This window comes from Dermacentor variabilis, chromosome 2, assembly GCF_050947875.1.
Source record: "Dermacentor variabilis isolate Ectoservices chromosome 2, ASM5094787v1, whole genome shotgun sequence".
Taxonomy (NCBI): Eukaryota; Metazoa; Arthropoda; class Arachnida; order Ixodida; family Ixodidae; genus Dermacentor; species Dermacentor variabilis.
Genome location: NC_134569.1, coordinates 50,351,429 through 50,423,517, shown reverse-complemented (window position 1 = coordinate 50,423,517; position 72,089 = coordinate 50,351,429). Strand labels below are relative to the sequence as shown.

The 72,089-nt window shown below is 46.4% G+C and overlaps 1 protein-coding gene across 1 annotated transcript; it reads left to right on the top strand.

The window, feature by feature from the left end:
* Positions 1-34,270: 34,270 nt before the first annotated feature.
* On the top strand, positions 34,271-64,737 carry LOC142571820 (uncharacterized). The gene is made up of 12 exons (XM_075680461.1): positions 34,271-34,452; positions 37,198-37,393; positions 39,602-39,710; positions 46,041-46,171; positions 47,843-48,148; positions 50,592-50,763; positions 53,508-53,663; positions 55,510-55,695; positions 56,004-56,291; positions 58,114-58,269; positions 63,715-63,840; positions 64,229-64,737. Exons 1-12 carry the CDS (start codon positions 34,422-34,424, stop codon positions 64,493-64,495), a joined length of 2,124 nt encoding a protein of 707 aa, XP_075536576.1. The 5' UTR covers positions 34,271-34,421; the 3' UTR covers positions 64,496-64,737.
* Positions 64,738-72,089: the final 7,352 nt, after the last annotated feature.

The following is a 72,089-nucleotide window of genomic DNA, read 5'->3' as shown; positions in this document are numbered from 1 at the left end:
GTGTCGGTACTGTCCAGTCTTCAAAGTGTCTTGTGCTATAATGTGGTGGTCTAGTTTGCAATTGGGCGAGTTTATGCAGATTAAAAATATTCTTATAGACTTCTGCCTTGTAGACACGACTTAATCGATATTTGTACAGATTATACGCTGGAATTACCCCGGTGTTCATGAAGAAAGTTATTGTCGATGCAGTGTAGGGAGCATTATATGTATGTCGGAGATATTTTTTCTGTACTAAGTGAATATGCTCTAGATTGTTGGATGTCGTGTTTCCCCACACTAACTGACAATAGTTCAACTGTGAATAAAAAAGGGCATTATATATCAAGAGTTTAATGCGCGCAGGAAGAATGTACCTTAATCGGCCTATTACACCTGTTATTTGGCTCAGTTTGATTACAACATTTTTGACATGACTATCCCAAGACATGTTCGCGGAAAAGACGACACCCAGACATTTGAAATTCTCGACTATTTCAATACTGCGCGAGTTTAATTTAATATCTTGATGCAGAGGTATATGTTTATGTTTCGGCTTAAATATAACTGCTTTCGTTTTGCTCTCATTTACCTTCATTAGATTTAGTTTCGACCATTCCTCTAAGGATTTCATTGTACTGTTACATTGTTTAATTAGAGTATGGATGTCATTACCAGCGAAAAAAATACTGGTGTCATCTGCATAGATGATAAATCTTGCCTGAGGGTTTATGTTGACGATATCGTTAATATAAATATTAAAAAGTATAGGGCCTAAAATACTTCCCTGGGGCACTCCGCTATGGACAGTCCTGGCTTTTGAAGTAAAAGTGTCTATTTTAACAACTTGGGCTCTGTTGGAAAGGTAGGATTTTATAAGAGATAGTGACTGTCCTCGTATCCCATAATTCTGTAATTTCTCCAGCAAAATATTATGGTCAACTAAATCAAATGCTTTTGAAAAATCTACGAAAATACCAACAACAATTGCTCTGTTCTCAAACTCTGTTAGTATATATTCTTTCTGTTCTAGTAATGCTAACTCGACTGATTTGTTCTTACGGAAACCGTATTGATGTGGTGTTAACAAGTTATGTTTTTCAATGAAGTGTGTCATCCTTGGACACAAAATTTTTTCGAACACTTTTGAAAACACGGGTAGAATGGATACCGGCCTGTAATTTCCCAGATCATTACGATCTCCTTTTTTATAAATAACAGTAACCTTTGCAAACTGCATTTTCGCCGGAAAAATTGCCGATTGCAAGCACGTGTTAAAAATATGAGCGAGTACTGGGGCAATAATGTCAACCACGTGTTTAATAGGGCCAACTTGAAGACCGTCTATGTCACAACTGGTGCTATTGTTCAAGGCTTTTATAACGGACGCAACTTCATTCAGTGTTACAGGATGAAGGTACATTGTGTTGTCATTATGAGCGCATACGTAGTTACTAGCCTGAGAGGATAGAGACCGAGTGTTACCGATACTTGTGAAAAAATCATTAAATCCGTCAGCGAGCTTAACACCGGATAAATCTTTGCCATTAATGTGTAATTTCGTTAAAGGCCTGTGTGAGTGATTTCGATTTAGGAGAGTGTTCAACCTCGACCACAGCAAACTATGTTGACGACACTCAATGTCCAGCAAAGATGAATAGTATACTGTGCGTGCGTGTCGCAATTTTTTTGTTAGCCTATTGCAATACTTTTTGAATGCGACAAGGTCATCGGTTGATCGTGTCTGAAGGAAATGTTGATATAACTTGTCCCTAATTTTCATTTCAATGAGTAATTCAGGAGTAATCCATGGTTTCCGCGTTTTCTTACTTTTTCTACGTGTTCTGAAAGGGAAACTATTGTGGTATAGTTGGGTCAGTATATCTAAGAACTTGTCGTAAGCCTCATTGGCATCTGTAAGGTTAGTGATAGTGTCCCATTTTGTTGACATCAGGGCGTCGCGAAAAGACTTGAGTGTTTCATCTGTAATTAGCTGGTACAATACTGGTGGCAACTTTTTTCCTTTTGACTCGCTTAATTCTACACACAGAAACACCGGCAGGTGATCACTGATTGAACACGATAAAGCTCCAAATTTAACGTTTGACTGCATGGAATTAGTAATAAATAAATCAAGGGTTGACTCGCCTTCCGGTGTAATCCTAGTTGGCACATTAATTAAGTTGGCAAAACCATTTGATAATATAACCATGTTGAAAGCGTTTGAAAAATAACTGTTTGTACTCATGTCAATGTTAAAATCTCCACTGGCTATTATTGTCTTAGAATTATGATTATGAGCCACAAATGCTAGAAATTGGTCATAAAACTCTAGAAACGCTGCTATATCACCGGACGGTGGCCGATAACACACTGAAAATACATGCTTATCTGTGCACAGTGACAACAGTTCATAGTCTGGAGACATTACGGTATAAGGCTCAATGATTTCACATTCAGCATCACCCAAAATGAGCAACGCCACTCCACCCCCTCTCGAGTGTGACCTGTTTAAATAATAGGTATTATAATTAGGCAACCTAAAAACATCACAGTCATTAGTACTCCATGTCTCGGTTAGCATGATAACCGAAAATTCAAAAGAAAATCTGGTGAACAGCTCCTCCAAACATGGCACCTTATTTCTCACAGATCGTGTATTCAGATGGATACATTTGATGCAGGGTGCAGAAAATGCTGCGACAATTTCATCTACATCATTAGGCAAGTGAAACTTCACCTCCTGTTGCATCCTTCCTTTATCACACACATAAAAAAAAACCATCAATTATAGCTCTTCCAGTTCGCCTTTATCCTTAATGTGAAGGGCATGAGCCCCCTCGGTCTTTCGAACAAGCACCTTGCCGTTAACGTACCAAGCAAACTTATACCCTTTCTCTTTTGCCACTTCTTTTGCGGATCGTAGAAGCTCCCTGTTTTGCCGAGTCAAATTTTCTTGAAAGAAAATTCGCGGTTTTTCATCCCGCAGGTTGTGCTTTTTTTTTAAGCCATGCATCTCTGGTCTCCTGCCTTGTGAAACGAACAATTATTCCCGGCACGTAGTCTCTCCTCGCGGGCAGCCGATGCACGGATACAACGTCAGCCTCTACAAGCTGAGGTATTTGTAGCTTTTCAGCAACCTCATTGAGAGAAGACATCAAGTTTTCATTCCCCTTAACAGGGAGTCCGTGGACTTCTAAGTTCAGTCGCCTACTCCGGAACTCTAGGTCATTCACCTGCTGTTGAAGACTGGATTCTGCGGACGCATGCAACTTTTCTTTTTCTTCCAGTTCTGTCACTTTTTTTCTGAGATCTTTAATTTCATTGTCCTGCTTAGAGACCTTTTCCTGAAATTCATCAAATTTTTGTGACAGAAACTGAACTGCCTGTTCCATGCTGTTCACCTTTTCTACCAGAGTCGGCAGGCCCTCGAGCTTCTCGTTGATTGAAGCAAGTGCCAGGCTTATGGCAACGTCATCGTCACTGCGACTAGCCCGCAAGCCAGCGCTCTTGCATGTCGCGCATTTCCAGGCCTTTTTTGCCGCCTCGGATTTTGATTTGTAGGACTTTTCTTGCAAACCAGCACACTTCCCAAAATGATACATGTACAAACACTCACTGCATTTCACAGACCCTTCGTCCTGTACAGCTAGCTGACACGTTAAGCAAATGTCAGACATAGCGTAAAAATAGAAGGCAAAAATAAATGAAAGCAAGGAAAAACCAGCAAGCAGGAACTACAGTAAACCAGTCATTGGCTAGCACAACTGTACGATCCTACAACAGTGGCAGCAGTGGCAGCAGCGACAGCATAAATGAAAACCGCAGGATTTCAAAAGAAAGCTGAAAATTACTAACCTGCAACAGCAGAGTACGGCGGTTAGACGCGTTTCCAGATGCTGCCGCCACTGCCAAATGACCGCCGACTGGGAAACGCCCCAGTATATTAGGCTGCGATGCGTCGAACGGCGCTTGCGCAGAGATTGTCCGCACGGTCGCCAACCCAGAAGCAGAGCACAGCCGAGCCGTCGTATTTCTTCGCAGAAACACTGATGATACGAACGGCCGCACGTAAAGCAGTTGATCCAGGGATGCTCCAGCTGGGTCAAAACAGCTTGGCCTCGATGCAGCAACTGCAACAGCAGAGTACGGCGGTTAGACGCGTTTCCAGATGCTGCCGCCACTGCCAAATGATTCAAGTTTTCATTCTAATAAAGTTAAACGAAAATTGCTATATATCCTCCACGCCTAAGTCTTTATACCGATGGCTCTATTGACGTGGAACGCGAGGCTACTGCTGTGGGGTCATCCCTAAAGATTCCATTGTTTGCCCGCCTCCAGCAAGTTGTTAGCGCCTCCTAAAGAGAGGTGTCACGAACCGTTTTCGCTCACCCGCTGTCTCCACCGTACCAATGTAAGCCCCTTGCGATTGTATTAAGCAACATAGTTTTATAGAAATTTCCATCATCTTACGCACGCATTTCTGATCAAAATTCACTATGGATGAAATGAAGGTCACCTTGAAAAGCGCCGAGGATAAGAAGAAAGAGTATGATGGAATACCGTTATGTACGAACTGAAGATCACACGAAAAAAGAAGTGCTTTTCTACATGGTGTATTCAATCACTTTCCTATAGCTCCGAAAAAGCTTCGTACAGCATTTTATATTTATTATACTGAATCTTACTTTCTTTCTTCTCTTCTGCGTTTTTCCTCGCGTCTTCGAGTCAGTCTTCCTGTCAGTCTTCCTGTCAGGACAGAATATCTCCGGAAGATAATGCAAGAACTCCAGTCACAGGTTGAAAAGTAAACAGAAAAGAGAGTTGCCTCTATATATGCATCTTGCTTCGGTCATAGAGAGAACGTTGGTCGATATCTCGGTACGATGGGATCAGAGATGCGCATTTCGATGGCGTCGGAGAAGTTGTCTACGTCAGCCTTCCGCGTCGCCCTGCTCGTGTGCGCGTCGAACTTTGGCCTTAAGTGAATCGAACGCGCTTGGGTCGCTTCTCTGCTGTAGCTCCATATCCCTGTCCTGTCCTCAATTGCCGCGTCAGCAACTCGTCTGTGGCTCCGGAATGCGACTTCGCCGATCTGATTCAGCAATGTGGAGGCGCTTATGCTAATGCGGACCGAGCGTTAATAAATGGAATGGCTAATTGAAAGGCCGCGATAAGATGAACGACATCTGGCCGCCATTGCAAGCGATGCTTCCCTGGGCCTACAGTTATTTCTGAATGAATGAAAGAAAATGTCGTTCGCGTTTGTATTTCCTCGTGGTTATATTTGCGCAGCAAGTGGATTAGTGCTCGCTTTATTAGCCTTTTTTTTCGTTTATTTGTTCTCGGTTAAGCTGTTCTGCATCTTGGAAGTAAGCACTAGGTAGGAAGTAGAAGGAAGTTTACCGTCAAACAAAGAAACGCACGTTACAGTAATCGACTCTAGGACAGAAATAATAGACCAATGTAAAATTGCTCGAGTTAGGCATCCGTGGTAAACGACACCAGCCGTGGAACACTGGATAATTAAGTAGCAGCCTACCAATAAATATTTAGCGGATTAATGAGAATAAACTTTTTGCAAGCACAAAGACAGATTACTTTTCTTTTCTTTTTTGCTTGTGGAAAGAAGTATTTGCATATCCAACTGCCTCACATAGGTGCACTTCTCTACATTCTTGCGTCTGACTACTCCCGTATTCAAGTCTGGAAGAAATATGTTTGGTGTGCGCGCACATTTCCATTGTTTTACAATGGCACGAGAATGCGCCGATTTCATACTGCCACAAGGAAGCGAAGGAAACCTACACGTCAACGCATATCGCAAGCCCGTGAGTGATAAAGGTGGCGCGAGTGGTAAACCAAGATGTCTGTCCGGAGGAGGAAGATTGCGAGTGAGGCGGATGGCACGGAAGTTATCACTGTATAGCACATTGCGACAACTTTGCTGCACCATGCCGCTTTCAACGCGTGACGTCATAAGCCACATAGGAGGGGAACTGCGATTACATAGCTAATTAAAAGTGAATAAGTACTAATGAATTGTCTGCTAACACATTTTCTGCGGCGTTATGTAGCATGCACCCCTGATGTATATACCGGTGCCACAGGCTCACTTTATAGAAAGGGGCGGAAACATCGCAGTTTAAGCACAGCCTGATGCTTTGTCACTCAAATAGCAAAAACAAATGCTATCAGCTGTAATGTGCGACAAGTAATAGAATTTTATCTCTAAGCTATTTGTGTCGTTTTTTTTTTATGAATGACGCAGTCCTTCGAATAACTAAATATGTTAGACTTTGTGAACATTACGCAGGTGCGAAAAATAATTGACCGGTTTTCGTAGTAATCGTCATTATCTGAACAATCAATATTTCACATGCTTCATTTTTGCACACTTCCACTTAAGGCGAATGCATTGCAAAACACGCACGATCTGGTTAATAATAATTAAAATAGTGCACTGCAGTGGAGGACATATTTCTTCGAGTTTTTGGCATATTGTTTCAACCTCTTTCAAGGTTGCTATACGAGGAAAAATGTTTTCAACTTAATTTATGCAGCGATTCCATGTTCCATAAATTATAATGCGCTGATCATATGGTAACCCATAAAAGCCTGATAAACATACGAAAAAATTTTAATTTTACACAGAAGGGTTTGGGTGCGAGCTAGTTGATACGGATCATTCATATTTAAAACAACGCCAAAAAACACGGACAAGGGAGGACACAGGCCGAGCGCTCGTCCTGTGTCCTCCCTTATCCGTGTTTTTTGGCGCTGTTTTAAATATGAATGTTCCTGAAATCGTACAAACGATGAGCTAACAATGCAAAAAATAATAACCCTAAACGAAGTGTAGACACAACCCATGCGCGCGTGTGTGTCTATGTATACTCTTTGTCCTATTCGCGAGTTTTTATTCTCCTTGAAAGAAGTGCTCGCTGCCACTTTCTGGAGGGGCACATAATCCCCCTCATCGGTGGCGTCACAACCTTGCCGATCTGTAGCCTCGCCACCCGTTCTTTTTTTTGTGTATTTTGCCGAAAAGAAGGAAACTCATCTCGTTACGTAAAATTCGGTTCGAGCGATGTGGCACGCCGCACATGCGCTTGCTAATGTATTTCTTGGCCATCGTACAGAAAAAGAGCCTGAGCCTGCACGGCAATTGTTGGCACGCCCGCACAAGCCACTTGAGAACGTGGCCATACCGCGTTGTCGTCTGCTGGTCTTCCTCGATGTGTTTCTCTCCCTGATCGCTGCGTGGCGCTACCGCCTACGGGCATTCCGAATACACTTCAGAGTTGGCTATGAAGAAAGCGAGAAAGAAAATAAGAGAAGCGTTAGAGAGAGAACCTAGAGAAACGAAAGTGAGTTTGACGCATGTCAGATTCGCTATCCTGCACTACACAAGCAGGGGGGCTGGGAGGTGGGTGCGGGCGGGGATTTACGGAGGAAATGAAAAGGAGCTGTGCTCTAGGTAGTGCGCACACGCTGGGTTGTTTGTCCCGCCTGGAATCGTTCGCGGAGGCCAGTGATTTTTGGAAATTTTCTTGCTGTACCTCTGGACGTATAGCGACGAATCAGCAGACGATCGTCGTCAAAACTATACGAAATTTCCCATCTACCGCGTCGCAAAGATTCGTTTCCTTCTCGCGTTTGTCGTCAGCGCTTGCATCGTCGCGCTAGAGTACCACTTTATGTGCTGAAGCCATATAAATGGCCGGCCTGCGTCCTGGAGTGGGAACGTTTACATCCACGAGGACGTGTTGACATTCGTTAACTGGTGTAAAAGGACGACTCCAAATAAAATAAATTGTTGTTAGAACGCGTGTGGACAGTCGGTCGTGAGCTTCTTGAGGTTTCTGTGAGACACTCGAACTCCAAATATTTGAGCGCCGTGCTCTTCCTGAGAAACGCACGTCGCTGCTGAGGGATCATCGTCTTCTTGGCCTGGCGGTGCACCACCCTCGGCGGTTGCATGCACCCGAGTGGTCGTGCGTGTCGACGCGACCTGGCTCATCATTGCGCCCTGCTTACTTTTCTGCGAGAAGCCAACTTGGCTAGGAGGTGAGAATGGGAGGTAAGGACGACTATAGGAAACGACGTGAGCGTTACGCATTGAGCCGTAAGGAGTCACAACGACCGGTGGAATACAAGAAACAAAGCATGAATTCTGTAGCCTTTTTTTTTTGCAGCACGTACGCACGAAGGCATGATATCAACACCACTCTATTGTACACGTTCTACCGAGCGAAGCAGGGCGAAGGACAAGCCTCGGTACCCTTCAGGAAAGTCGTGGCCACACAATGGAGCGAACGTTTCTCGGTTAGCTGTGAGAACTTAACAACGTAACTATTTTATTTATTTATTTATTTATTTATTTATTTATTTATTTATTTATTTATTTATTTATTTATTTAGTTATTTATTTATTTATACAATACTGCGGACTCATGGTCCAAGCAGGGTGGTTGTTACAAATATAAAAGCAACGCAAGGAAACTGCAAACAAAAAAGCAAAAATATTACAGGCTCAGAAAGGGTACTTTGAAAGGGCAAGGCAAGGGAAAGGGCAATTTGATCACTTGCTTTGGTAAGGCAGTTCCATTCACTAATGGTTCTCGGGAAATAAGAAAACTTAAACAGGTCTGTGCTATCAAAATATGGGGTTAGGGCGTTTTCACTGTGGAGTCGGGTAGGCTTGGTAGTCAAAGGTGACAAATATATTGATGCATGTAGCACTAGTTTGTTTTCCAAGAGTTGGGGAAAAAATTCTAATCTATATTTTTGCCTTCGCGCCTGTAATAGGAGCATGCCATTTGCCTGCATTAAATCAGAAGGGGACTCTAATGCGGAGGCATCATTAAAAATAAACCGTACGGCATTTCTCTGAATACATTCAGGACTATGAATGTTGCGCTTAGTATGATGATCCCATATAATGCACGCATATTCCGGTCTTGGCCGCACAAGAGCAGTACAGCAGAGGAGCTTAACATTAGTGGGAGCAGTTTTAGGTTAACTTTAAGGACACAAAGCTTGCGGAAGGCATATGAACAAACATTATCAAGATGATTGCAAGACAGGTTTGAAGTGACTGTCACACCGAGATATATATAGCAACTTACTTCTTGTAATGGTGAAAACCCTAATACGTAGGTATATGACAGTGGGCTTTTTTCTCTCATAGGTTCGACGTAAAATAGGACTATCAGCTTTTCCTTTTCACAATTGCAAAGCTAGCTTTTATGCGAAGCACTCTGCACATTTATGGCGGCGTAGTTCCTTCTTTTCTTTTTTCTTTTTTTTTTTTTTGCAGACAGCATGTACAAGCACAGTTTACATGTATTATGGCCTGGAATATGTACACGTGGCTCTCATGATGAAACCACGCCTCAGAGACAAGCCCCAGCACGTGCAGCTGGCTAACCGTCTTCATCTGAATGCTGACGGGTACCGCCATTAGTTGGGAAAACCAGCAATGCAGAGAAGCGCACTTTAGAATTTAAAAAAATTGTCTATCCGCCCCTGTGATGTAACAGCGTGGTATCTGCGCGCACTGACAATTTCGCTAATGAGCTGATTGAGAGCTGAGCCGCTTTCCGAATGCGTGACTGACTGATCTTTCTCATTGCCCGAGATTGAGTAACAAGTGAGGTAAGATTGATTTCAACGTAAATATTTCAGACAAATCTGCGCAATTGTACGAGTGGTAATCTGACAGAAAGAAAAGAAGCAATATAGATCAATCAAAACTTCAGCAAGAGCAACAACGTTTTATAGGATAACCCAAAGTATCGGGTTAGTTTAGCAAATGCATTTGATCTTGCTCTAGTTTAGGAAAGAGTGGAATTTCTTGGTCATCAGTAAGACCGATCTCAACGTTCCCCATGCAGCAGAAACCTTGTACGAGAAAGGTGTTGCATCGTGTACCTTCATTCTGTTTTGTTTTTGTTGTTGTCTTTTATCCAATCCGAATGTGGTGCTTTTCGGTGTCATAATTTCGTCATCATCACCATAAAATTCATTATGATGATTATCAGTCACCGTTTCAGCGTGCCTCTGCCCCTTCCTCAATCTAGACAACTGCAATCACTATCGTCATCACCATTATTACTGCGCTCCTTATTGCTACTCATTCTTAAAACTTATAAATCTTAATGCTTGGTAAGTGTTACGAACATGCAGGGTTCAAAACCGCAGTGCTCAAGACTTTTCAAAGAAGCCTCCTTCTTTTCCGTAGCACAAGAAGGGATAAAGATGCTTGTCCGTGTTGCCAGCAAATTATTCCGCCCTCGCGTGCAAACTAGTGGAATAATAACTTTGTTATTAATGTGTTTGTTTTCGAAAGTTCAGTTTCACGCTGATGATAAGTTACGTCATTTCTAACTAAATCTCGTCACGTTCGCGCGTTCAATCTCTTCGTTAGTTTCAAATGAAAGGCTCAGGTACCAGAGAAATGGGGTTCTTTGAGAGTACGGAAGCAATCAGTGCTGCGAAAAAAATAATCCTTACGTAAGCTGAGACTGGAGCAGTTCCACTTCCATTTTCCAACATCTCTGCCCGCGTTATCTCAGAGTCGCGCGAGTGCCGAAGAAAGCGGTTACGCGCACGTTTCGATTGAAAGGGACGAATCCTTCGCACCAGTCTATGCAATCGTGTCCCTACCTCCAAAGTATATTCTCCTCCTCCGATAACGATCGCCTCCGGCTGGCACGGAAGGCATCCCGCGAAGCCGCTTCCCCGTTGCAGCGGTGAGTGGATCCGCGTCAAAGTCATTGTTTTCTTTCTGTTCGTGAAGGAAGAGTGCCCCCCCCCCCCCCCCCCCAGGTATTCGGCATTTCGTAATGAAAGCTAGCGCCATCTCGCCGTGGAGAACAGATTAAAACTTCGGTGCCGTGATAACCTTGATTTCCTATTTTTCAATTTTATTTATTTTGTTCCGGGGAAGCTCCGTGCTTCGCGAAGCTCTTTCGACAGACTCGCGAGCCAGAAGAGAGTTTTCATCAATGTACAGCTTATTCTCTCCCTGAAGTGACGAAGCGAGGACTGAACGGTACAGAAATAGTGTACAGAAGTACAGAAGTACAGAAAAATTGCCATACTGAGCGTAACCGCCAACGAGCGACCTTTGTCTTTTGAAGGTCAAAGTTAACGCCCTTTTCTCCTCCCATGAGTCTTCTCCTGTTTTCCGAAGTCATGGTGGCGATGGCGATTTCGATGGCGTGTAATTGCCCTAATGTCCATTCGCCTGGCAAGAGTGGCCGCCAGTTACTCCGCTTGAGCGACACTAACGAGAGGACTAAGGTTAATGACCATGTGTGCTGCAAACCAGTTGCCGCAGAAATAGATAATCAGAAGGCGCAGGAACTTTTCACTTCGCAATCCCAGGGCCGCGTTATCGCATCACTGTTTTTTTTTTTTTAATCCTTCGTTTAGCCTTTCCTCATTGACTCGCACTGATAAACGCCATCGCGCTATCACGGAAGTAGGCTACTCAGTGCGACTAAGTATGAAAATGTAGAAAATTCTGAGAAAATAATTCTTATGAAATAGGCCCCTAAACGTTTCGCGAACGCTACCTGATGGAAGCACAACCAGAAAGGGCTTATCCTTTGCGATCTCCCATACAGCCTCTTCTTTTGTGCATCGTATATAGGAGAGATGTTGTCGAGCGAAGTGCTCCGCGATTCCCATCGCCTCACGCAGACAATGGAGCAGATAAAAGATCAACTTGCTTTTGAGCGACAAAAGGTCAAGTTCGCATTTTCCCTGTAAGAACGGCTTCTTCTATGCTCAATCATTTGATGACGAAGCATGCGCCTGTATTATGCTATGCGCCACTAATTAATGTTAACCACTCTCAAGTAATGCGCGCCGCGGGAAGTTGTGCATTGTAGTGGCACTCGAGGAACACCTGAGATAACTTTTTTCCATTTGAAACATCTTCTTGCTAATTTAAATTACTGAAGTGGAAGCTTTCTTTCTTTTTTTGCAACTATGTGTCCTGTGTCTTCTACAATCCAACAAGTATAGACATGAAAGCTATGTCAAGATATTTTTGCATTCCCACATGTACTTTTCTACATATGTAGCCTCATTATGGTCATTTATGTTTCCACTTATTTTGCCTCAGCGAAGAAATATCCAGCAAGCGAGAAAAACGCACAGTACAGAGAGAGAGAGAGAGAGAGAGAGAGAGAAGTGGAGTGGGAAAGACAGAGAGGTCGTCCGAGGCGGAGTCGAGACAAGTTGGGCAGTGCGTAGTAAAATGCACACTAGAAGTTCTTGAAATCTCACAAACTGAAGATCTTGGAGCCTCACGCGTTGTATTACTAGGGGTCATCTATCTCTTATTGTCTGGGATACTACTGTGTTCGTAGCAACCTAGCTTAACATTGTCCCAGAATAATACATACCCGTTTATTGGCTGTTCGGTGAAGCTAATGTGACGTCGTCCGGCTTCCAGCCTCGAGCAGCCAAAAATAGCACGTCAATGCAGGCGAACAGGTTGGCTGTGGAACGAACAATGCTCACGTCTTCATTATTCTACAAGCTTGGACCTCCCCATGGGCCGGAGTTTGCCAATGCCCACAGTTAAACAAACGATGGCCGCGAGTGGGACGTATCGATCGTTAGTCGTTTCAGAGCAAGTAAATGAATACGTTATTAGCTACACACGGTATCGCTTGTCCCGACTCTGCGTCGGACAAACCATGGCACTTGATTATTTGACAACCTAATAGCGGTCATCTACAATGCACATCCTAGTTTAGTCCATATTGCGCAGAAGTGCACGCCCGTTTTTTTCAAGTAGAAAAGAAAGACAGATTACATTTTGATCCAGGCGTAAAAGGTGTGTTCCTGTCGCTTTCTTCGCCGTTTAGATATTTTGTGTCTATCCACGTCTCCCGCATAATTTACTCTGTTTTATTTGCCACTGCAGTTGCCATAAATTTGGTATGACTTCATTACCACACTCTGTGCAATGTCTACTGTAACGATGTTGACGCATGTAGGCGCATGTATGTATATTTGATCCGCTGAATTGTTGCTGTGTGTTCTGCCCGCCCACTGCTGTCTGATTCATGGCCGGGTTGTAGGCTTCGTCAGTATATGTACGCATAGTATTCCCCCCTTTTGCAGCACCTGGTTGGAACGTTGCTCTGCGCTGTATAGTTGTCTGATTCAAGACAAATAATAACGCAACTCATGGGCTTAGCCGCTTCTGCATCGGTTTCAGGGCGGCATCGCCAAAGCACTGATGGCCGCTAGAGTGAACAAAGAGCTCGTGATGGTAGCTATGTAGTCGTTACGCTCGCAACACACATTTTTCCCGCTTCACCTACGGCGCGACCTAATTTTGACCATGCGTGTTACGTTACGCACTATGCGGATTGCATTTAACTCTATAGGTGCAATGCTCTGCCACAAACTTGGCAAATTTGGTCAGTCGCCAAAGTTGCATGCATGTTTTGAAAACAGCGTACAAACAAAAAGGCTCAAGATTCTCAAGTCTAATTTTATCGCGAAAGCACAGAGATATACAAACCATACCAACAATGACAGAACCCAATTATCAAATTAAGAAACGACTGCTATGTGTACGCAGGATCCATTTCTCTGCGTGAATCAGTATCCTCAGCGCAATGTTTTTCCTGGATGCACTCATGATCGTAGGTGCTTCCTCCTAGCTAATTCCATTAAGAAGAATTCTTGCAAAACTGCACTATTTAACTATGTTCTGTTATAAGCCCAAAACACTTTTTTGTTACTTCTTTATCTTAACTCATCTGTCCATGAAACTCATTCCGTAGAAATATTTTTCCCACCCAACCAGTTTTGAAGCATTCATTACTGAACCGGACGCTATCCAGACTATTGGTTCAGATAGCGTCTCGTCTGTTTTCTGTAATTTCACAATAAAATAGTTGATATATATTCTGATGCACTGAGCACGATTTTGATCGGTGCCCAGAGTGAGCCGATAAATAAATAAGAAATAATATATTAAAGAGAAAGAAGAATGACCGTGCCGCCCGGTACTTGAGGCTCAGTAAAAAATAATTGATTAGTACACGGACAGTGAGCAATCACTGGCAAGGTGTAACTGGGAAAAACGGCGTCGCGCTGCGTGGCAGATCGCAAATCGTGTGGCCCACCGACGACCTTTTTACCGGTTCCGCTTCGCTGGAGATGTGTAGCCGATGGTGGTGAAAGGGGGCCATCTATTTCACTTTTATGTTCGTCGTTTACCTATTTTTGCTGATTTTTACTCGCTTAATGTTGCTACGATTGGCCTAGAAGAAAGAAAGAAAACTTTATTACAAGAACGGTGCGGCATAATTTTTTTTCTCTTCTTTCTTTGTTCGCTTTATTCGGTGCAAGTCTGCTGGAAAGATCGGAGGCTCCCTGGCATCGTTTCGATCTTCGTGGGCAATTTAATCCCAGAACCCTCGAGATTCTGTGCTTTCTCGACCTGCTGCAATAAAAGCGGAGGTGCGATAAGACAGCGGATGCCATGCGAGATCAAGACGAACAAAAAACAGCTGGAACTGCAACTTTGCCTCTGTAGAGTGACACGGACTCAAGAGCGAAACTGAGTTCATCCACTAGCTTGTAACGTTATACCGGTGGATGTACGACGAAAAGCCCCCAGCCTTTCACGAAAGAGCCGAATAAATTGATGGATAAATTAAGCTGCCGAGCCCGCAAGGCGGCCGCCTGCAAATGCACATTGGAGTTCGCTGAAAACTTTACAATCTACTGTTGAATTAACTTCTGAGAGACTGCATCAATAAAGGTAGAGACCCTCTCAGTGGCTCAACTTCCATAATCCAGCCTCTAATACGAAAATATAATAATGATAAAGAACAGAAACCCGGAGATTCATATTGCTTCAGTCTGTTGTCACTGTAATATTTGGCTTCTTCGTTCTCAACGCGAATTTCTCATCTTCTCGTCGTAGACATATGGAATAGGAACTGCTGAAATAGCTTCGCGGAATTGATTTCCAATTATCCCTGAGTCACACACGTTAAGAGTACTTATCTTTCTTTCTTTCATTTTTTTTTTCAATTTAGAGGTTGCATATCACACACGAGGCATCTGCTTGCGCTTGCCATAACGGCCTTGTTTTATCATTTTGCTTTTTTTTTTAGGGACACAGTTCTGACAGGAGCCTCGGTTCGCTGTCAGCGACTCGAACGAATCAGTCCTGCCAGAGTAATCGAATACGAGGGCGCTGCTTCTGACTGGCGCAAGAATTGTTCCGCAACGTCATTTTCCCAGTGTACCTTACTTCATTCCCCTTTTCTTTCTTTTTTTAAGCACTCTCTTTTTTTCGCCGCTATTCTTATTTCTTTCTTTTTTTTTTTTGAAGCATTCTTGTGATCAGAAACGACATGTAGGGGGCGTAAAATTTCGAGAGAATTGAGTCCACCGCGTTCCGACCTTCATAGGCAGACGTTTGCTACTACGTAGTGCATGTCCTTGCTTAGTACAGTTCTTGAAAGATGTGCTCCAACGTCTTTCTCTGCACGTGTGACCACTAACCCTAGATTTTCCTTTCCCTCATTCGCAGTCAACCCTCTTTAGATTTCACGTAACTTGCTTGCCGGTGCTTAAATATTCGAAGTTGCAGTTTCTTAGTGACGAGTGCCATAATTCAGGATCGTAAACTGTTTCAGGCCTCATATGGGTTAAGACCTTATCAGCTTGTTTGTTTACTCATCGATGCCATCATATAGAACTGATGTGAACGCTACAAAACATGGAAGAGTTCGCAAATAAGATGAAGGGAAATAGATACAACTCCAGCTTCTAAGATTTACGTTGCGCGAAATTTCTCGTACAATCCTATAAAAGTAGTCGTAATACGTTAGTATTGAAAGTGCACAATGCGCTGAACAGACCTCGTGACGCGGCGAAATGGGGTGTATGGCCAGAAAATTCGCGAATGTCGAAGAAACATTCGGCAGATGGCCATGTACAAAACAGCATAATTAGGTGCGCCCTCCTAATTTCGGGACACTCTCATCTGCGACAGCCATACACTGACTACTCGCTTTGATTGCAGCCTTGCGATCAACGCTCGTTACTCCAGCGACCTCGACGCTCCTCCGTGACCGAATATGATCGCCACCTTTGCTGCCGCTTGTCGCGGCCTCCTCTCGCCCCGCGATTAGCGGGCATAGCTAGAATAGCGGGCTTCGTACCGACGACCGAACTCTGGCGGAAGAGCGGAACGACCGAGGTCACGGCGCCGCAAGCGATCTCGACAAGAGGTGATTGTCCCTGCGCCCAAATGTACGGATGCGGACAACAAAGGGGACCGATTCATGACCGCTTACTTCTCGTTGCAGCTGCTCTTTCACTTTTCCGTCGAGAGCTTGGGACACGTCAAGGAACTCGCGCTTCCTTTACCTCTGCCTATTATTTTTCCTTTCTCGCTTCTTCATTCAGCCTTCTTTCCTTCTTCTTTCCTCGGCACATCTTTTGGCAATACTGCCTTTGTCTTATCGGTCTTCATCCTGCTTCTTTCTTTCCTTCTTTCTTTCTTTCCTTTCCTTCTTTCTTGCATACTAATGCGCGCCGCTCTTCCGCCTTGTCCATCTATCCTCTCTTCTCGCAGTCTTTAAGAGACAAGAGAGACGAGCGCGGTGGCCGGTCCGCAGCGATGCTGTGGTACAGAGACCTTGACGTCCTGCGACCGAATAGTTTCGTGGCCTTGACAGAGATGGATGACTGCTTTGCCGCTTTCTTTTCTTGCAAATCTGGAGTCAATAGCCTGAACATCCCGAGTCAGGAACGCGCGCGCGCGCGCGCGACATTCCGCCGTAGGCACGCCGACCTTCACGACAACCGAGCCGCTGAGCGACGCCTCAGAGGACCCTTGTCCCGTGGTCTTTTGTTTCTGCTGTTTGGGGATTCCTCCCCGGCAGAGTCAGTGTCCGCCCTGTTTGGATCGACAGATTGAAGTGGCAGATTGATGAAGCGGCTCGAAGAAATTAATACGAAAGAACAAAAATGCGGTGCCCCTATCCAGTGCGCCTCAGTACTGCCGGCTTCTGAATTATAATAAAACGATTTGAGCGTGGGTCGATAAAATGCTTTGGAAGATATAAAGGAAGAGAGAATGCTGGGAGGAGGCTGCGAGGCGGAAGAATCACCATCAGTGGAACCATGGTCAAGGAAGCAGCCGACAGCAGGTTTCCTAATAACCTTTTTAGAAGCTCTAAGTAGTTTTCGAAAATTTGTAGCGTTAAACTTAAGAAATAACAAGATACGCGCACATTCGACGCACTATGAATTTGCGTAATCTCTTGACCACTTGAGGCGTCCTTGAATTTCTTCTCTGCTTGGCTCTTTTTCTTAATATGTGCGTCGAGTTATAGTCATGACTTAGCACGTTATCATCGTTTGTAATATCAGCTCCGTTTGTAACATTAACAGCAACGGAAATCTCGAACGCCACGCCCCTGCATGTACCTTTCTCCTCATAAGGCTGCGATCACTTATCATGCCGTCAGATAGGTTCAATGCCTACGAAACGGTAGATACTGTTGAACACGACGTTGAATCTGAAGGGCAGTGCATGCCATGGGGGGGGGGGAGGGGGGGGGCAGATGGGCAAGGTGCGTGTCTCAGTTTTGCTTGTTGTAGATATGGAAAGCTCGAGCAAACTGCAGCCGTTCACTATTGGTAAAAGCGTAGCGCCGATTAATATTTCAATTCGGGGGGTTGTAATGATTAGAACATTTTGTTTGTTTCAAATCAAAATTCCGAACACAAGCGCAAGGGAAATTTCGTTCCCGCGAGGAGACTAGGCGTTTGGGGGTGATGTGTTCCGGCTTCCCCTCGAGCTCCTCCGGGATACGTGGAGAAGGAGAAAGCAGAGCCATACCAAAGTGAGATAAGATGGAAAAAAATAAGTGGAGAAGAATAGCTCCAAAAACCTTTTCTCTAATATATCTGCAAAAACGAAAAGGCCGAAAACTTTTTCTGATTTGTCTCGTTCAACTCGTATCCGATCCCTAGTTTCCGTTCTCTCAATTTCTTGTTACTATTTTCGTGGCCTTCTTCCTCTCTCCTAAAACACGACCTGCTTTCGCGATAACCATCGTGCTCATATTCGCTGCTCTCCTTTACATGTTACGTATTTCAGTATGTCCGTGCTTTTTTTTTTGTCCTTTTTATTTCCGAATTCAGTGACATCCTTCACCCCCACATACTTTTCTATCAACTTCGCTCTTCTCATGCAAACAATTCTTTCCTTCTTTCCCGTCTCTGATTTCTTTTTCTGCGGTCTTCAACCTCTTCGCCGCAAGATCATTGTTCGCGTCGACGTGCTTGACTAAAGGACACAGAGCTTCTGTGTAACCAGGCATCGGATTTGGTGCGTTAAGCATGAATAGATGCTAAATTTATGAGGACCTTTCTTACGGCACGATATTGTCCTGTTCTCTTCTTTTTGAAATATTTTCTTTTTCGTTGACATTTGCCATATTTAGTGATTCAGCCTTCGCTTTTGCGCTGTCATTGGGCGTATCTACTATTGAGGACGAAAGAAGCGCTTCTATTAAATTGTACTGAGACAACGCGTCGACTGTTTATACAGATATTTTGAAAACGCCCAATTCTTGTTTGTTTGTTTGTTTGTTTGTTTGTTTGTTTGTTTGTTTGTTTGTTTGTTTGTTTTCTCTAAGAAACGTTTACCTATGTAGCTGTCATTAGGTGGAACAAGTAGCTTACACGCATCCTACAAGCTATAGTTGATAAAAGCTTGAAGGCATATGCTTGGAATGTAACAACAAAATTAATGTTAACTCATGGCATCGGAACACGACCTACGGAAGAATCTTCACAAACACATAATCTGGAAGGAGAGCATGTTAGCACGAGGGATTCATGTTACGCCGAATCTGATCCGGAGTAAGGTATTTGCCGCATATAGCGTCGCCCACATAGCCCGGTCTTTTCTTGTGTTTCTCAACTTGGCGTCGCCATGGGTCCGCGTGTCCATTACACACAGTGCGTTAGCTATTACTCCTTTACTGCGTATGACGTGTGCACAAGCGCCGGTGGCCGCTTGGGTCGCTATCCACATGGAGCGCATCTCAACGTGTTAGCAGCTTATTTATCTTGCAGCCTAGAGTAAACTCGCCGACACCGAGCGGGGCTACAACGTATAGACTAGTTTAGGGAAACACTCGACTGTCGCTGTCATGTTAAGAGCGCGAGTGTTTTCTGATTGCAGCAACCAGTGTACTGTATGTGGCCGATTCATGTTCATGAAAAAAGTTGTACTCACTAGTCCGGTACTTCATGGCAGTGTTAATGTGAGCTGACTGCGCAAAAAACTGAGAAAGTGTTATGAAATCTCAAAATAGCGACGCCGGTCAGGTGCAAATAAATGTGTCTGTATGTGGTTGCGCTTTGCTCTATATTGCATACTCAGGAGATCTGCAAACTTTTGAGCCAGATTTTATTCAATTTTTTTTTCAGTAAATCTCGGCATACTTCTACGCTGTCATCGTTCCAAGTTCTGCGTCGCTAAATATTGATGCTGAGTAGCTCTAACGGAGTACTCTGTCAATTTCTTTTAACACGTTCCAGGCTAAAACACTCCCACAGACTGCCTCTGCCACCTTGTTTAGTATACAAAAGACGGGAGGCCACTCTCCTACGTAGACTGCGGCTGCGAGTTGCAGTGACGAAAGCTCACTCCGTCCTAGTACCTCTACAACCCACTTTCAACGGCTGTCTATTCAAAAACCCACATGGGGTTCATTAACGTGCTTCATTTTGCCAGTCTCTTTATTTATTTTTCTCTCTTCTTATCTCTCGTTCCGTATCATACTCCTAGCTTCTAGCTTTGTTTTTTTTTTTTACTTTCTTCTCCCCGTAGCCGGTAGGACGCTTGCCCACCATGATTGCGGCGAACGCCCTCAGTGCCATTCAATCTCTTCACCGAAACTCATTGTTTATCATCGGCGTGCTCGTTGTACCAACATTGCCACATCTCTGTTTCCGCTACGGCGCGCCTCATAATCAGATCGTCGATTTGGCACGTAAAACTCCGGAACTTAATTTAATTTTTTTATTGAGAAACCCTTCTATCCGGCCTTAGAATATGCGTATGCATAACACCGAAGGAGGCGGGCTAACGCCGAAAGTTAGCTTCACTGCCTTCGCTCTTTCGATAAGTGCCGCTTTTTAAAAGCAGTGTCCTGGACGTACATCTTTTGGGCTTCGCAGAAATATATCCCGAACGTAGGTGCGCCGACAGGTTGGGAAGCGGAAAACAAAGCTTCTAAAGGACCAAGAGGGAATATTATCTGTATAGTGTTTTCATTCCGCGCCGATTTGTCGGTCGGCTAGCAAATTGGATGGCTGGTAAACAATAACGTGAGTAAGCGAAGTACCGCGGCGCTCCTTCTTCTTCTTCTTTTTGCTTCTAGTCACTCGTTTCGTTGTTCTATATTGTATTTGCCTCTGTCGTTTCGTATAATCTTACTAGCTTCTAGTTTTCTTTCTTTACTCTCTTCTCCACGTAGCAGCTAGGGTGCCTGCGCGCCATGATTGCCGCGAACGCCTCAGTGCCATTCAATCTCTTCTCCGGGGCTCAGTGTTTGTCGTCGCCGTGCATGTTGTGCCAACACTGTTGCCTCCCCTGCGTACCTTCGAGCCGCCTTCCGGCCATCACATGGAAACAGCTTTTGTTCTTACTCAGGCGGATACGCACAGATTAGGCGCGAACTGATCGCTCCAAGCGGTCTCCGGTGGACGGATAGAATGTGGAGATGGAAAGACGGGATGGGAGATACTTTTTTTTTTAGCTCCTCGGCACATTGTTATAGTGAGCACTACTCTTTTCTTGAAAAGGTGCTTTCCGGCATCACATTTTTAGTTGGGCTTTCCTGATTGTTGTTTCATTCGCTCGCCTCATAATGTTTTTTCTTCTTTTTTTTATGTAGGTTTTCATCTTACTCGATGTGGCCAGCTTGTAGCTGCCTAATAAACAGCGGGATTTTACCGAAGAATCAAAATAAAGATGCATCATCATCATCATCATCAGCAGCAGCAGCAGCAGCAGCAGCATCCTATTTTATGTCCCCTGCAGGACGAAGGCCTCTCCTTGCGATCTCCAATTACCCTGTCCTGCGCCCAACCGATTCCAACTAGCGCCCGCAAATTTCCTAATTTCTTCCCACCACCTAGTCTTCTGCCGTCCTCTACTGGGCTTCCGTTCTCTTGGTACTCATTCGGTCACCCTAATGGTCCAACAGTTATCTAATGTGCGCATTACATGACCTGCCCAGTGCCATTTTTTTCTCTAATGCCTATTAGAATATCGTCTTTACCCGTTTGCTCTCTTATCTAAACTGCTCTCTTTCTGTCTCATAAAGATGCTGCATAAAGACAACAATAAATAGCGATTTTCTGCAAGGAGGCGGAGACCAGGGGGTTACCATAAGATGTAATCCATAAGATATAATCCATAAGATATAATCCCATAATATATTATCGCCTTCGCAAAATATGGATACGCCCTTGAAATACATTTAGAGCTGAGACAGGCAATCGAAGGTCAACAATAGCTTGTCCACACGCAGCTCGACCACGTCCATGGACCTTTTGAATGTAGAAAGAAAACTGAAGGTCGTTAAGCTCGTTGGCACCGTGAAGCCTCTCCGTGCCATAGGATTCACTCATCTTCGCCTCTATCCCCGACCCCCCCCCCTTTTTTTTTTATTCTTCCACGCCTAAAGTTGCTAACCATTACTTTGGTTAAAATCATTACACTAAATATGTCAGAAGCAATAAGATATTCCCGAACCTTCATTTACTTTTTCCTGCTATACATATTTCAGTAGCGCTCCTATTGGCTTGTTGTCAGCGCCCGAGTAGATTTCTGTTGATAAACATTATTTCTCAAACGGCAAAAATATTTGTTTTGATGACAACTGTGCCTTCAATATACCATGTGGTCCCAGAAGACATGACCCCATGTGCCTATATCGTGTTGGCTTGAACGTCCCATAAGCAACTCAACGATCTATTTATAGTTGAGTTGTTTAGCACACCCTCGTACCCATTGGCAGTGTTGACTAGGACTTGGACCACGTGGTTTGGTTTCAAGATGATAGGCAACTTCAATATTGAAATGGAAGAACACCCTGAACATGCCCCACAAAGTGTGCCATGGCTCCGGAACGTCCTTGGATGGTAATGACGGGTTTACCTGCATGATCTTCCGCTGCTTAGGTGCTTTTAGTATTCCCAGGATGCACGCACTCAGAAACTAGGGCAATGACTATAGAAGTTGCATGTGGGCAAGTATGTATAAAAGAACTTATAGGATTCTATGTCATGTATAAGTGCAAAATAAGAAAACTGACTTGCTCGTTACGAAACTCGGCTTCCGGTCGCGCCTGCTTTTAGTAAACAAAATGCCAGTAGCTCTTTAAATTATTGCCTTCGTTGTGATAACGCACCGAAGAAGAACGCCGGAGCTTACTCGAGCGCAGCATACGACATATCACAGCCCACGCCCTTTTGAAAGAGAATAAAGTGCAATTAGCACTGCTGCAAACGTTTTTCTGGTATCTTACTGCTTAACGTATACAAATGTGTTTGCATTCCTATAGAAGATACTACACGAACAACAAAAACGAAAGCATGCACTTAACACCAGTGAATAAATGACGTTTTCTATGCAGTGAAACTAAGAAGCGATCACTATTTTTGCGGTTACGATTTACGAGGACTGAACAGAACAGTCCAGTACTAGACACTAACCGCCCTCCTCGGGCGAATGCCGTTGCCCTCCTCATTTACCTGTTTTTGAGAGTTTGCTTCACCTAATCCGTTTCTACTCTACAAGAAAGCACGCTTTACAGGAAACAAGTTTATCCGAGAAGCCATTACCAAAGCAAGCTGAGTATTCGAGGGGGATAACTGTTTTATTTTTAAGAGACACTGAGCCTTCACGTATGCAGAAAGTTGATAGCTTATTAAAAGTGCAAGTAGGAGTACCAAAATTAAAGCATAAGTGCAAGCTGTAGACAACGGCTTTCACTAGTTGTAAGTTACCACGAGCTCATTCGCAGCTCTCCTGTGAGAAGTATTATTCGAGAGCATTTTCTATATTTCGACACTTTGAACAATGTCGAGCATCGTTAATACGAAGAGTCAATTTACCATTAATAACTCTAGCAACAGAGCATGGTATCAGCACATTTGTGTCTTGTTATCAAGGAACGCTCGCAGTTGATGAACGACACTCGCTCCGGTGTGAATAACATCTCTGAAGGCAGTCCACAGTGCTCTCCATCTTATCGATGGGGAGCGCGTTAACGCGGCGGAGGCATTGATTATGGTAGGTTAGGCCAGTATATGGCGAACACGGCTGCGATGGCTCCCATCGGCATTGCTGCTAACGTTGAGAGCCATAACGCTTTTGAGACAAAGTTTCATGGCGTATAGCGGTAACCACGAGGTCGACAGAAACATTCTAGCAACGCCGCCACTGTGCTATCGGCGAGACGGCGCTGAGCTAATGTGAGCATCAATCTTAACAGACGACGACGCCTGTGTTTCTTTTTCTTGTTTTCTTTTTGTTATTTTTTATTCCGACCATTTGGCTGCTTTACCCTCGGGTCTCGCTTCTCGTCTCTGTTCTATTTCTACTGCGCTATGCATTTTTCATGTTTGCTTTGTGACCTGCCATCGTGTTTCTTTTTTTTTTTTCACTTCTCTTCTTCCTTTCTTCGACTTCTGTTTCCATACCCGCGTTCATAAAGAGCAGACAGGCGTTGTACCTCTCTTGGCGGCAGCTGCCAGATTGAGCGGCCCTATCTCCGCATTTGTCCATTGTGCATGCATGTTTTCATATCAAATAATAATAATAATAATAATAATAATAATAATAATAATAATAATAATAATAATAATAATAATAATAATAATAATGTAATGCGTTCCCTCACCTCTCCACTACGGTTCTTGTTTTTGTAAAGATAGAATTACACACCGGCATTCTACAAAGCCAGGACGCAACCGTAATAACAAGAACAATTTATATTACCGACATCAAAACATAGCTGAGCATCTTTATACTTCAGGTTACCAATGCAGCTGCCTAGTCTTCATGCCTATACGCATCAGATGTTGTTATGTATAGGACGGATAACAAGACGGCAGAGCTTGAGTGATACCAGTGAAATGCTGTTACGTACAGGAAATTATATAGGGTGTATCATATTATCAGCAAGACCTCCATGAGAAGTGTGTTGGTCCATTGCGTTGCCAGCCCATTTTGTGCCATATCCAGACACCTTTGTTGTCCTAGAGACATGGCGCTGGAGGGTAAAGCCAGATTATAATTTGTAGAGAGCAGCAGTTATGTACAGGGCTGTCATTATGTGTCCAAACCTGGGGTTCTATAACGTAAAGCTATTCCAAAATTTCCTATTCCTTTTCTGCAACCAGCCCTGCTACTGGAAAAAAATATTTTTGGGCTGCGCCGACTTCGCCTGCCTGTCCAGCGAGGTGACGAAACCTCGAGAACTCATCACGTCAAAGTGACATGTACGCTTTAAAGATGCATTATTAAACCGTACAGGACTGATTTCTTTTCGGAATAGCCGGATGCTTCTCCGTTTCGAAAGTATGGAAGGTGGTTGTCCACCGATTGCTCTGGCGTTGGCTACTCGGAGCTGTCGGAAAAAATTGTCGAGCCCTTTCTACCACGTATACGACAAAGCTCTACCAACTCATATCATAGAGAGTCTGTTTTAGCAACATTTCTAACACAATAGCCTTAAGGGCCCGGCGTCGCAGAAAATCCGACGTCGGCGTCCCCGTAAGCGAAAATTCTCCTATATATTTAGATTTATGTATATGCCACGCCTTGCTATATGGCATGCGGCATATGCGGGTTATATTGCCACATCATTCTATGAAAAATTGCTCGTATCTTGTCTTCAATTCTTGATAAAGTTATTCCTCGGAATCTTGAGAATGACAGCCTACAAACAAATCTCATAAAACAAAACACCCATGGTGCATGCATTTTAATTTAAATCTTCTCGGGCTGAAATATTAAAAGTGCGAAACAATAAGAGAAGCCTGAAAATGATGTTTTCTTTAGCGCAGCTGTGTAATATCTCCGGTATCGACCACGCAAGCGGCGGTGTTTCTACCAGAAAGCTCGAATTTGTGCATAGCATTCGCCTCCAGCGTGTAGCGGTAAACATTATGGTTGCATAAGCTGCAGTTGTCGGTAAGCGTGAGCAGCAGCCAGGGAACTTTGAATGCCATCGCGTTCTACTCTGAAAGGAACAGCTTAAGCGTCCTCCAAATTTTTTAATCTTCCGTTGCACGCCGCCACTATTTTCTACTTGACACAGCAAGATAAGAAAGGGGAAGTGGACCAATCGCACACGCCGGCACCACCCTCCTCATCCGGCTATCCCCTTTCACAGCGCTAGCTCGGCCTCACCACAACACACTACACTTCTGCGGGCTCCTCGCCTCCTGCCAGCCAATTAGATAAGAAAAAGCAGTCAAGGTAGTCAATGATACCTGCTTTAAAAGGAAACAAAAGTGACCTCCCATTAACGAGGACAGCGTTTGATTGGGCTGTCGTAACAACGCTGCGTACGACCACCCGATTCTTGCGTTGGCGGTTACGGTTTTGAGGTGCCGTACGAGTTTAGTAAAGGTGGCTCATTGGAAGTCTTGTCGAATTTGTCCACCAAAATGATTCTGCCTACCTTGAGTTTATGCAACTGCTCAATTGAGCAAGCGACATGCGCCAATAAAACGAATTTGTTGTCGTACCTCAATTACTCGGTTCCTACCAGTGCTGACTTGAGCGCCTAAAAACCCGCAATTGTGTTTTAAATATTGGTCTCCAATCCATGCTGTGAAGGTGGTTGGCCAGCGAAGCTCTGGTTTCACATGATCCGATCGACCAATGTGGCAAAGCATTCAACTGGATTCTGCCGAGCCGGAGCACGACGCTGTTGTGCATAGTGACGTTGCTGTTCCCGTCGCCACTCATCGTGTTCACGCTGCTCTTCGGGAGTCCTAGCTATGAGTCCTAACCATGCGGGGATCCTAACCAACCGTTATAGTTACCGGGAAACGTACATGACAAATACATTGGGCGGCAGATGTATACAGCTTCGCTGTAAAAAACCACTGGCCCAGCGTTAATCAATAATTAGACCACCCTTGCACAGCCATGGTTTAACTTTCTTTTTTATTGTTCCATTGCTCTTGCTTAACCCTCTGTTTTTCTCATAAGGCTACTCCGCTTGCTCGAATACTTTGTCATTTAAACTATCGATAAGCAAAAGGTATGACTTTGTTTGATGTCTTTTGATACAAGGGATATACATGCTTCAAGCCTCCGAAAAGGCTTACACCCTCAGAAATCACATGCTTTGCAGCGCAACCTTAACCCTCATTTTCTGCTAGCCTGTTTCAATGTTGAAGGGCCTTTGCAAGAGTCTTATGCACAATAGCTATCCTTTTTTCTTCTGTTCTTCCTTCTTGCTGTGCAATACAAATGTAACGCCGGCTTGTGCTGTTGTTATTTTTGTGATTGACAAAAGGGGAAGCTTGCATCTGCACTGTTTCCTGACTAAGTTTGATCTCTTAGCCTGTCATTTCTTTCGAACGGTCCTAAAGACTTAAATGTGCTGTTTCTTTTTATTATTTTTTTCTGGCAGACGCCACGACCCTGCCTAAATTTTTATACTTTTAACACTCAGTCATATATTGAGTGTAAGAGCTCCGAACAAAGCACGGATTAGGCATTTTTCAACCGGTAATTTACTCACCATGTGCTAGGAAATAGCGCTGCCGTGGCTTGGAAAATATCCCAGCTCATTAGTGCAGACGAACAAGTTGCTACGTTTTTAGCAACAGGGTGCTCTTTGGTATCGCGAACACTTTTGGCTTTTGTTAGCAGCACATACTTCGTCTGCTTTCTTCTGGGACTAACTCTGTTTCGCTCTTGGAGCCGTTTTGCGAAGTTTTGCTCACAGCGTGGGCGAAGGGTACAGTACGCAAACCTAGTGATCAGCTGCATGTTTACGTACGTGCGCAGAAAGGAGACAACATTGCAGTACCACATTGTGAATTACCAGAAAGGACCATAAAGTCCGTCGCAATATGATGCAATTTCAAGAAAATTACGACAACGTCGCCACATGCGATGCTGGTTCAGTGACTATATACCATTTTAATGCCGAACAGTAGTTAGAGCTGAACTTCAGGCTAGTTGGTTATTCATGATCATCGAATACCAGCGCATAAAATAAAAGAAAGCAAGAAGAAGAAATAAACAAGAGACGAACGTGAAGAGACGTACACAGAACTGACTTCGAACTAGTCTTTATTTCATAGAGGCCTCACATTTATAGTCGGCAATGCAGAAAAAAAGAAAGAAAAGGACAGTTTGCACCTTGTTCAGAAGCCAATTTTCTTTTTCGAGAAGAAAGACAAAAGCGGTGCTCGCACATTGCTCACCAAGTTTTGTCACTCAGATCTACTTGTATCATTTCTATTAAAGCAACTTCTAAGCCGGCGAAACGTAAGCATTTGGGTGTTGCACAGCTTCAAAAAAAAAAAAGGAAGCCTGCTAAGCTTATTGAAGCAAACACTACCACAAGTTATACGTTCAAACTCGATGAAATGAAATCAATAAGTGTTTTATTTTTCTTTTGCTGTCGACGGTGCAGAGTTGCAGCAATAACAACGACAAAGAAAGAAAATAAACATGAACGGGTAAAATTTTGTAAGGACTGTGGCACACCAAAATACAGTGCTTACTGCTTACATTTTTTTCTCGTAAGCATTATTCTTATATATAGTTATAAATCCTACGCCCTCTGTTATTCATATAGGGGAAGACTGAGGACGAAGGCAGGTTGTTAATAAACTAATCTAGGCTTTCATTCAAAGTAGACTCATCCTACTATGAATCCTCAAAGAAAGCTTAGACAGAGTATCAAGCTTCCCGCGATGTTTCTTTCAGTTGCATTTTGCTGTCCCCGACGGCCTAGCATGTACATGCGTGCAAGGTCATTCTCAAGGGCGCAACTGGTAACACCCCTTGGGGTTAAAAAAACAGGAGAGCGATAAAGTGTGCGGCGCGCTTGCGTTTGATTTCCTTTACGATGTCCCATCTGTTTTCAAGCTAAGCCTTCCCACTAATGCGCAGCGACGTTCGGCCTTTCCGTTTGTTGCGGACAATTAAACAGCGGCAACGACGTGACCTTGGCGTCGCGCCCTCTGCAGCACCTCGGAGCCTTTACGAACCTTTGTGAGGGCACGCTGCCCGAACGAAATTTAATGCGAGGTTACGAAAATGGCGGACCGCTTCAGAGGAAAAAAGTTTAAAGTAGGAATAACATCATCTGGCGACACTGGAAAGATAAGCTACAGCGGCCACAACAGAAACCCTAGAGCGAGGCCTCAAAGTGCCCTAATTATTCGGGCCGGAAGGAGCCGCCGCATGGAAATAAAGATTGCGGCTTAAGGGGATCCGGTTTCGCTCGTTGTCTACGAAAGAGGCTCAGGCTTATATCTTCCTCAAGTAATTACAGTGAGCCCGAGGAGACCGCGGCTTTCTGTGTTGAGTGAGGGCTTTAACTTTTTTTTCCTTTGTTGTGGCCTGCTCAAGCTTCAGCTAATTGCAGTTCAAGTAGAGGAAGTTTTGAAAGGCCGAATTCCCACGGCGCAAGTAAGAGTCCCTACTATCTCAAACATTGATGTAGACCGCACACATATGATTTTTTTCCCAATTTGCAGCATCGAGAACACGACACAGACTTTTCAAGAAGTGTTTTGCTTATTTAGCGCGCGGGGGAGAGGGGGGGGGGGTATTGTTGGAAGCTTATGTTCAACATTCAAAAACTAAAGGAAAGAGATTAAGAGCGGCTGAGCTCAGTTGATTTGAAACAGAAGACGTTGCAATCTGGTGTCTTGCGTTTTGTTACTGCGTTGCATGACACGGCATGTTGTACGGTACGGCATGTAGAAACGGTAAACATGCCCGTAGGCGCAATACAGTCGACGGAGCCGTGTCACCTGGTGTGGAAAGGGTGACATGTTGTCCCGTTATATTATGCGACATATCGCACGTTTATAAAGGGTCCTCAATATTTTGCTGCGCGTGTTCTAAAAATATTTTGCGCACACCGCTGCGCTCTTGTTCTTGCTCAAATTTTACAGAACGATCGCATTTTGGCGTCGACATTCTTTAGTTAAGCCTTGACACAGTTAGTTGCCTCGTTTATACGAAAAAAAAAAATGCACGTCTTCCTGCGCTTATGGGGACGCGAGCTGAATCCACGAAGGCGCAAGCATATACTTGTGTCGCCACCTGCCGTCAGCCGCAGAAAGCAGCGTTTCAGGGAGGGCAGTCGCCTGTTCCAGGAGCGGGCAACACGCGGCAGTCCTCCCTGAAACGCTGCTTTCTGCAGATGACGGCAGGCGGCGACACAAGTTAATGCTTGACACCATCCGCACCCCCTTAAGCGCACGCAAATTTGCATTTCTTAAAAACCAAGCAATTAAATGTGTCAAGTGTTATACTAAACGAAGTCGACGCCAAAATGCGATGGTTATGCGAGAGGCGTTAATGAGGCAGCGTGGCGATGTCTTGTTCGGCGGGCAGTAAGGGGTGTTATATAAGGTTCCGGAGGAAGAGATCAATTATTGTTACTCAGTAAGAAGAGAAATATAAGCCTATGAATTTTCATTCTTAGTTGCAAAGACTGAATGTTGTGTTCAGCCATTAACTGACTTTTGGAATCTCTCTAGCGATATTTAGAGAAGATGAACTTTACTGCTTTACATTTTATCACTTCTAGCGCATCGATGTTAGCTTTAGTATAGGGATCCCATACAATAGCTGCGTACTCGAGTTTAAGACGGACAAGGGAGGTGTAGGCGGCAAGACGGGTTTCAGAAGTAGAGTACTTTAATTTATGCCTGAGTAGCAAAGCTTTTTAAAAGCTGAGTCACAAAGATGAGAAATGGGCGAGTTTCAACTAAGGTTACTGGCTATTGTAACACCGAGGCACTTATATTCATCCACCTCCGTAAAAGGTTTGGATGCTGGGCTATAGGTAAACAATTAACAGTTTATTAATATCTCTAGTGATCTTCATAAATACTGTTTTATCAATGTTAAGCTGCATATCCCAGCGTGCACACGAAGCTAGTACGTCTTGAAGGTTAAATTTTAGAGTAACTTGATCTTGTTGGCAGGTGACTTCATTAAAGAGGAGACAGACATCAGCAAATAGTTTTATTTGTACGGGCTGAGTAACAGTGTTTACAATGTCATTAATATATATGTTAAATAATAATCGTCCAAGAACACTACACTCTAAGAAACGTTTGCACACTTTGGAGTGTATCCCTGCCACACAACGATAATCGTCACCTAACTTGATGCGTTTCCTTTCTTGGAAACGCCGCGCCCGCTACTTTCCTGTCGGGAATGCTACGTCATGCTGATAACGCGCATGCCGTTCGTCACTGGAAAGCACCGGGCTCGCAGCGTTAAAGAAAGGAAACGCGTCAAGGTAGATGACAATTATCGTTGTGTGGCAGATATACTCCCTAAAGGGTGCAAACTTTTTTTAGAGTGTACCCTGGGGAACACCAGGAGTGGCAGGAGGGATACTGGAAGAACAATTATCAACTACTACGAATTGCGTATGGTTGGAAATATAAGCGTGGATCTAATTTACAAGATGTGAAGGAATGTTGAAATTTTCAAGTTTTTCTATTAGCTTTACGTGCGATACAGGATCAAATGCTTTCCTGAAGTCCAAAAATATTATGTCTGTTTGCCCTGATTTGTCGACAGTGCTAGCGAGACGCTGAATTACAGTGGTTAATTGGGTTACAGTGGAGGGGCCCTTTCGAAAACCATGCTGTATAGGAGACAGAATGGCTCTATCATCAACAAAATTATTGATTTCAGAAGCAATAATGTGTTCTAAATGATGGCAACAAGATGACGTTAGCGATATGCGCGAAGGCGAGCTTTCTGGTAGAAACGCGGCCTCTGGCGTGGGCCGCGATGCGGCGGAGGCAAGTGCCATCTGGGGATGTTGCAATGAACCAGGCGCGCCGCTTTATGGCTTTCGCGATTTGCGCGCGCCGGCGCGCGCTAATCTCGAAGGTCATCTCCGTTGTATGAATGGTTGAAACAATGGAAAAGGGGTTTGTGTTTTGAGTTCTCGCGTAACAAAATTATGTTTTCTCGTATATTCAAATTACAATCCGACGCTATCATGTCTTTGGGTTGTGTGTAAGTCGCACTTTATGAATTGTCTGACTTGTGTTACCTTTTATTATTTCAGTAACTTCCTTGCGCGATATGGAGGGCCTGCGTGGTTGGGTATGCGTGGTTCGAAAGTATTTTTGCCGAAACGACAGTCGACGCGCGACGCCGCATTTCCTGCGACTCGGGGTCCTTACCGTTGTCGCGTTAATACGCTTTTACAATAATTATACATGTCGTCGGTCGTCGGCACTGACAAAATCCACAAGAGAGGCATCATCCATGGCACAGCAGACGTCATAATTGGTAATGCAGGACAGGTTGCTGGCGTTACAGTCGTCGCCCATAAAGAAGCAGTCTCGCCCCTTGTTTAATTCTTTTTATTTTCAAGATTTTAGTGATCACAGCGTGCATGAGGGTGCGCCGGCGGGGTTTACTGGAGGTCAAATTAACCGAAACAGCATGCTTTCCCTTTCGAACTAAACTAGACTTCCGTCCATACCAATGTATCATTTATCTCCTGGACTTTCTAGTGCTTTCTAATTCAACAAAAAGTCGGAATTAATCGAGACCGAGTGAAGGAGGCTCGACTGTGCCACACTGCTCTCATAGGCTGTTGGTGCACTGTGCCGAAACGTTGACAATTCAGCTGTGGCGGCGTGAGGGGCGAAAAAAAGACAGTCGTTGTATGGATGATACCCTTTCTAAATAAGAGTGAAGAAACAAGCATGTATGGACAGACAATACCGCACGATAAGTTGCGGAGATCAGCCGTGACCCCAAGGATAAGGAGCGTAGGTACTACAGAGGGCGGCGTTAATGCGATAAATAATGGTGGCAGAGCGGAATGCTGTGAGAAGATAGGCTCTGAGGCCACAGCAAGAATGACAGCCGTAGTTTGCACGAACGACACAGGATGGCTTCTTACGTGGGAAAGCTCTGGATAAAGACGACTGACGGGAGTGAGCAATATATACAGCGCGCGTAGCGCTTCCCAGTGCCGCACAACGCACAAATATAGGTACCGGACACATATGTGCCATCCTTGAAACTTCCTCTTTATTTCGCTTGATTTTATTTCGTGCCGACACAATATTTACAATAGCGGGCTTGTAAATACTACTACTACTACTACTACTACTACTACTACCACTAGAGGTAGCTAGACATCACAGTAAGCAGCAATTTCTTTACTTCCTATTATTTTTTACAACCTATTACTACGTATGCTGTGTAGTACAATGTCCTTTACTTGTCCCAGTCTTCGCTAGCAGGCTAGAGGAGCGCTCATGTAGGCTACTCTCGTCTGCCTTGGGATTGTTTAGGCATCCACTTTCAGCTACACATTTAACTGGTCTTGCCCTTTATGATCCCCCTCCTCCCACTTTTCTTTCCTTTACGACCTTGCCACCCTTCCGACATCTCAGTTTTTCTCTAGCTATAAATCTCCTTTACCCCACCTTCCCTCTACATGTCCCATTGTTTGCTAAATTGGTAAATTCCCTAATCTTCCCGAGAATTTGTTGTCTTCTTGTACCCGAACCACAATGTCAGCGAAGCACGACAAAGTGCTGACATCTGGCGCCGTTACCGCTTACGAGTCGATCGTTGAACGTTCCTTCATACAGCGTACGCATGGAGCGCGGCGGTCGGTGCAAAGCATCTGCTTCTCCCTATATTGCAGAGATGGCGCTTAGTTCGCATCATGACTAGTGTCGATTCTTTTTAAACGTTCCCAACGCCTCCGTTCGTTTCGAATAAAAAAGCCGCAAATCAATAAAAAAGATTAAGAAAAACGCTTGACATGAGTGGTCCTCGGGTTTATTCATTTATTCATTTATTTATTTTTACAACACTGCAGGCCCAAAATGTGGGCCCTTGCAGGGGAGGCACCAAATAGTTCTTGCAGCAAGCACCGTTGTGAAACAGCAATACAGTAGCGCATCACAAATCGTGAAGACTGTTATAACATACATCGTGACAAAACAGTGAACACCTGATTAACCGTGACGCGACAAATGCTCTGATCAAACGATTACAATTCTCGCAAGAAAGGCAGTAGCACAACAAGCAGTAGGAGGCAACAAGGCAACTTGTCTTCAGCCGTACCATTATCGTATCACGAAGCCACAACCCAGCTACATTGGCGTAGCCAGGGAGTGACACATCAGGCACGTGCGCCCCCCCTGCCCCACCCCGCCAGCCGACATTTCTGTGTTAGTATGCGGCCTTTCCAGCCCCCCTCGCTCTTTTATCCCCCTCCCGAAAGCCTACCCCGAGTTAAGTAATAAAACTGCGGCTTGGGAAAGTTGGTAATGCTCCACCTTGAAATAAAACAGCGCGCACAAACGAGGACGGACGAGTGCGTGTGGTGTGTCTCTCTTGCTCTATCCATCCTCGTTTGTGCGCTCCGGGTTAAGTCAAGACAATGCAGAGTCACGCTCTCTCAAGGAGTCACAAGCCCTCACGTAGTGAACTTTTAAATAGTTTCCTCGGTAAATCTTGTGGTAGGCACGTCCATGGCTTGTTGGGCATGAAAGAAAATAATTTACGAAAACCTATCACGAGTCATGCCTCTCTCTCTCTCTCTCTCTCTCTCTCTCTCTCTGTGTGTGTGTGTGTGTGTGTGTGTTAGCCTTGTGCAGCACATTTACTTTTAAAAGGTGTTCCTCGATTCTTCCTCATTCAACTACAGTGCTTATCAATGCACCGGATGTGAAAAGCACACAAAAATTGGAAAGAGCTATCACAGTTCAGTTTATCGTTCACTCTAGTAGGCTTTCGTAATTAAAGGCATCTCCCTCGCGACACACACAAACAAGCAGAAATGTAAGGATCTTTTTTTTTTGCTTATTACTGAAGCACCTTGGGGGCAATCGCACGCCACGGATGTGTTCCGTAAGTCAATGAAGAAGAAGAAGAGGAAGAAGTAGAAGCACGCGCTACCTATCACCCTAAGAGGGTTGCGCCATTTATTTTAGAACGTCTGTTGCTCGTGCTCACCTGCGCTTCTAACCGTCGCTTTGCTAGGCGGTCGTCGCTTCTTACCATCCTGTGGTTGCACCTCAAAGCTAAGCCTTCGAAGATAATCTGGCCAGTACGACTGGAGCTTTCCACCATGTTCAGAGGGCGGCTCCAATCACTGCTCCGTGAGTCTTCGTCAGTTCATACCACGTTAACGGCAAGTGTGCAACGGTAGCCAGTTTAGGTACTGAGATACCCAACTGGAACATATAGCCGGGTAAACGTTATTCACTAGCCGCTGTCTCTCCGGTTTTCATGCGAAGCACTCTCCTGGGCTTGCTGTCAACATTTGTCAGTTTAGGGACACTATCGACGAACATGTCAATTGTTATCACAGAGGCAATCAAGCAGGCAGGCAGGCAGGCAGGCAGGCAGGCCGGCAGATAGATAGATAGATAGATAGATAGATAGATAGATAGATAGATAGATAGATAGATAGATAGATAGATAGATAGATAGATAGATAGATAGATAGATAGATAGATAGATAGATAGATAGATAGATAGATAGATAGATCTGTTAGCGTTCTTCAATCATCCAGCCACCCCTTTATCCTTTACACGTTTTCCAAAGCCAAGTAGTACTCAGCCAGAAGTTGCGAGACATTAAAATTGCGCGCCTTTCTCACTATAGACCTTCGTTTGCTCAACTTTCAAAGGAGGAATATCTTGGCGGCTACGGCCGTTAAAACAAGATTAATATGGCTGCGAGCAATATTACAAATCGTCCTGTTGGCAACACTGGTAGGGAAAAGGAAGATTTTCATCCAAACAGAAAAATTTATTTTCTATTTTTGTTTATCTGCTATTTATCTAAAGCCAAGTACGCCTCAGCGAAACGTTCTGAGGCTTCTAAATCACGAGAGTTTGTCTGCCTGCATCATGGTTTACCCTGCTTCCAAAGGAGTGTCAAATCTCGGCTGAGGCGGCAATAAACAAAACATAAAATGGCTCCGAGTAGCTCATGATGTGTTTTCACAGCTTCTGCCCACATTTGTCGATACAGTTTCTTGGTTTCAAAACGTTATTTGTCACCGATTTTTTTTTTTTCTGTAAGCTCCTTGAATAGCGTGAAATGGAAGTTTTTAAGGCAGTTACTCATTTCCTTGCCATCCGCATATCAGCGTCTTATGCCCGGTCTCCACCATGCATTCAAAAACGCAATTTACAGCGCCAAGTTCCGCCACGGTAACTCGCGGGCCACACAAGGCGCCACTAGACGCTGCCAATGACCTCTGGAACGCTCGGTCGCTTTCGGCGCGCATTGTGTATAAATTTCCAAGCATCTTGGTGCGCAAATGGGAACAGGTGCCTCGACGCTCGCTCGTGCCCAGCTAAATCTATAATGCCTAAAATATCGTGCAGTGGAAGGAACCTTGTTTTTGCACTGCGCTTCAGCTCATGAAATTTGTTCAGGTTATCTGGAGGGAAGCGGCGGTGACTGCAGTATGCCCCCCTCCACTGACCGCTCGCGCAAAAACCATCGCCTCTGAGATCATGTCGCACATCGTGTTGTGCGATTCGGGAGACTGTGAAAAGCGGTGCTTGCGCAAGATCAGCTGATTGCTACAAACCTGGAAAGCACTTGACAAAATCTTAACGCTTGTCCATTGCTGCCTGACAACTTGGGTCTGCCATGACCACACAAAGCAATAGTTCACAGCCGCTTCTGGAAGCCTTGTCAACTTTTTTCATTATACGTGCCATGGGATCACATTGCGCGTAGGAGCCGAAATCTTATCGGTGTGGTTTGTTCCGTCACCAGTGTGCAACGGGGCATATACAAGGTGTCCAAACTATCCATACATCAAGATCTAAATATATGCAAATGTCACGCAGCTGGACAGAACCATGGTAATGTTCCTTGCCGTCGCTTGTAGATACTCGGAATATGTTTTACCTTCCGCCTAATTAGATAATTAGTCTTAACGAAATGATCAACCTTTGAAATGCTATAATTAGATTAACAGTGTCGATGAGAAATTTCTAGAGCAACATGAAACACTCCCGATACAGCTTTCTGTTGCTCAATACGTGCTACATAAGTGTTTTTTCGATTGTGAAAAAAGCCCGCGAATACACGCATAGAGCCTCGAGCTGCCAGTCGTACGACAATTCGCCTGTGTTCGCGAGCTTCTTTCACGCTCGGAAAAATACCTTTAGTAGCACGCATTGAGCAACAGAAAGCTGTATCGGGAGTTTTTTCATGCTGCTCTAGCATTTTCTCATTGACACTTCTAATTATAATGCTTGAGAAGTTGATCAATGCATTAAGACTAATTATCTAATTAGGCGGAAGGCAAAAAAAAGTACTCTTATCTCAAAGCGACGGCAACAACATTACCTCGGTTCTGTCCACCTATACGTGGCATCTGCATACTTTGAAATCTTGGTGCATGATAGTCGGGACCACTCTGTAGAGGGGCCATATTTCTCAAGAATTGGGGATATACTGAATTCTGGAAGCACGCTTTATCACGCTCTTAGCTAAGTTGTCTACGCAAAATGGCCGACTTGCCGCTCACAGCCCCCTTGGCCGTGGCGCCTAGGCCTGCGCGCAGCCATGGCGTACTAAGAAAGAGATGGTGGCAAGGATAGCGAGACCTGCTCGTGGAACTCTGTTTTACTTTCACTTCTAGGGCGACTCCCACCGTAAAGTGTGGGTCAAATTGGCAAACAAAAGTATGGCCGAAGCGCACTTCAATTTCGCATAACCCTTACTGTTTCTAAACTGCGTCCTTGGATTACGCAAATCTACACACTCTCCGTAGCTGGTACTGGCTATTAGGCTTGAACAAATCATAAAAAAAAGGAACGTAAGCGAAAGACGAGAGTCCTTATAAAATGCCTCGGCGGTCGCGTCCGTGCAGGCAGCCCGAGCACCCCGGCGTGCGCGTACAAGCAGGACGGCAGGAGCGCTGTCCTCCTCTCCCACCGCTCCAAGAAGGCCGCACTGCTAGCACTGACGGCCTTCAGCTTGGTGGCCGCGCTCTCTTTCGTGCCCAAGCTGCAGTTCACGGTCACGCAAGCCAACGACAACGACAAACGCTTCGCCATATTCACCAAGTACGTAGGTTGCGACTGTTGACGGTCTTCGCGACTGCGCTTTACGAAGGCTAGCATCCCGTCATCCGTTTCACCGGCTGCGCAAACATCCGCTGTTTCATCCGCAGGCTCAGCAAGTCGCTCACCTAAATTTATGTACTTGGACGACACCTGGAATGCTCGTCATTATTTGTTTCGATTGGCGTCTGTCTTTTACACGTTGTAAGAATAAACACGGTACTGCGAAATTTGTTTGCAAGAGTACCAGCTTCTTCCATATTTAACTGCAGCATGAATAGTTCTCATACTCCCAACAGACTGCGATTCTGTGGCTGTACCCTACAGATTAAAGGTAGTTCACAGGGGTCGTACGAGAGGCGATAACCCTGGAGAATAGCTTACAAATATGGTAATGAAGGTAGGTCAAATTTGAGACAAGCATCACTCTAAGGAAAATTTGCGCCCTCTGTGGCCCACCTTGTCCGCAAAGAATAATTTTCTTGTCATCTATCTTCAGCGCATTTCTGTTCTTTAACGCTGCGCGCTTGGTATTTCCAGATCACGATCGACATGCGTGTTAACAACGCACCATAGCACTCTTGACAGGAAAGTTGCGTGTGCAGAGTTTTCAAGAATAGAAACTCAACCAAGAGAGATGACCATTATTGTTTGGGGGCAAGGCACACCCTAAAGTGTGCGAACTTTTTTTTAGACTGATGTTCATGCTGCAAAATGAGTAGGTACTGCAGTTAAAACTCGACCTAACGAAAACCAATTTTACGAAGTTCCCGATCTAACGAAGAAATTTACATTCCCCGGCAAGTACTCATAAGTTTGAATGTTGTCTTCAACTCGAGTTAACGAAACTATCTTACATTAAACCCGATTTAATCAAGCTTTTCCAGGAATAACTGAGTAAATGAACCTGTGATTTTTTTTTTCTAGTTGTGACGCAGACGAGTTTTTCCTCGAGGCTGCGCTCTAACGCTGTCGCGGTAAAACATCTAGGCATCCTAGTCACTGCCCTAGCTTTATTTTGATGAGGCTGCACTCCGCGTCCATGCATGGAACAACGGACCCGACAGTCGCTAGCGTTCTCGCCGACTTTTTAAACTCGCAGGCGTGGGTTAGTGGCAAATACAAGGCCTCGGTACCTTTTGGGTGTCGCTACATTACAGGTTTAGACTTGGAAGGACCGAAAGATCCCTTACTCGATTTTCCGAAGTTCCCGATTTAACGAAATAATTCGAGCGTGGTTACCACTTCGGTAAATCGAGTTTCAACTGTATTCCCTTTCTTCGTGCAGTATGGCTAGTCTTTAGTGAAGGCTTTGTTTCTTCGATTTTCGCCCTGAATTGTCCTTTTCTAGAAGTGAATGCCGGATTAGAGAGAAAACCGAGCTTAAGTTATGTTTGTCTCCCGGATATGTTGAACGAGAAGATAAGGAAACGAGAGGCCAGATTTTGGTTAGTCACAATTAATAGAAGCCAACAGCTAATGAAGCCAAGGAAAGCGTATAGTTCAAGAAAGTGCAACCCTCGTACGCAGCGCATAACATTATCCGTCGTCATCGCGTTTTTCCGATTGTCAGACGCTATGTCCAGTGTACCTATGTATATATCTTGGCGCAATGCAAAAGGGAAAACGAAAAGAGGCTGACACGCACAATTGCTCAAGCGACGAATACAAACGCCGTCCTATCCTTGTCTCGGCTTGCTTCCCCACTTGCGCTGCACCCAGCTACGCATTCATACTAACTAGCCAACTCGCACTGCTTGATATATTTGCTTGACAGAGCTGGCAACGCGACAGATAAGCTTCAGTGCTTTGTTTTTAAGAGCTCGCATTGGGCCACCGGGCGATGCATCAATGCCAGATGTCATTCAAAAATCATTTATGGCATGTCTTTATCGAAGATGGTTACGAACCAACAACAAATCGGCCGAACGTGCAAGCCGTCAAAAAAGGATCGCCATCCTCTTAGCCTAACGACAATTAGGCCAAAACGGCCGTCGTACTTCGTTAAACACCTGCCTACATGAATCAGAATAAATGATCACAGATTTCAGGAAACTGCAAGGGCAGAAGGAGCATCCTTGAGGCGATAACTCCACACAAGAATGACATTTTAGGCAGAAATTATTGGGCACGGGTGCTTAATAATGCAAAGTGGATTCCTCTTTGGAATGTCTAACGTGTCAAATTCGAAGGCACTTTCTTCCAATGCAGGAGCTGCATGGTCCCTGACTACGGCCCTTGGCATCCGTCAGTGATGCCGTACGTCAGCACAACGGGTCCCATCAGCTGTTCGAAAGACCCGCCATACAGCTACACTGATGTAAGATCACCCGTTTGTCCTTCGCTATAGAGCTTCGTTTATAGCGCTGATATTCGGTCTACTCGCTTTCTGGCGAGCCCATTCCTTTTATATGCTAAACAACTTAAATTATGGGCTTTTACATGCCAAAACCCTTTTCTGATGATGAGGCACGCCGTAGTGGGGGACTCCGGAAATTTGGACCACCTGGGGTTCTTTAGTGTTCACTTAAATCTAATCGCACGGATATTTTCGCATTTCGCCGAAATGCGGCCACCGTAGATTTTTGTTTGCTCTGAGGCCACATGCACAAGTCTGTACCTTTGATTTTGTTCAAGCTTTCTTTTTTTCGGTGGAGGTAATCCATAAATGTCAAATTTCATACACTTCCTAGCTGATAAGCCTTTGCATGAAAGTGTGTCGCAGTTTCAGCTTCATTACTGTTTTGCAGTTATGACCGGCAGCGTAGCGAAATAGCCACTTGATGGAATTACTTGTCATCCATTTTGTAAGTTCTGTGGAGGCAGTTCTACAGTAAGTTAAACTTTGGAGCAGCAACATTGTTTTCGCAGTGCGCGCATCTACTGCTAATGCAAAAGAAATTGTACAAGCTAAGCTGCTCTTAGTGAGACCGAGAAACTTCAGTGGTCATTCGTCTAGCAAGTTTACGCTCTAACTGGAGTCTAAGAGTCTCCTTATTTTTTCTTTTGTCTTTATTCTTTTTTAGTGAAAACAAACGTGGTTACCGTATGCCATCGTTTAGTCGTGAGCAGTGGCGTAGCAACAGGGGGGGCCGGGGGGCCGTGGGCCCCGGGTGCACGGGGCCAGTAGGGGGGGGGGGGTGTCATATACGTCTGAAAACACCCGAAAATTGTCGATATCCTCGCCTTCCTCGACTACACCCGGGGGGGGGGGGGTGACAGAAGAGCTAAGGGCCCCGGGTGCCAGACGACCTAGCTACGCCACTGGTCGTGAGACATCAGGTTTGGGATTGCGTAACCCAGGGTTAACTACTTCCGCCAAGTATAAAATCATATCGTTGAGTTCCGTAACGTCGTCCCAGTTCTCAAAGGCCCTGGACTCAATCTAGACGTTAGGATGCCTATCAGTCCTCAACGTCCTGGTCATCAGTGCGGCTGAACGCTGCTGGGCGCGCGCTGCCGTGGCACGTAGTCACAATGAACGGCCTGAAACTGATAGGTACTACATCGTCGAATGCTTCGTCAGGTATCGCTTTGTAGACGAAAGGGTACAGGCCCCTCAAGTTTCACCTGTGACGAAGTACGCAGCATTCCGACCAAATTGCGAGGAGATTAACTGATCCGACTGACAAGACTAGCGAGACCAGCGATCGCACTTGGACCGCTAGCAGGGCAAGGCGGCTCATCGTGTCTAAGCAGCATACCAGAATGTAGCAGAGCAGCGTAGCCAGAAATTTCGTTCGGGGGGGGCTCACGTTCCAGCTCGGCCTCCTCGTTATAGAATTGGTCGAAGCATTAAATACATTAATAATAACTGCATTGACATTGCGGAAGAAGCTGCAAACGAATTCTTGAACACTACGCAATGTCAAGACAAGTGAAATATGTATTTTTTTCATAGAAGAATATGATCATATGTTTAAAAAATTGTGCCCGAAATAACTGATATCAATGCTTCCATGTTTTCTCTCTATTCAATAAGTAAAAACAACATCACACGGACTTTAGAACTATATCAGTTTGTAATCAGCAAAGCAGTGCATGCCGCTGATATAAAATGTGTAAAGGCCGTGAAATAAACAAGTCGAGGACAAATATTTTACTGAAACTTTGTCATTCAAGAACCCTGTTTACATTTTTGCACATATGCAACGGCCACAGAAAAATCTTAATGACGCTGTCCTTTGTTCAAATGTATTATCACCAATGCTGTCAACGGTCATGTATTGTAATTGCACCGATGTTACAGTCGCAACAGAGAGCACATATAAAGAGCCATTCTGCAGTATATAAGAGGGCGAGTCAAATGAAAGTGAGCCAATGCGAATATATGATAAACCGGGTACCTTATTTAAAAGTAGTCTCCATGAGCATTTAGACATTCGTCCCACTGACTAACGAGTCGCGTGATTCCCGTCTCATAAATCTCATTCGGTTGCTGCTTCAAAAAGTCGGTAACTGACTCTTTCACGTCATCGTCCGACAGGAATCTGGTTCCCTTGAGCGGTTCTTTCTATTGCCCCAAAATGTGGAAGTCGCAAGGCGACAGGTCTGGACTGCATGGCGGATGTTGTAGCGTTTCCCACTTGAACTTTGCCAGTTTTGTATTAACCACATCAGCGACGTGGGGACGGCCATTGTCGTGGAGCAAGATGACGCCATTCGTCAATTTACACGTCGTTTGTTCTTGATTGCGACATGCAGCCGATCCTGCGTTTCACAATATCAGACACGATTGATAGACTCTCCAGGTTTAGTAAACTTTATGAATAATGGCCCCTGACGATCGAAAAGAAAAAAAGTCAACAACACCTTTCAGGCAGAAATGACGGTCTTTGCTTTCTTTGGAGCTCATGAATCCAAATGTTTCCACTGTATGCTTTGCCGTCGTGTTTCAGGCTCGTAGTAGTGGCACCATCCTTCGTACCCAGGACACAACTGCAGACGAAAAGTCGTCACCCTCATTGTGCTACCGGATTAGATGAGTCAAGGCAGGGCCGAACCTCTCCGTCTTCTGGCGGTGGTTCAAAATCTTGGCCATCCTTTGCGCACACAAGAGCCGATAACCAAGAGGTTCATGAATTATGGTGCGGCCCGAACCGTGACTGATGTTCACACGCCCTACCAATTCATCGATGCTTATCCTTCGTTCTTTTCTAATCAGCTCATGAGCTTTTGCAGTTGTGTTGGGAGTGATTGCATGGTGGCTTTGGCCCGGTCTTGGATCGTCTTTGCAACTTTCACTTTCACTTTCACGTCCTTCTTTGAACCGTTTGCTCCAACGCTTCAGTGTCCAATAAAATACAATGTTCAGCGTAGACGGCAGCCACACGGCGACTAATTTCTTTATGGGAAACACCTTTAGCTGTCAAAAAACTCACGACACCACGCTGTTCAGCTTTTAGAGTATCCATTATGTCACGCAACAATGTTCAACCCAGTGTATGAGACCATTAAAGAGCATTTATTTTCACACTTGCATGTCACTTGTAAATTAGAGATGCCTGTGTGCTACGCGCATGCTTCGTATATAACGAAGAGAACCATTATTGCTACGGGTTGGTTGGCTCACTTTCATTTGACTCGCCCTCGTACATTAGAAATGCGAAGATACATTGAAATATGCAAATGCGAAGATACAGCTTGATAAAGGGCACAAGAGTGTCACAGGAAACAAAATTCCCTGCACGTATACACAAAACCTCGCAACATATTTAAATATACATATAAGTCTCGAATAAATCTACGTATCTAAGAAAAAGGCACTGCATATAATCCGCCAAACAAGGCAAATGAACATGTTGCGCAACCACAGATTCAGAGATCACAGCCCCTCTTCCATCTAATCCCCCTGATCTATCGCGCGCGACAGAAGGCGGCGCGCTTCCTCCCCGCTTTTCTCTCTTGAGCGCACAATACTGAGCCACCATCGTCGGCTCACCCATGCCACCCCCACCCACCTACACTTTCACTTACACATACAACACGCGGCGCGTGGTCACAGTGTTATCGCCCTTGGACTTCATACGGAACATGAGGGCGACGGCGATGGCAGTAATGCGCCGGGAGTCTCTATATAATTGCTGCCGCAATAATATAATAAGGGTATCCGGCAAATGAAGCGTGCCGTGGCCAATTACTTCCCGCAAAAGAAGATGTAGTAACAAAATCGAACTTTCAACATGCAACAATTTGCGGTCCCGCAACAATGTCTTCCTTTTTTTTTCATTGTGAGGTGGGGTCGCAGAAATGAAAAATACGCAAAGGAAAGCATGTTGGCCACAATCGAATGTCTACTTTGGGCACTTAATGTGGCTACCGAAAGAATATCGAAGAAAACGTGAGACGCTTGGTCCACAAAGAACCATACGCATACTGCTCGGTATCCTACACCGGCGAGAGAAAATTTTCCAGAGACGTTGCGCTTAACCGAACGCGTTGCAATCCGTCGAGACTCCGCAGCAAGGTCGCCAGGTTTTCGGGAGATAAAGCAGACGGAAAAGGCCGAAAAGTAGCCAAGAAAGTCGCCAACTACGGCAGAAGCTTGAATTAATAGCCAAAAATCTAGCCACGGTGTGACAAACGAACATTTGCCCATTTTTAACGCGAAAATAAACAACAGTCCAGAAAGGCCTGTAGCTTCCTGCTGCGCTGATGACAAACAAAAATAACATAACAAAACTGTAATCACATAATATTCTATCGTAACTTAACATAATGTCTGACCAACTGATGTTCTATGACAATTTCTGCCGCGCACGTGTGGTGCTTTCTCACAGCCGAAGTTGTATCGCCAGTTTGAGTAGAATAAAGTTGCTGAACGCGGTCCTTGTACAGATGGTTATATTAACTCTATGCCACTTTGACTTCATTTTAAACGTTCCCGCGCGAACTCTATGACGTCACACACGTTCTCCGCTTCCTGGTGCGCAGTCGCATAGTCAGATCGACATTCGCACCTGTAATGTTATGGCTGCCATGACGTGTTTTTGATTGTTGCAGTCGTTTCTGACGCGAAGAACCATGGTCTTAGGGATTCTCTATAGAGGTAATCGTCGCTGGGGTGATATTAGGACACCACCTGTTGCTTCCGTCCTTCGAAGGACGCAAAAGCATTGCCTATAAGATTAGTTAATTCCTGTTACTCGGAGGGAGCTGCTTCGGCCTGTTCAATTATCCGACAACGACAGTCCCGAATTGCCCGAGAAGTTTATTTCAGCCAATGAGCGTTGCATATTATGCATCTTGGGCAGTCCTGGGAAGCCCAGGATGACAAGTAGAAGAGGCCCATCGAGCATGTGGTGGCTATGATATATTTTCAGCTCCTGAATTTGCTTCCGGAGCTTGCAGGACACATAAGCGTGGCCTTGAAGATCTGACGCTTCGAGGGGGCCGTCGGGGGCAGTGTGATTCGGCCACTATATAACGATACCAATTACCACCTCCAAAAGGAGACATAAAGTAGCGAAGTCCCTAAACACGATTTTCGGACGCCAGGAGCTTCTATAAGTAGCCAATTTGGCGAGAAATCGCCAAATCTGTTAACCCTACCTGCAGTGAGGACGGCGAGCGACCATGCATTGTTTCTTTTTCTCGTCTGCTAGCCAGAAAGCGTCGAAAGCATTGCCCGGCGAAAATCCACTCGGCCAGGGAAAAACAAACGCGCATCGAAGTGCGCCGCACGATGGCATAGGGGCAACACGAGGAAAACGCATGCGCTCTGGCGGACTCCGGCAGCCCGCGGGTAACGAGAACAAAAAATAAATTGAAGAGGCTCAAGTGTCCTCGCGAATAAAAGTCAAAGTAGAAAAATAAATAAGGATGTAGTTAACTTTGCCGGCTTTAGTGTCTTGACATGGTTGCTCTGGCACAGGTGAAAAAAAAAAGTTGATATTATTTTCTGGGACATGACAGCAAAAGTAAACCACGACAACGCTTTGTCACATCGGGCCTTGCTGCGTGCTTTGTTAACTTGTCTGATAGTGTGTTTATTTGGCTTGTCTCGTCGTATGGTCTGATCTAGTACTTTAGAAAAGTCAATGCACCTTTGGCGTCAAATGTTTATAACAACATTAAACCCACAAAGTTCCTGAATTGAAAATCTAAAGCACGACGTTGGAAATGTCAATGCACCTTTCGTATCAAAAGTTAATAAGAACTTTATACCCATAAAGTGTCAGAATTAAAATCCATGCGCTCCGTAGATTCCGTGGCCTCCAAGATATGCCGCGACGAGCTCGCTCGCCATCAAAACTCCCTTGGAAGCTTTGTGCTTGGAGTGGGGCTCCTTGCGTTATGTGACTCCCGGTACATGGGCGTTGGCACGAAATCCAGCCCGATTTCGCAATGTTCGCGCTGAAATGTCTTTTCGAGCGTGAAAAGGACCATTCCAGACAAAATCCAGAATGATTTCCGGCGTCGGGGGTTGTTTTGATCGGCGGTGCATGACAGCACAAAAATATTACGGGAGGTGGGGGGGCTGAAGCCCCATAAGCCTACCCCCCCACTTCTGGCTACGCCCCTGTCGAACAGGAACTCCAAGTCCATCTTTTATCACGTGTCTCCCAGCGTAGCGCAGAGCAAGCGGTATACGCGCACCATCGGTTTATATCCATGCATATAGTGACCTTACTGTCTCTGGTTTTCGCAGAGGACCAAGATTTTCATAGACACATCGGCCATGAAGATGACGGCAAACAACACAGAAGCGAAGCCACCAATAAGATGCTGCTATCGCATCGTGCATCGGCCGTCTACCGTTTACAACGACAGCATCACCAGGTGAGCGTCTTCTTGCCGAAGCTCACGCGCCTCATGCCGATGCTATGTATATAGCAATACGTTCAGCTGGTGAGCCGGGACATATGTGAAATGTGTTAGAAATGATAGCGTTTTATGTCGCTCTTGGCCTTGCCGTGTCTTTACAGGCTGCAGTGGGATGGATAGTTGGGTTAGTTGGCATTTCATCATTGGTAAAGTAGAGTGCGGTGACGACGAAACCTAGAGAGGACACAAATGCGCTCAGTCGCAACCCATAAATCAATTGCGAGTTGGAGCATGCGTGCATCCTCTTCCTGCTTCTATTTCGTAGCCGCAGCGCTCTTTTTTCCAACGACGGTATGTGAAGGTAAGGGGTATACGGTACGTGGGCCATCATGGGGTGCTTGCTCACTGAGGAGTCTGTACCGTAAGCTTCTGATATATCTGCCGCTAGTATAGATCATGATAGTGAGTGCAAGCCTTGCGATCTGAATCCGAAGGACAAATGGCCAATTAAAGTCTGATGAGCAGATAAAATTGCAAATAAAGTGAACGGCTGGATCTATGATGAAATCCGTGCGTTGAAAAAAGTCGCAGTTTCGCCCGAAAGGCGACGCATCGATTGCGATAGCAAACTAGTAGACAGCTGTACGAAGTAAGGAAAGTAGTTTTATCGGCCGTATAAACTTAGTAACACTCGCTAACTAACTAAATTAACGAGCACGGTGACAGCGCGCACAGATAAACGTGGACACCCCACACTCGATGACCGCAGACACCGCTGTCAAAACGCTGGCGTGAGGAAGTGCGGCAGCAGGCACCATGCAAAGTGACCTTCGTGCTGCCTGTCGCTTCAACGCAAATTGAGCGGCGAGAACACAGTACGCACAAAGGTATGAGCCGTCTGCAGAGCGCTCTCAGGATAGAGCGCGCGCGACCGCACAAAGTACGCAATTGCTGCCGGAGCAGAACGTCGCCCCCGCCACCCTCCCACGCTGCCTCCCCGCTTTCCTCCCTGGCGCGCGCAAGACTGAACCGCAATCGTCGGTTCCTCTTGTGCGCGGTAGCGAAATCGGAGTTGCTGCCGATGAGAAATGCCGGCCTCCCCCCCCCCCCCCCCCCCATCGCTTCATCCCAACACCCCGCGGCCTTTCACCCTCTCAGCTTTCGACCTTGGCGCGCGCCAGATTGAACCGAGATCGTCAGCTCCCCTCGTGCGCTTTCACTCGCACACACAGCATACAGCGCGCGGCGACGGTGCTATCGCCCTTGGACTTTATACGGAACATCATGGCGATATCATGGACCTGGAGTGTCCACATAGTTACTACGTAAATAAAAGGATTTACTGCAAGATTTGTTAAAGCATTGCACAACTCCAATTAAAAGTAGCAAAAAGGAAGCCAGTGTGGTTTTCTTTTGTAGCGTCGTGGTACTCGAGAGGATGTGTTTTTTTTTTTTTCCTTTCGGGACACTCGCTCCAGCTTGCAGGATCTTGGCAAAACTAAAATTTTGTATAGTATAATACGTGGTACCAAAATCTCACGACCAACGATGGTACTCTCGGAGCTAACAGGAGCTAGTCTCGAAGGCCATGCTTATATGCACTGCAAGCGCCAAAACCGATTGTAGGAGACGGAATCACTTCACGGGTGGTCAAATTTCAACACCTTTTATTGGCTTTTTCCGCAGGCAAAAGGGCCCTTGCGTGCCCGTGAGCAATGGTACGACCATCCACGTCGAGTTCATCCGGCTGACATGCCTGGACGCTGAGGGGGCGCTCGTCTACACTAACTACCATGCGTTCGTGATCCGCAAGCCCCGTGTCGAGAAGCGCTGCGCCCGAAGCCTGCGCCGCCAGCCGCGAGATGGAACCAACAACAGCGACTTGGTTTCACCGGTGCCGAAGCGCGGCAAATTCGCCTACAGCGTGCTCCTGCTGGGCGCTGACTCGCTTTCGCGCAACAACATGAAGCGCTCGCACAGCGAAACGGTCAAGTGAGCCGGCTGTTTATTTTTCTATACGTATTGAATTCGCCTCGTTTGTCGAACAAGGTTCAAACCAAAGCTTTGACAGCGACTTAGTGTGATATACATCGCTTCAACTTGTGAGCGTACAGCTGCGTCGTCAGCCAGCAGACTGGCAACATATGCCATGTGGCATTCCTCTTTCTTCTTGGCCAGTGTGCGGCCCTATGAAAGAGAAGCAGATACGTGAAGCAAATATAAACTGTCAATTGCGTCATTTAGAGAGACGATGAAGACTACGGGTAGCAGCCATGCGAGCGCAACAACGCGTTTTTCGACCTCGGGGTTGCCAGTCGATTATTCTTTATTCCCCCCAGAACGAACATCGACCAAGAAGAAGAAATGACCTAAAATTGAAACACACACACACACAAACACACGCACACGCACACATGCACACACACACACACACGCACATACACACACACACACGCACACACACACGCACACACACGCACACGCACGCACACGCACGCACACGCACGCACGCGCACGCACACGCACACACAAACATACACACGCACGCACGCACGCACGCACGCACCATGGGCCCTATAACGTAAAACTATTCCAATATCTTTTTATTCCAATCTCCGGAGGTCATACTTGCGTAACCGCCGACTCAAGCATCGGGCGGTCACCCGCAGGGTTGTCTCAACAGACCATTCAAATGCTTTCCTCGTTCACAGGAGGTCACTTCTGCTTGCTTGAAAAACGAATAACAATGCCTACATTGAGCGGTTTTTCTTATCTAATTGGCTCACAAGAGGCGAGGGGCACGCTCAAGTGGAGAGGGATTCGATGGGATGAAGAGTTGGCAGAACGAGGTCCTAAACGTGCCAAAAGTGCTCGAAAACGTTACACGGCCACGCAAAAAGTTTTATTACACGCAAATAAACCGATGCTCTCCGGTTCGTGCGAGCAACCAGTGCCTGAGCGATCGGCGGCAGCCATCTTTTATTCCTTTCGGAACGGTGCAACCTGCGGCTATTCAGAAGAAAATTCAGTTTTGTTCGGCATATTAATGCGTCTTCAACGCGTACACGTCACTTTGACGCGTAAGTTTTTGCGGTTTTGTGACGTCCCGTGACAGGCAGGTGAAAGTGGGTGCAGGCCGAAAACTTTTGACCAATAGCCGATGGCTAATGGCAAAAAGGCGTCGAATCAGAAATAACTGGTTTTGTTTTGTTCGGTCAAGTTATGCATAATCAGTTTGCACACGTCATATCAGATGGGGAGCTATCGCGGTTTTTGTGACGTCGGGTGACAGACGAGTGAAGTGGGGGTGGTCCAAAAATGTTTTTGATCAATCGCGGTGTGCTGATTGAAGAATTGGAATAGAAAAGTTTGGAATAGTTTTACGTTATAGCGGCCATGCATGTTACTAATAATTTCTTGACCGTGTTCGGCCTCTACTCTGCTTATTTCGAATGTTTTAGCTATAAATGCTAAATGCATAGAGTTTCATACAATTACTAGAGGTAGTTGTGGCACTAGTGTCTATGACAGCTGCAAGTAGGGTAGTTCAGGCAGCATGGGATTGTTAGGTAGCACATGGATTTGCCTACTTAGTACTTCTAGCATTAGATGACTTCATGAATTTGCAAAGTGATAGTCTTTAAGAAAGTACTGCGCTATAAATAGTTAAGTGAACGTTATTAAAAATTTCCTGCGAAAGGATTCGAACACAGGACCACTAGCGATAACTTCTCAGGATCAAGTCGAGAGCATGGCGGCAGCCCGTCTGGCCGGCATGATGCATACTTATAAGGAAGAGGTCCGTACACCAACCAAAATGGTTTAAAATATATATTTACGCTTCGGATCCACCGTGGGAGCCTATTATATCGTAATATATAACGTAAATATATATTTTAAACCATTTTGGATGGTGTACGGACCACCTCCTTTTAAGTACTTCTCAGGACCGTGTCGATAAGAGCTGCAGGGTAACGGTTCTTTGTAGTCGCACTGACATATGCTCCTGGCATTTATTTTATGTAAAAAAAAACTATGCTTAGTGTAATCACCTTCCCTCTTCTGTCTCCACTGTAGTCGATGCATCATCAATGAAGACTGCTCTAAGCAACGGTCTTTTGAAATGACTTGTAATTTCTAGTTACACAATATTGTTCCTACCCACTTCAACCTTTGTCCTGCTACCCTGGGATGTTTGCAAGTTCCTCTTTTGTTGTTGCTGTTCTCGTTGCCTCTTATTTTTATTTTATTGGCGAGTAATTGTTTGCAAGCCATGTGTCCACCGATTCTCTAACGCCAGTCTGGTCCAAAGGCTATGATAGCGAATATGCTCCTCACCGGTAACTCCTTAAGCCAAAGCGAAATTTCGCAGCAGTCGGTCTTCAGTCTGCTTTTGTCTCAGGGCCAACGAAGTGGCCGCACGCTCTCTTCGCAGGTACCTGGAGAAGCGGATGCGTGCCGTCTGGTTGAACGGCATGAACGCATTGGGCGAGAACACCTTAGAGAACGTCGTGCCACTGCTCACGGGGCAACACATTGACGAAGTCCAAAAAAAGTGCTGGAGTGACTTCTCTCAGTTCTGGGACAACTGCTCTTTCATCTGGACGGTGCGTCCGTTTATAACGTGAGCTTGGGGGGGTGGAAACGAGCCATGTACAGTCACAAATTGTCGGGCTCCTTGCTTTGTTGTCGAAAATTATATTCCAGGTCGCACGCACGGACGTTTTATTGCTATTCGAACTCATTTTCGCCTGCAAGTCCGCCTGTGAGGCAAGCAGCGCGCTTTGTCGTGAAGTATGCCTTAGTAGCACGAGTATACTTTGTTTGCCCATGACAGACGCAACCAAGAATAGCAACGCGCCACTTATGTGGAATTACTTATTTGAAAGAAGTCCGGGGTTTTACGTGTCGAAACCACGATTTCATTATGAGGCACGCCGTAGTGGGGGACTCCGGAAATTTCTACCGCCTGGGGTTCTTTAACGTGCACCTAAATCCAAGTGCACGGGTGTTTTCGCATTTCGCCCCCATCGAAATGCGGCCGCCGCGACCAGGGTGGCGTTATTTATTGACGCGAGAGGGGCGGTCGTCGGTGTCCGGCATCAGACGTCGCTTTGGCAACAAGAATTTCGAGCCACGCATAGCCAAACACGCACGATTGCGTCGTCTACTACGGTGTTGACCCCGCGAATCGCGGACGCTGTAGTAGACGCATTTGGCGGAGGCCGTAGGGACACGTTTACGCTGCTCGTGTCTTGAAAGCAATCTGCGACGTGGCCAAAGTGCGCGCCCACTCGGGTCTCATCTTCAAAGCGATGTGCGATGTATGCAGAGTGCGCGTAGCGCGGGTGGCTTCGTATGCGCTGTGCTTTCGACGTTTCCTTCGCGTTGAAGCGAGAGATTCACGGAGGTCAATTGACTCGCGGCTGCTGCCGCGATTCCTAACTCCACCGTTTTCACAGACAGTTCCCGCTGTCGTCGAGCGAGATGTGTTCATGTTTACCTGTGACACCGTGCGTGACACCGTGCTGGTTGGTTTAGTCAAAACACGTTGACGGGCTAGTTTGTTTCAATTCGTGATAGAATGGGTAAGCGCGACTGAACAAGGACGTAGAAAAAAGCAGATACGCAAGGACAGCGCTGTCTCTGTGTGTCTATTTCTTTCTATGTCCTCATTGAGTCACGTTTGCATATTCTAGCATTGTTAGTTTAGTTAGTAAGCGAATGCTTGCAAGTTTATACGGCCGATAAATCTACTATCCTTACTTCGTACAGCTATCTACTAATTTGCTATCGCAATTGGTGTTTCGACTTTCGAGTGGAAGTGCGATTTTTTTTCCTTATTGTTGAAAATTATGTCTCGATAGTAACGTGGTTTTGAACGTGCAATTTGTATTAACGTTCTATAGAATTATTTGAAATTCTTGCGGATGATCACACAAGTTCAACCAATTCCCTATGTGGTAACTGCTGCCCACAGTGAAGAAAAAAGTACAAAAATAAAAAAGTTTCGCACTGATTATCATCCTATCAGTGCAGTATTGCGCCACGGCAAAATAAGACACTCTCCATTGAAACAGGTCTATGCACAGCAGCAAATGATAGACCTTAAGGAAGCCAGCCCGCGATCGGATGTCGGCTCCTCTACACCAGGTGGCGCAACACCTTGAAAAGAATAATCCAAAGCGGCGCAACCCAACACCCCGTTCCAAAAGGGACGCTCATAACATCCATCCATCCGCTGAGAGGCGATTGGAGGATTGGTGGAAGAAAAGGAGGGAAATGACAAAGAAGGAGACCTACGAAAGCACAGTTCGCAATAGGGGATCAGAAAATTTGGTAGTGGGACTTCATAGTAGTTCTTCTTTTTCTCTTGTTTAACCGAGGTAGGACATTAGGCAGTATAATAACAAGAGCTTGGTGGCGCAACCCACCGCCCCGTTCCAAAGGGGACGCTCATACCATCCATCCCAAGTATTCGCTATGGGGATGCAATATGTACCAGGTGCTCAGTATATGGAAAGGTGTAATGGTACCAGGACTTACATCTGGAAATGCGGCTGTTAGCTTGAAATCAGGGGTACAATCAGCACTCGATGGCAACCAAAGGTCAATCGGACGCCTCGCATTGGACGCTCAGGGGAAGACTACAAATGAAGCTGTGCAGGATGATATGGGCTGGACAAGTTTTGATGTGAGGGAAGCTCACAGCAAAATTGATTATGAAAAGTGAGTGACGAATATGGAAGAAAGTAAATTGGCTGGGAGAGTTTTCAGGCGTTTGTACAGGAAATACATTGATTTCACAGTGGAGGAAAAGAACAAGGAAGCTTACCAGCAAGTATGTGACCTGTGCGGTGAGCAACGTGGCAACAAAGAACGCCAAGCGGAAAGTCAGAGGCAGAGGTAACCTCATGAACGGCGGCAATGGGAAATAAACGTGCTATGAGTAACTACGTAAGAGGAAAAAACTAAATCGGGAAAGAAATAACTCAAAGGGAAGTTGACTACTTTTCGAAGCGAGATCATGATGCCTTAAACCACGCACCTATAAAGCGAGGTATAAGAAGGAAGAAGAAGCATGTGCTTGCTGCTGCAAAGCTAGGGAAACGACGGAGCGTGTTTTATTGGAATATGAAAATATCTGCCCAGTGGTCGATTTAAGCATCTCTGGCCTCCTTGAAGCCCTTGGGTTCAGCGAGGGCAGGGGGAAAGTAAACGCGTCCGCAGTAGATATTAGTAAGAGGCGATACGCGTTCGTTCGTTTCTACATGAAATAAATTGCTGCGCACCCGTCGTGTCTCTGGTGAGGATTGCAAAAAACACTCTATACGCCGCACTTTCCCCGCAGGAGTTCGCCAACGCTGGCTATCGCACCTTGTACGCCGAGGACAACATCGTGATATCGACGTTCAACTACCTGAAATCGGGATTCAAGAAACAGCCCACGGACTACTACTTGAGGACACTGCTCGTTCCCTTTGAAACAAAGCTGGGTAATCATAAGGTGCGCTGCCTCCCACCTATGTGCCGTAAGTGTTGTAGTTGGATTCAGGCCTTTAGAATTGTATCGTACAGCGCGCCTATAGGCTTTGCACACGATAAAACAAGTTAAATAGCTTGCAGCGTTTGCCGTCGTGAAACTGCCCATTGGATTATGAGGGACACTGTAGCGTAACGGCTGCGGATTAGTGTTGACCACCTGTGGTTCTTTATAACGCGCGTTTCAAACCACATTGCGCGAGAGCTTTTGCATTGAGTCTCCATTATTTAATTTTTTTTTCAATACTGCCAGTCTCGAAATAGACCATAGCAGGTGTGGGCATTCATACAATTTCAGCAGGAGAACAGCAATGAACAGTCGAACACTGGCGAAGAAAACGAAGCAAAAGGAAAAGTGTACAACAGAAACGAGCCATACATTTGCAGATCACATGCAGTTCCGTTAAACTCACTGTGCGCAAAACAGCGTAACCAGTTCGTTGTGTTGGTTGCAGATATGACCGTCATAAACGTGTTTAATTAAGGTTCGCTAATACGACCGGTTTACTCATTATCTAGTGGATTACAGAAAGTTGAAAAACAAACTGTGTTAGATATACTTGGGTGCAGTTTATTCCATGCTTTCACTGCAAGCGGAAAAAGCGAGTATTGTAATGTGCCATTGTGAAACGAATACTCTGCTGATGTGTACGAGTGTTTGTGGCGTGAGAGATGATATTTGGAAAGTGATAAGTACACGGAAGAATCTACTTTCAACCACTTGAGGGGAGCACATGGTGCAAGAATTTCAAGCGCGCTAGTTTTGCTCTGACAAATAGTGTTGGAAGGCCCGCTCGAACTAACAAGTTAGTGGACGAGTCGTGACGAGTGTATTTGTTGTAGATGAATCTGATGGCTTTTCCTTGGACCTTTTCTATTTTATTTATGTTAGGCATAGTGTGCGGAAACCAAATGACGTTGACATATTCTAGAGCTGGGCGCATGGGCTAGCAATTTAGTACGCCACGGTGCTTTGACGTTAGAGTGAAACCTAAATATTTATGTTGGTTGACTTTAGTAAGAATACGGCCGTCAAGAAAGTAGGTAAAGTTAGAGGGATTCTTTTTTTGCTGTAATTGTCACGCAGACTGATCTTTTTATGGACATTTGCAACATACTACACAATTCAACATTTTTTTTTGTAGTGAACTATTAAGAATTCTCAAGGTCGTCAATGCGTTTTTCCAAGCCGTTTAAAATGCGGCTGACGCGGCAGGGAATTGAACCCGCGACCTCCTCCTCAGCGACACAACGCCATAGCCACTGAGCGCGCAGGCGATGCACGGGAACAACAGCGCTGCCTTCCAAATTAAGATTTCATTTTGCGCACGACAAGACACCGAAGGGACAGTAAAGGAAAACAAATAACGGGTGAAAGATATCCTAAGGCCAACAAAAAAAATGCTTTGCCAGGAATCACTGTAGGTGATTGTGAAAGTCAACGATAGCTTTTTTTGTGAGCCTGCTGCCCATTTCTAGGTCATACCTGGATTCATGGTCTCTTTAACGGCAAAAAAAAAAAAAAAGAAGAAACTCGAGACGCGTTCGGTTTAAGTCTGGCAGCAGCTGTCGGTATTGCGGCGTGTGAGCGAACGGCGAGAAAGAGGCGAAAGAAAGGAACTGTTAGACGCATAACTGATAATCGATAAAGCAGCAGAAGAACGGTAGAAACTACGCGGTATAGACACAGAACTGAGTTAGCCTGGGCAGTCTTTGCATGCATTAGACCAAACAGTTTTATCCGACACCTTTCTTTTTTTCTTTTTTGTCAAAGCGCGAGGTTTCCCACCCGTCTAATGACATGTTTGCAGCTCCTCAACTGCTACCTCTGCGTGGGCCAATCTCTGGTTGCTGAAGTGGTGTTGAACTTCACGCGCGACTTCGCCATCACCTTCAATGACGAGCCGTACTTCGCCTTCACCTGGATCAACTCGCTCACGCACGACTACGCCTCGACACGCTGGGGTGGGGACGAGATCTTCCAGAAGTTCTTCGAGGCGAGTCCCACCCTCACACACACGCTTCTCTCGTTTCGAAGATGAACAGTCTTTGTCAAAAGTAACAAAGTCACTTACCCAACAGCCTTGCTGTAGAGGCTACTTGGTGATACTTGACGACATCTTGTCCTAATTTGTCTTCGTCGATGCAGCAACTGCTATTGAGTAACGCAGTTGCTGCAGTGACGAAGACAAGTACGTCCCCTTGTTGAAACCTTCCACTCTAAAGCGACATTACTTTTTCCATCACATTTAAGTATGTTTTGTTGTGCTGGAAACCCTATTGAGAACGCTGGCGGCGCGGGCAGTCGCTGTACGAGGGCGGCCACCTGAACAGAACCATCGTGGTGTTCTTGAGCGACCACGGCATGCGCTGGGGCAGCATCCGTCGCACGTTCGCCGGCCTGCTCGAGGGGCGCATGCCGGGCCACCTGTGGTACCTGCCGCGAAGCCTCACCCGTCGCCACCCGCAACTCCTGCACGTGCTCAAGGAGAACGCGCACCGCCTGACCACGCCGCTCGACGTGCACGCCACGCTGCGGAGCGTGCTGGAAGACTTCAAGCTCCTCGACGCGCCCAGCACCGGGCCCTTCTTGGTACGCGCGCGCGCTACGCGTTCGCGCTCCCAAAGGAGTAACTAATTGATTTCTGTGGATTTGCCGCGAAAACCACGATATTATTACGAGGCACACCTTAGCGGGGGACTCCGGATTCATTTCGACCGCGTGGGTTCTTCAACGAGCACCCGGCGCGTGGCCATCGGGCGTTTCGCCCCCATCGAAATGTGGCCGCCGTGGTCGGGATGTGATCCCGCGTCCTCGAGCTTAGCAACGCAACGCCGCAGCCACTATGCCACCACCGCGGGTTAAAGATGTACCGATGTTTTATTTGCTATTCTTCATTCATTTGCTCCTTGTCTTTTCTCTTCGCCCTGTGGCGATGGTGAAGCTGAGGATGACGACGCAGCGTAACGGAATGGACAGAGGGGCGATACGGACATGGCAAACACATTTTTGAGCACTTAACTGCTGTCGTAGGAAGACAAGTAGCGTACGCAGATGTGTACACGGCGGTTGAAGGGCATAGTTCCTTTTACACACCGTTTAATGCTGGCATAACGCAATCGTCCTTTTGAGCTATACAACGACCCAGAGTTTAGGCATGTAGTTTGTGCCTCTATGTGCCCCATTCCATCGTCGCGATGACATCGCTATTGTGCGACACTTCCAAATTTTAGACATGGATCTCTGTCAAACTTGACGAACCCGATTCGCAAAGAAGTCCTTACGCTAAAATTTTCCGCAACAGTATAGATACCAGCTAAGCGTGGTGTCAAACACTTGATTAGTGATGGCGGCCTGCCAGTTGTCAAGAGCACTTACGAGCGAAAACCTTTGTGAATTCGGCTCCACTTCCGTAATCGCTTCTTGTACGCCTTGAAATTGTTCGTCGTCTCAAAACCAGGGCTCCTAAACAGCGCGCGCGATACTACTCCCTAGTGAGACGATGAGACGTTTTTCTCGGGAGATCTCGGCAAGGAGTACGACAAGTTCCCGCATTTCCGTTGGCTGGATAGGGAAAAACATTAGCATATATATAGGTGAGCGTGACATCAAAGCGTCGAGCATATCTACGCTACTATAGTTCTAATGATGCAGTGGGGCGTTTATATGAAGGGCGTACAGGCTTCCCGAGATGCTGGTCGCAAAATGCTGCGAAGTGTGACATGGTCTTGTCAGGCACCCTATATATGCCTCTTGCTATGACAATTAAGACAATTCCCTGTGTAAATTGTCTTGAATAATGTGAAATAAATAAATAAATAAATAAATAAATAAATAAATAAATAAATAAAGTGGAAAGGATGAACTTCCCCATAAAGAAGGGGAAGCTGATAATCCACAGAACAGGTGAATAAAGCTGTAGTATTTCACAGACTACACATTGGGTTGAAATGCGGTGAACTTCATTTGAAAGGAGGTGAGAAAATAATCAGCCTCTTTATACGATCAACAGTGGTCGAATAAGGAATGTCGCTGGAGCGAGCGTTTCCTTTTGTCTAAACGTTAGCTCCAGCGACATATTCGACTACGCCGAATAACTTCAAACCACCACCTTCCTGTCAACTTCTCTCCCGTTTGGATTTGAGCCTCTTTATAGCATAATGAAGTCGACACTGAAAAACAATGAGTGGAAAGCACTGGCGCAGGTCTCTGATTTGCATTATCCAGAAGCGTCTGACACTGAGACGCATGCGTTGTGGCTGACATCGATTACTTTCCATACCGCGAATCATTTCGACGCCAGAAGAAAGGCCCCGAGATCTATTGCCGTCGAACAGAACTCTGGCATATGGACACGTAGGTGGTACACATAGCTGTTCTGCAATACATCCTCTCCCCGTTTTTTCGCCCACAGCGGGAGACGCAGCGCAAGTACGGCGGAAGTCGAATGACGTCGCTGTTCACCCCGGTTCGCATGAACAGGACATGCGACGACACCGGCATGGAGAAACAGTGGTGCTCGTGTCTCCGCCGAACATCCATCTCAACGTCTTCGCGGCCAGTGCCTCAGGTGTGTGTGCGTGCGTGCGTACGTGCGTGTGTGCGTGCCTGCGTGTGCTGTGTGCGGTGCTGTGTAGTGTTGTACTCTTAATTTTAGTGCAACGATGGATGGGTGTAGTGTCACATGGCCATGACATAACGTAACAATTGATCAAAAAACTACAAGATGGTGCGAAAGTCCCTAACATGACAGGAAAAAAAAAGACATGTGACAGCGTCAGTTTCAGCTGCTTGCATGGGTGCGTCGTCAGAACATGATTGCAGATTGTGCCGAATAGAACAAGCTTTGTAACGGCAACGCCTGTCACACAGGTCTACGTCATTACCAAACCTTAATATGCCCTATATGCTCGACTAAGGGTCTCACTCACATAATAGCCGCCCCCCCCCCTCCCAACTTGGCAGTGTAAAATTCGAAAAGAAAATGCTGCCTATAACGAATTCGAGAACTGAAGAGAGCGCCGCAGTATGTGTACATTCTCTTGGATTCTGAGCGCAGAGAATGTGTGTTCTTCGGACATAGTTGTGAAAAGCTTTCACTTCCCAGTCATAACTAACGTCACGGAGAACACTGGGGATGACTGTATCCATGAGTGTGCTGCCGGACCGAATCGAACCTACGGTGACAAAAACAGTACTCAAGAATATAGACGGGCACCAGCTGCATGGCGTGCTTGTGTAAACAGGTAGATAGCAAATAGAAAAAATTAACATTGCGAACAAATATAAAAAGTTGATTACAATGATCCACCCCCATTTACGCACTGCACCTCGTCAAGACTGCGAGAAAAATGAATAATTCACCGACGATTACGATACTCCCTAATGCGAAAATTTGAGCGCAGCTCTATAGTTGTTTTCATTTCGCGATATATTGGCTGGCACTGACAATCTGTCTCGTGCAGCACGTTGCAAACGGAACGAAGTGTGACGCGACTACCTGGCTAATCGTGAGATCACGACAGGCAGCGCGTGGTTGATGCGTGAGCGCGATTCACAGCAGCCGCCGCAAACAGACCTCAGCTCATGGAGCACGTTGTTTCCGTATATGGTATCGTGCGACGCGGTGGCCGCATCCCTCCGGTGAACAGACGACGGCAGCAGAGTCTTGCGCAGCACTACGCTTTTCTTCTCCCGCTTTCGCCATGCCTTCCTCCGCTTTCCGCCTCATGGTTAGGCTGCATCCTCCTCTCCACTTTCCTCCTCACGTCTCTTCGTCCTCGCCTCATTTTAGCACGATAGCGTTAAGGAGCTCGTGTCGCAGAAAAGCCTGTGTCAGCGTCGGTGGCGTTGGCCGTGAGCCAAAATTCCCGGAAGGCAATTCATAAATAAAAACAACTTGCAAGAAGGGCTCGGTGGGAATCGAACCAGGGTCTCCGGAGCGTGAGACGGAGACTCTACCACACAGCCATGAGTTAGATCGTTCAAAGTGGCACAAAAGCACCTCTAGTGAATGTGGTGTTGCCTTAGAAACGTGCCGTAGAAAGTTATAGTGCGGTGTATATCGGTAATTATGAGCATGTAAATTACAGAACTAGCTGTTAAACGAGTAGCGAAGTACGTTTCCGCAACATTTCTTCTGCGCTTGGCGCACACGCAGAGCCATCTTGCGGCAAGCACAGAAGACCCCCTCCTTGCAATGTACGGCGCTGCCCCGACAGGTGGCGCGCCACTCGCCCGCTTCTCCCTTTCGTCTCGTCAAGAGCATGCCGATCGAATGAGTGGGCGGTGCGAACGGGGTGCAATAACACTATTGCGTTCCACTCTTGACGGCGAAGCTTAAGCGTCCTCCAATTTTTTCCTCCCCCACAGCACTCCGCGTTCGCTCTCACCTTTCGCTGTGCTCGTTCGCTTGGTTACGCCGTAAAACAACGCCCACGCTCGCCGAAGGAACAGGCGCCTAAGAGCTGCGCGCTAAAAGTGCAGACCATACACGAGCATATATGGCATTAGTCCCTTACTAGTCCCTCAACTTCAATGGGTGAAGTGCACGCGCATGTACGACAGCTTACAGGCGCAACTAAACGTAATTAAATGTCATCTGACCTGATTGGGGTCACGTAGGTCTTCGTAAACGAATCACAGTATTACTGCGTGTCTCGGGTCACAGTGTATTTAGTTCTACGCGATATTTCTCTCGCAAGTGTAGAAATAATATAAAATCTAATAATTTCATGGCGCGAACAGCTCGCGAATCGGGGACATTCGGCATATTAGCGGCAACTAAACTTCGCGATTCCGGCTTCGTATGTACGGATCAATTCTGTAGCCTCTATACGTGGATTTTAATACTATGTTAAATCAGGAGCGAAAACGAAATCCATGCCTTGGTACGCTTGCACTGTCGCGACGCAGCTGAAATAGTGCAAAGAGGGCACAAAACAGAAACGAGGAAAGGCAGGGAGGTTAACTGGACGGCAGCTTGGTTAGCTTGTTCGGGGCTACTCCGTGTTCGGAACTAAGGCACGAGTAATTCAAATAATAAAGGAGAAGGCAAAGGTAAAAAGAGGTAAAGTTCACAGACACAGTAGTAGACACAGGTTACCTGTAGGCGTCTTTACAGGTCCGTTGATTTTTGAAAGATCATTAGAATACGCGCAGCTTTCCGGAATGCCCGAGAACCGCACGTAATGACTAGGCGAGAATAGACGAGCTGAGTGCAGCCAGACTTTTCCCACTGTTTCCAAGTATTCTCGTAACGTACTAATAAACCAACTTTTCATCCCTTATCTAGTTTATTAGCTTTCTGAGTTGGTAATGGTTGAGGTCAAGCACCTAGTATATTTGCCTCTATAAGAGCTCGACAAACGAGTTGGCTGATTGGATGCAGTGGCAGAGGCAATCAAGCGCTTGATGGCCTCCGCAAAGTTAGAGTGGTCGCATATATATGACAATTAGCCATTACATCGAGGAAGGAGCACCAATTTGTGAAAGCTTCACCCAGTAGTAGGTGGCACAGTCGTGTAGTATGTCGCCGGGAGAGCTTCGATGGTATTCGCAGCTGCAGTGGTGAATCGAAGCATGTACAACACGATGGTTAGAATACTCCACAGATTTCCAAAGAGCCAGCGTAACGTAGCAAGCAATTCATCGAAGTTACTTGGCTTTGTCCTTTCTAACACGATAGCGTTAAGGGACCTGTGTCGCGAAAAATCTGGTGTAGGCGTCGACCGTCGTTTCGCTACAGATCATTCCGAACCACGACCATGCAGGCCCTCCGCGTGATGCAGAGGCGTTACCGAATTAATTAAATTCCTCAAAGTGAAATGCGTCAAAAAAAATGGTAAAGTACGACCTAAACACAACGTGCAGACATGTTAGCGTCGGATTATAATTTGAATATACCAGAAAACATACTTCTGTTACGCGGAAACTCATACGCAAACCCCTTTTCTAGCGTTTCTAGCATTCATAGAGCGGCGCGGCCCGCTCGGTTCTTTGCAGCACCATACAGATGGCGCGCCCCTTCGCACATCCGCAAGAAAGCTGCGGTTGCCGGGAAGCGTTACAAGCAGTCAAGGATCTTTGGATGCTATCGTGTTTGACCCTTCAAGGCGAAGCTTAAGCGTCCTGCAAATTTTTTTATAGTGATACGAGCATCTAAATGACATAATTAAATAACACCACTGGAAAATAACATCATGTTCCTTTCTAGAGTTTTCTATTAACTTGAACGCAACTGCTCATAATTTCTATGGCGCAGTGCCACCTGCAAGCTTCGAATGCTGCTTTAGAATCGCAGAATCACGCTCCCCATTTACATGGTGATTGCTTTTCAATACATTCAACAGCGGCACGAAAAGCGGCAGGCCCTGATCCTGTGGACGTGTTGATATGCGACGTTCGGAATTTGTCTGCTGTACCGAACAGGCCAGAACAACGACAGCGGCCGTTTAATTGTTAGACCTGACCAAACCGCCCGTGTAATCGTGAAGGCGAGCCGTATACGGTTCATGTAACAGCGATAAAGCAATCCGCTTCAGAGCTGTTGATGACATCTGAACATTCTTTGTAGTTCCTGGCATTGGGGGAGGGGTACTTGAGGCTTCTGGCATACACCACAAGGGAGGCGGTGATCCTGCACCGGATGCGAAACCTTTTTTGAAATGAAAGGCTGGTGATTCACAAGGGTTCTTGAAGATGCAGCTTGATGCCTCGTCACCGGCAAGCAAACGAGACGCTGGATACCTGGCCACTAAATTTAGATGGCGAATTTCCTCTAATGGCCTCACTGATATGGGCGCTGCACGCCGCCTGGCTCATAGAATCATAGAACTACCTCCGCTTGGCTCGAGGTTCCCTATGCATATAGCCGTGACATATGCAGCGTTTCAGGGGACTGGCATAGTGCAAGCTTGCGCAGCAAAATGACTTGGATACACCACGTTTTAGGTGGTATAACCACGAGAACTAGCCAACAAAATAAATTTCTAGCGCCCTTAGTTTTCAACATCGCTTCCATATTTCTTCCCTAATGCTTTTTCGTGCCCTTACATATTGTGACATCTTCCAATCAGGGTATTCACGTAAATTAAGGGAGTGCGAATGCAAAAATTTTGCAGTAAACTGTACTACTCAACTAACTTCGCTGGTATATAGTTGAAATTAAACCTTATCATTCTCATTAATTTCTAACAGTCATGAACCCGTATGAACCGGCTAAAACCGGTTGGAACCATTATAGTTATGACCCGCCGCTGAACTTGAACCAAACAGGAAAATATGGTTTCAGAAAATAATAATAATGTGATAATGATGATTTTAAAATAAAAGGCTGAACCTGAACCTGAACCGAAAGCTTTTCGGTTCGACACCTTGATACTGAAGACAGCTGGTTGGTGAATTACTGGAACGTTAAATGTAGTCAATGGAACGTAACAGTGGAGCAACGCATAAGGAGAGCAAATCCCCTTTGAGACGTAAAGCATGGAATCGGAGACACTTTACTAGAATTCAGAAAGCAGTGGCTGTGCTGCTTGGAGCCAGACCGTGTTATGTAGGAGTGAGGAGTTAACACAGAAAACTTTGCAACGACGACTCATGTGTGGAAAGGGCCCCAAGACTATCAAAAATATTTTGCTTGAACGTCGGAAATATATTTCCAGAGGTGAATTTGGACGTGGTCAGCCTTCCCGAAACTTCGGATTTTAGGAGTAGATGCGACCGAGCAGGTGTAAATGGACCCGCGGTGGCGAGTAATATGAAGCGACTGGAAGCGGAGGGATAACATAGTGGATAGCCGGCATTACATCATGTGCAATTTATATTTGTTGCAAATGATGTTACATGATGTTTCACATGATGCTATTTGTTGTTACCGCGGACCGCCGTTATTTAATGTCGAGACAAAATGAATTAGAAAAGGAGAAAGAGCGATTTCAGTTGCACTTTTCGCTTCGACATTTCAAAGCAATGCCCAGTATCATCAATATGCTCATTTCTCCATGCACTCCAGGTGGCCGAAGCAGTTGTCCGCGAAATCAACCGCATACTGGAGCCGTACTCCCCACGATGCGCTCGGCTCACCCTCCTGCGCGTTGACAGCGCCTACGCTCACGTCATCGAAGACCCAAGGAACAGCGTGAGCACACATTTCCCAGTACAAAGAGCCCTCACGTGACACGCGCTACTACGTTCCGCGAAGCTCTTGCGTGCTACGTACGTATCGTCATGGCGCAGTACTAAAACTATCTAATAAGTACGGCTCGAGCCAACGATACCCCAAGCATGCACGAAGGGAACGAGTGCGCGCGGCAGCCGAGCGAGCCGGAGCGAGCGACGTCCTGGCAGTGACGTCACTCGCAAGAAGGCGCCACTCCAACTTCTCGCCGCTAGTATTCACAAAGCTACCACTAGGAGTAAAAATAATAACGGTCTTTTAAGATTCCAGGAGACAGTCTTTAAGGGTCTGCTTCTCCAGCTGACTATATAGTGGTCTGACAACCAACTCACCAAATTCCTACACGCAGGTCAGCTTTGCACCTTCGTGGACAGAGTGGCTCTTTTCTGGCGGTTGGGATCACACCGACGTCCGGGAGCTCACCGTCACCCTCGTGACGGTTCCGGGCGAGGCCGTGTTCGAGGCGACGGCCCGCGTTTTCGACGGTGTTGTCACAGTCATCGGGGAAGTGCTGCGCATCTCCCTATACGGCAACAGCTCGCATTGCGTGCCCAACATGCCGTACCGCAAGTTCTGCTACTGCTTGTGGCCCGCCTCCTCGCCACCGTCGGAGTGAGCACCGAGCTCCTTGTCATAACCCACCGCACGCCTGCCTGCGACGCCCATCAACCAGGCTGTGATGAACGTTCACAGGCAGAGACCGCAGTGCGAGAGTGGTTGCGCCTGACGCCCAATATGCTAAGCCACGTGCGCTTGCGACTATTGACTACTATTGTGGCAAGTGTCTTGTGTGGGATGCTGCGTCTCGCGATTTTCAAAAATTAAATATACGTAACGTGCGAGGATGTTACGTGCACCGACTGTGGGGATCCTTTTACAGCAACCTGCTGTTAAGAGCGTATCAAATTATTTCTTCGGAGTCTCACGATTGCATCATCATCGTGCTGCTCGCCGGAAGTACACGCCAGAATAGAAATCTGTTAAGCATCAACAAGGATTTCATTAATGATTAATGCATCACTTCGCGTGTAGGCCGGCCATGCCGTCATCATTATCCTTATCGTCGACATAGTCCTGTCGTTGCGCCATCATCGTTATCTCGTCATAGCTTTTCTGCTCATCGTGCCGTTGTTGTCGTTGTTTATCTCTTCGTACTTTTATCCACGCCAGCTACTACTGTCTTGATTGGGCCTGTGACATTTTGTTTTTCTTAAGTTTCTTGCCTTTCACAGTGCAAAGGCTGAGTTGTCAGTGTTTTCGATAGTGATAACTGATAATAACATTGTGCTGTGTCAGCACTGAGGGCAGTGGTGCCTCGTAATTTACGTTTAAAATAAACTCAAGCAAAAAATCAACTATTTGATGAAATCAACACGTCAGCTCCAGTTGTGCTGCAACTCTTTCCTTTCTGTACGCAGAACTTGTGCGCGTTTCACGGTCACAACCTGATGACCGCACGCGAACGTTGTCTTTACCTATACCACGTGCTTCACACGTATGATACACTGCGCGCGGCGAGCTATATACAGACATAACACGCCTTGTATAAAGCATTTCTGTACAAGAAAGCTATGGAAATAACAAGAAATTGCTGTCTTCCTGTTATCAACGCGATCTATGTCTTGTGATCGTCAGTTTTGCAAAATGACCACACTGATTACTGCCTAAAGCCCTGTTCTGAACTTCTATATGCTAGCACTGCAAATGCTCTGACAGAAAATTTATCAGTTAATGCAATAACCTTGCTTGATCGAAGCAAGCTGTCAATTTCAATTGTCATGACTGCTTGCTTTCTGTCGGAACAGGCGCGCAGGTCTTCGATACTGCTGTACCTCCGACCATCAAATGTTTTTTTGTCCTTTATGTTAGCTTTTTATTTTTAAAGAACACTATGCTTCGTTACAGAAGGCGGCGACCTTGCTTGACAGCTATACACGCATGCAGCGATTGTCGCTGCTGCATTTAGCAGGAGGTCCGTGTGTATACGTAGACTATTTCAGTTAGGTGTCGTTGACTGCCTGCCTTTAGACTTCTCGCCGACTTTGCCTTTCGTGCTACAGTCGTATCGCGAGCAGTCGTCTTAGCGTGACAACGCTGTATATACGGCACCCGCCGTGGTTGCTCAGTGGCTATGGTGTTGGGCTGCTGAGCACGAGGTCGCGGGATCGAATCCCGGCCACGGCGGCCGCATTTCGATGGGGGCGAAATGCGAAAACACCCGTGTGCTTAGATTTAGGTGCACGTTAAAGAACCCCAGGTGGTCAAAATTTCCGGAGTCCTCCACTACGGCGTGCCTCATAATCAGAAAGTGGTTTTGGCACGTAAAACCCCAAATATTATTATTATTGTATATACGGCGGAGCTTTCAGTCGCACATAAAAGCACTCTATAGCACACATCAACTCGCGTCGAAATCACGCTGCAATTGCTCCGAGTGGCCCTTTCTCTGCACAACTTTCCAACTCTGAGGAGCAGCTCCCTTCCGGAGAAGCCGCAGCTTCTCCTTTCTCCTTTGTCAATCGGCGGCTACAGCGGCACGCACACGTGCTTCGGAAGTTCGCGCAGAAACGTGATTACGCGGGAGGAACTTTTTTACTGGCCCTATTAGCCGGCCTTTATTAGCGGGCAACCACTACTTCTCGACCACTACTTTTATTATCAATTACAACGGCAGCACGACCACTGCCCACTCCACTGTGCCCTTTCCCTGAAGATGTTCCTTCTCTGTTTATTCGTTCGCAGCAGAGAGAGAAAGAGAGAGAGAGAGAGCCCACTGTAGCCCCAAGCGGCAAGTACGGGGTGCGTGCATCACTTTGCTAATTGCGGTTCCAGGCCACGTGATTTCATTTACGTGCTTGTAAAAGGACACAAAGCACGCTGCTTGCGCCCTGGGAGATGTGCCGAGCTACGGACGACAGAGGAACTCATTTCGGTCCACGTGTGTCCCCCTGCCGGCCTTTATTAATGGCGGACGCGGGGCCATATTAGCAAATCTAGAGAACGCGCTGCGCTTCGGCCAACCTGACAGCTATCTCGCCTCGAGAGCGCGCCGACGCCACCGACTCGTCGAGCGTGGTGGTGGCGCGTCGATTGGAGGCGCGCGCTTCAGTCGACAGCATTTGCTTCCTGTTTCTTTCTTTTTTTCTTTAAGGGAGACACGTCCTGCGTTCGTTTCACGTGTTTATGCATACAAGGCGAGCGCTTGTGATGTTGCTTCTTCAGCAGGAATATTTAAAGCGTACTGCGATATACAGCGCTATGTATACACTATACTAGTATTATATACTATAGCGTAGTACACACTACATCTCACTACGTTATAATATAAAAGTTCTTAAAAAATTATTTGTGAGGTTTTACTTGCCAAACCATGATTTGATTATGAGGCACGCCGTAGTGGGAGACTCTGAGTTAATTCTGACCCCCTGGGCTTCTTTAACCTACACCTAAACCTAAGTCCACAAACGTTTTTTTTTTAATTTCACCTATATCGAAACGCGGTTCTGAGGCCTGGATCGAACCCGCGACCTCGAGCTCAGCAGCGCGACACCATAGCCACTGGGCTACCGTTGTGGGTTACTATAGAAGTTTTACGCCACACTAATCCAGACCGTAGTATACACTATACCAGGACAAGCCATATTACTCAACACTGCACTACTTCATATACTATACCATAGTATACGAATTATTGCTCTATAACATGGTCTACTTGAGAACCTGCGGGTAAAATCAGCTTCTTTTTCCTGCTTCACGAGGGTATGGGTACTTTCCAACCTGGGCGTCCGAGACGCACCGCCAGAGACGATCTATGCAAATGCGGAATGCTGCCGCTAAGGATTGCGGCGGTAAGTTCGCTAAAGGCTTCAGATGGAAGGAGGCACACGCAGATGAAGTTTGAAGACAATTTGTATTTACAGGGACACTTTACGAGGTGTAATATATATGATACAAGGTGAAACTAGGAACACCTTGGGCGACCCTTATCTCGGCAGAGCCGACGGTGCATTGCACCTCCATTTTAGTCCAGAACGAATGGTCGGGTCCGCGAGGCCATGTTTTCTATCCGGTGGGGCTCCGCCGCAAACATTTGCAGCAATCACCAAGGAGTAGCTCTACGGATGATCCCCTGGCACACCAATCATCAAACCCGTGCGAGAATTGTCGTACGAGTGATCCGCCGGCTAGTCAACCATTGACCCTCGTCTACGCCACGCCTTCCTCATCAGCCACGTAACCTATGCCGCCCACTTCCTCAACTGCAAGAAGGCGGAGCTGAACAAAATAGACAAACTAATCAGAACAGGATTTAAAAAGGTCCTAAGCCTCCCTAGAAGCACTAGAAAGGAACGGCTCCTCCGACTGGGGCTACACAACACGGCAACCAACGTCTTTGAGGCACAGCGAAACACCCAAATTAGTCGGCTCTCACTCACAAGGGCGGGCACCGAGATCTTCTTAGAAGCAGGCATGCAGCCCCTCTTCATGCCACAAGAGAAGTCGCAACTATGCACAAACGCCAAAAGGGAAATAACAGTTGATCCAATCCCAAGAAATATACACCCGACCCACAACGAAGGGCGGAGAAAAGCGAGAGCCAAGTCAATCCTCGACATCATCAAACGTAACGAAATGCAAATCCTCTTCGTTGACGCGGCCAGATAATGGAATCGAGGCGCCTACGCGGTCTCCGTGGTGGACGCCCATGGCTCGCTCGTCAACGCAGCCACGGTAGTTACCAACTTCACTCGTTAAGCAGAAGAAATGCCATCGCTTTGGCCTTTCGAAACTACAGAGGAACCTCCGTCATTTACTCGGACTCAAGAACAGCCATCAGAACCTTCTCGGCGGCCCTCGTCTCTCGGAAAGCAGCTACGGTTGCTAACAAAATCTTTCACCAAGAAATGGGAGATTACAACCTCATGTACCCACGCATCCCATGGTTCCCGGCCTACATGGGCAACATTTCCTGACGTCCTGACTGTAATCCGAACGAGCGGGCACACCAACTGACACAAGAACTCGCATTCCGCGTCCTTGGTCCGCCCCCTCGCTTCGACCTAGCTTGGAGGGACCTAGTCAACGAGGACCCGTTCGTGTCATACCACTAAATCACTTCAAATCATAGGTTAGGACAAAGAAATTTTCCTACTCCTCACCCAAAGCTCAAGAAAGCACAGCTCGTCACTTACAGACAGTTGCAGACTAGAACATACATCACACCAACGACCCTAAGCAGTATCAATCCAGACCTTTCTGCTGGATGCCCACACTGCGGCCACGAATACAACAACTTCGAACACATGCTCTGGCTGTGCCCTGCCAACGCGGGCACGGACTTTCCTGACCAGTCCTCCTGGGACTCAGCGCTCAGAAGCACAGAGCTCATCGCTCAGCTCAAGGCTGTCCAGAGGGCCTGGGCCGTCGCCGAAGGACTCCGTCTACCGTGCCCTACCTAGGTGGAGCCACCGGATTGATTTAATTCTTTCTCCTTAGGGCCTAAATAAAGTTCGCACTCACTCACTCCCCACTTTCTTTTAACACACTTCAAAGTGTGTACTCCTGTCCCAACGCAGCGGGCGCAATAAAACACAAAGAAGCAGGAAGCGCTTGGAAACTGAAGCGGCAGGATGAAAGACGTGCTGGGTCGCCACGTCCAAAGCTCGGACACGCGCAAGACCTTCGGAACATCCGGCAGTGTGGTAATTGCAGGTCATATGTCATCAAAAAGCTGTCATCGAAAGGGTCACCTCGGGCTCGCACACACCTTGCCCTCTGAATGGCGAGCAAACACTCCCTGGTGGTCCACATCTGCTCGGTGTCGAACTCGTCGGCTCCCCTTAAGTCTCCAAAGTGGTTCCCGCGCTGGTGGAAACAGCCACGGCGTGCTCAGTGAGTGTGATGGCTATATAGTGTAAGCGCCGGGCGGCCGTCGTAAGGCGCCAAAGGTGCGTCAGCGACGTGCAGGCGAACAGCGCCGCGAACTGCACTAGTCAGAACACTGGCATGTGAAGCAGACGACGGGACGAAGGCGCTCACGGTGCTTCCAGTGATTTCGCACTGCAGGTATTAAGTCCTGACGTACCGGAATACGCATCTTCGTGTGTCAGCGGGTGCCAGCGAGCCACTAGAATTTTGTTGCCTCTTGAAAAGTGCGCCACTGTTCCCGTCGTTTATATTTTTTCTTTTTTCCTCGTTGCGCGCGACACCACCTTGGGACGGCGCAGAGAAACTAATAGTTTCTAAACTAATGACGGATACGACGGCAAAATGGCGACTATACAAATCTGACTGTTCGCCTTCATAGCCCGAGTTTGCGGAAGCGAAGACAGGCAATTCCCATAGGACACGAAGCTCTCGCGTATGAATGGCTCCTTTATTAATGTTAGGACGACTACACCATCGCAAAGCAGTCTCAGAAATGTGCAGTTCTCAGCGATTGAAGCGCAGTGTTCGAAGCGCGCGGCTGCCACCATCTTATCTTTTTCCTCTTTTCTTTTTTGCGTCGCAGGTGAGCTCTAGGTGATCGCCGTGGGACCAAATGCAGTCACAATGTGTCACAAAGGCTCTCGCCCTCACCTTATACCACGATGCATCAGCTTGGTGTTCCCAGCGCTTACAGTCGGTGCAGAAAGCGCCGGCGACCATGTGCTTCGAGTGCCGCATCTCATTTACTGAGCACTGTACGTACTGTTGCTTAAGGAACGCCCGTATCCAGTCTCTCCGCCATTCAATCTGCCGAGGCCGCGATGAAGTATTGCCGTGATTGAACGGGGTTAAACCAAGTTTTCGAGCGATATCACGGTTTTCCTTACTTTGGGAAAGGACGCAGACGCTGCTCGGTGCCCTCAGCAACTACCACATCTACAACTGCGCTACAACACACAGACGCTGCCCGGTGCGGCAGCAGCAGCGAGCGAATTGACCTTCATGCTGCGCGTCGCCTCAACGCGAACTAAGCGTCGAAAGCACAGCGCATACGAAGCTGTACTAGCACTCGGTGCACTTTGAACACATCGTACGTCGTTTTCAAAATATGGACGCCCACGCGGCGTACGCAGCAGCCTCCGGTAGTGGCAGTCCAGTTTGACCTTGACTGAGCTTCACGGTCGCATTTACGGAACAAGGCGTTTTCTGGGTTTGTACCTGGAGTAGCAGAGCTATCGCTCTACAACGATTGAATGGCTTAACCAGCTTCACTCATGTTTTATTAACTGCTCATGCACCCAAAGCACATGTTTGATCATATTTGCTCTCACGTGGTATTTCGGCAACGCCAAACAGAAAAAATTGGAGGACGCTTAAGCTTCGCCTTCAAGAGTGGAACGCGACAGCGTTCCCGTCGACCCGCCAAGGGGTATTGGGCTACGGCGCAGCGACAACGCGCCCCGCATCGGACGCGGTGAGCGTCAAGCAACGCAGCGTTCGGCGCGACAACGAAATGCGCGCCTCAGCAAGCGACGCACGCCTGAGCCTTCTAAGGTAACACCGCGTTCACTAGAGGCGCTTTTGTACCGCTTTGAAGCATCGAACTCGTGGCTCAGTGGTAACGTCTCCGTCTCACACTCCGGAGACCCTGGTTCGATTCCCACCCAGCCCATCTTGGAAGTTGCTTTTTATTTATGAAGTGCATGCCGTGATTTATCGCTCACGGCCAACGCCGCGGACGCCGACGCCGACACCGACGCCGACGCCGACGACACCGGCTTTTCTGCGACACGAGCTCCTTAACGCTATCGCGTTAAAAAAAAAACGACGGAACATATTAAATCAACGTAGCTGGCCGTAGCGCCTTCTGAGTCCAGCCCGGCCGTCACGTGCCATCACATTCATGGCGCCGCCGCGTGAAGGCGCCACCGGGCGCACACGCCTTCCGTGCTCATGCAACGCATTGCCCGCGCGCGTCGTAAGCCAGAAGTAGACTCAAACTTCGTATAGCTTTCGCTGTCAAAACGCTAAATATGCGCTAAATATGCACGTGGCGCGGCGCGGATTGTCACCCTTCTTGAGGGGAGCTTTGTTCACTGATGGGTGCAGCCCCACGGCTTGTGGGTCGTCCGTGCCCCCATGCGCTCACCACGCATGCACGGCGCAAGCCGGCGCGCAGGTGCGTCTGGTTACGTCCAATGGACGTCAGACTCTGGAGCTTTGCAAGACGCGTAGCGCCGCCTGCCGGTGCGAAGAGGCAGTAATTGAGTAGTGCGAAGCCC

What these genes read in the sequence shown, in the direction of transcription:
- LOC142571820 (XM_075680461.1), top strand. Translation starts at nt 34,422, where the DNA reads ATGTTCAGAGGGCGGCTCCAATCACTGCTCC. An exon ending in TACAACGACAGCATCACCAG is followed by an intron (nt 46,172 to 47,842) that starts GTGAGCGTCTTC and finishes CTTTTTCCGCAG; the next exon opens with GCAAAAGGGCCCTTGCGTGC. An exon ending in ACTGCTCTTTCATCTGGACG is followed by an intron (nt 50,764 to 53,507) that starts GTGCGTCCGTTT and finishes CTTTCCCCGCAG; the next exon opens with GAGTTCGCCAACGCTGGCTA.